The 72,089-nt window shown below is 40.5% G+C and overlaps 1 protein-coding gene across 1 annotated transcript; it reads left to right on the top strand.

Annotated features, from left to right (window-relative positions):
- The first annotated feature begins 26,058 nt into the window (after positions 1-26,058).
- On the top strand, positions 26,059-63,180 carry SEPSECS (Sep (O-phosphoserine) tRNA:Sec (selenocysteine) tRNA synthase). Its single transcript, XM_060655319.3, has 11 exons — positions 26,059-26,267; positions 27,081-27,235; positions 29,615-29,733; positions 30,066-30,224; positions 33,409-33,562; positions 36,937-37,039; positions 44,029-44,158; positions 44,277-44,368; positions 55,619-55,712; positions 57,391-57,481; positions 58,881-63,180. The coding sequence occupies exons 1-11, from the start codon at positions 26,154-26,156 to the stop codon at positions 59,182-59,184; spliced, it is 1,515 nt and encodes a 504-aa protein (XP_060511302.1). The 5' UTR covers positions 26,059-26,153; the 3' UTR covers positions 59,185-63,180.
- Positions 63,181-72,089: the final 8,909 nt, after the last annotated feature.

Genomic DNA, 72,089 nt, shown 5'->3' with positions numbered 1-72,089 from the left:
GGCATATATTTGTTGTTTCTTTTTGAAAAACAAAAGCGCTTTTTAAGTCTTATTGGAACAATGTTGAAAAATAAGCTTTAGCTTTTTTTATTTAGTTAGCATTTCGTTATTCAAACGGAATTATATGCAAAGAGGCAATGAAGTTGTCTGTAAAGTGTACCCTTTTCTCTTGGTTAAATGGAGGGAGGTCTCACTCAAAAGCTACACTTGGTAATGGAACCTAGGCCAACAGACTTCATATAATATTGTGGTTCTATTGGCAAGACTATCTTTGCAGTGGGGAAGAATGTCACAGACCGTGTTATCTGATGACCACTTCTAAGCTCTTCCTACCTGACTTTCGTCACTCTGATTCCATGTTCAACAATCGACCTGATGGTTCCTCGGGGCTGGTACAGTGGTGCACTGTGTGTGTGAGGGACATCACCATCCACATGAATGGCAGCCTCTAGGGCTCTGCAGTAGATAGCCTAGGAAGCTGTGTTTAGGTAGCTCTGGAAAGAATGGGCAAGTCGCTGGTGGCTGTAGTTTTAATGAAAGTGATGCCACTCGTTGGAAAATTAAGCGGCATCCAGTTGGTATGCACTGCTATCTCAGGACGTCAGTTAATGTGAGCGTCCTACTAAGACTAGTCCATTTTTTATGTGCTGGCACCATCAGAACTCACAAGAGTTTTGGATTTGGCAGACCAAGAACCAGTCCCTGGGGAGTTGTGACGTTGCCAATAGATGTCACATTATGAGATCTTTAGGTAAAGGGCCATAAACTTCCTTGGCATTGCCATAGTTAAACCACATGTCTTCTTATTTGTGGAAGATGTCTTGGTGTGCCACACAGAAGTGAGGGACTCAATTCCCCAGCTGTTGGGAGGGCTTCTGGCAGCTAGCCCTCAGCTGTCCAAAGGAATTGCATCAGCTGAGAGGGCTGCCTTGTCCCTTTGTTCCAGCCTGGGACAGCCTCAAAGGTCAACCTATCTTCAGAATTCCCTGTAGGTTTGGCAGAGGCTCCTACTAAGACTGTGTCAAAACTCAACTTCTCCCTCTGCCCAATCCTGCTTTCTTCCCTTCTTCTCACAGATGCTGATAAACTTCCTGCCTGCTAATCTCCATCTCAGAGTCTGCTTCCCGGGGACCCTAACCAGAGATACCACTCAGACCTCAAATCAGAGATCTCCAACATTAGGGCCTGGCAATCTATGGAAACAACAATGAAGAAATCTCCACTTACTCATCCAACAATTATTTAGTAAGGACCAATTATGAGCCAAGTTCCTTCCAGGCATTAGGAATAAAGCTGTGAATAAGCCAAATATTTGCCTTCCTGGAGAGCTTTCTAGTGTGGGGGGCAGACAAAACCAAATAACAATATGTCAGGCAGAGATATATACTTGAAAAAAACAAATCAGGTGAAAAGTTAGAGTTTCGAGATAAGAGGAGCTGCCATTGGGTGGTCAGGGAAGGCATTTCTGAGGCAGTGACGGGGAGCAGAACCCTAAAGGAAGTCAGCAATGCAAAGATTCAGGAGAAAAGCATTCCCAGCAGTCAACTAAAACAAAAAGACCCAAGGTAGGAAGGAGCATTGGGTTTTTAAGGAACAGTAGGGGGGCCAGAATGGCAGAGTGGAGTGAGCACAGTGGCAGGTGAGATCAGAGGCCCTGAAGCTGCCTTGTATTTTGAGCACAGTGGGAAGCATTCAAGGACTTTGAGCTAGAAAGCAACAAGACCTGACTTATGTTTAAAGACATCACCCTGACTGCAATGGGGGAAGAGTAGAAGCAGGAGACCAGTGAAGATGCGTGGCAAAAGTCTAGGAGGGGGATCATGGTATTTAGAACAGTGTGGATGGGGTAAGTAGCTACATGTGGGGATGTATTTTTTTTTTAATTTTTTTTTAACATTTATTTATTTTTGAGACAGAGAGAGACACAGCATGAATGGGGGAGGGGCAGAGAGAGAGGGAGACACAGAATCGGAAGCAGGCTCCAGGCTCTGAGCCATCAGCCCAGAGCCTGACGCGGGGCTCGAACTCACAGACCGCGAGATCGTGACCCGAGCTGAAGTCGGACGCTTAACCGACTGAGCCACCCAGGTGCCCCGTGGGGATGTATTTTAAAGTTGGAGTCTCAGGGGGTGCCTTAGTGGCTCACTCAGTTAAGCATTCGACTTCGGCTCAGGTCATGATCTCATGGTTCATGAGTTCAAGTCCTGCATTGGGCTCTGTGCTGAAAGCTCAGGGTCTGGAGCCTAATTTGTATTCTCTCTCTCTCTCTCTCTCTCTCTCTCTCTCTCCACCCCCCCCCCCCACTCATGCTGTGTTTCTCAAAAATAAACATAAAAAAAAATTAAACTTGGAGCCTCAGGACCTGCTGATTGTAAGCAACTGGATGTCTGTGTCTCCCCTGCCTTCAAATTCAGATGTAGTGTGATGGTATTAGGAGGTGAAGCCTTTGAGAGGTAATTAGATCAGATGAGGTCATGAGGATAGAGCTCTCATGATGGGGTTAGTGCCCTTATAAGAAGAGGAAGAACTTTCTCTCACTACCATCTGAGGGCACAGCAAGATGGGAGCCATCTTCCTATAAGCCAGGAAGAGGCTCCTTACCCTAACTAACCCTACTGGCACCCAATCTTGGATTTCCATCTCCTAGACTGTGAGAAATAAATTTCTGTTGTTTAAGCCACCCATCCTGCAGTATATCATTATGGCATCCTGAGGTGACTAAGACACTGATGCATTAGATGAGGGGCTAGGGATGGGGAAAGAATCAAGGTGGCTCATTGGTTTCTTGGCCTGAGCACATGGCTCGATGGTGGTGCTGTTTCCTGAGATGGGCATTCTCCCCACTTAAAGACTTCTAGAATTTCTTGTGTGCACAAGTCAGAATGCCTGTATAATGATTTGCATTCAAGAGGGAATCCTCCACCATATGCCTAAGAAGACTTACAATGAAGAAAGTAGAGAAGATAGGATTTTCGTTAATACAACTATGCACTTACTGTTTTATAAGAAATATTCTGGTGGGGAGGGGAGGGGAGAGGGAGGTTGCAGTCAGGAGCATTCTGTTTTTATTCTTACTAGGAGAATTCTCATCTCAGTGTAGAACAGATGTAGGGATGATAAATAAGCTTCAAAACCAGAAGAGTGCTGAATGCAGTTAGGTCTCTCTGGTCCATTCTACTGGCATCTATTGATTTAATTACAGTTTTCTTCTTTAACTTGATGTAATAAATTTTACTGATATATTTCATAATGTGGAACCATTCTAGCGTGCTGACATAAAATCTACATGGAAGTGGTATGCTATCCCTTCAATATACTACTGGGTTTGATTTGCTAATAAATAATTATTCAGCTAATTTATTAATATTCAATGTTCTTTCAAAAATAAGTTAAGGGTATTTTATTTCTATTATCTTGGATTTTTTATTTTACTAATTTTACCTTTTATGTTTACTAATTACCTTCTCCTACTTTCTTTGTTTTATTTTGTTCTCTTTCTAGTTTCTTAAATTGACCACTTATTTCATTTGTTTTCAGACTTTTTCAAAAATAATGAAAGCATTTAAGGCTATACGTTGCCATTTGAGTATCATGCGACCTGTATGCATAGGCTTAGGTATGAAATCATTTCCTAATTGTTCCATTGTTTAATTTTGCTTTGTTTTTAAAATTCAGTTTTCTTTGATTTTTTTTAAGTTTCTTTATTTTTGACAGAAAGAGAGAGAGGGAGAGAGACAAAGCATGAGCAGGGGAGGGGCAGAGAGAGAGGGAGACAGAATCCGAAGCAGGCTCCAGGCTCTGAGCTGTCAGCACAGAGCCCGATGCGAAGCTGGAAGTCATGAACCGTGAGATCATAACCTGAGCCGAGGTCTAATGCTCAACTGACTGAGCCACTCAGGTGCCCCTAAAATTCAGTTTTAATATTCCTGATTGCTTAAGGTTTGTTTTTTTGTTTTGCTTTGTTTTTCTGCAGGGTGGTGGTGGTGGTGGTGGTGCCTGGTCTCTGGAAATAACATATTTCAAAATTTATTGAGGCTGTCTTTCTGATCAACTATATGACCAATCTTTGTAAATGTGCCTTAAATATAAGAGTAGAAGGTATGTAGGAAATGAAATTTCAGTTACTCATGGGTTTTCCAAGAAACCTCCCTATTCCCTGAAGGGCATCCATGATGTGTTTGACTCCATTACCTTCCACTGGCGTCTCCATCATCAGTCAGGTCTGTACCACTTCCTTCGTTATGATATCTCACTTGATCTTGCTCCTTCAGTCCATTTTATCCCTATTACATATTTTAGTTTGCCATTTCTTCTACTCTCTTTACTTTTGTAGGCTTGGTCATGCGTCTACACTCAGAACCGCCACTGCACATGTACAAGCTATCTGTCATTTCTGAGGGACTCAGTGTGTCCTCGAAGTTGTGACTTTTAGAAGTCTGAGGAAACAAGTCTTACACAGAAGATACAGATAATCTGATAAACAGGCACCAGGAGATGAGTTTATAATTTAAGTCCCCTTGTTATAAAACGAAACCATGTCTTCAGAGATGACAGGAGGGAATGAAGTCACGTGGGCTTCTCCAGAAGGCAGACCTGGGTTCAAATTGCAGCTCCCACTGACTGGCTGTGCCACTGGGGCAAGTTTCTTTCCCTCCCAGAGCCTCACTTTCTTCACTCACTCACTGCTTCATTTACCGAAGCACTATTATTTGGGTATCCACTATGTAGTAGTGGCTGGGGAGGCAGGGCTGAGTGAGCACAAACACAGTCCCTTACAGACAACAATGTCTGTTCCATAGGTGTTGGTGTGTGAATTCAATGGGGTCATTCAAATAAAGGGTCGGGCACAGAACATATTGGTATTGTTATTATTAACCTTAAATTAAATGTGATTCAGATGCCCAATTAGAGCAGCCAGACTAGGAACTTGGTCTTATTTGTTGAAGATCTCCAGCTTTATGAGGAGTGCTTGCAGTTCTTACGCTGCACTGTTCCTTCTGGCCTACAGCAATCCCACCACCACCTCATTCAGCTTGGTTAACTCTGTGTGTCTGAGCAAATCATTAGCAAAAAGAAGGAAGGGGCCTGGAGATACCCTCCCCACTCATTCTGGATTCCCCTCGGTTAGCGCATTCTAGGAGAGCTTTCATTCTTCCAAAATTACTGAGTATCTTTCGTACATCGGATGAGATACTAAATGCAGAATAAACAAAACAAACGGATTGTAGTCTTTGTCCTTGAGAAGCCAAGAATATTCCAAACCCACATTCTAAAAATGGACCAGACCCCAGAGTATCCAAGAGTATACTAAGAAGAGTGTTCTTCAATTAATGTTCAGGATGGTGTCTGGAAAAACCTGGGTCTCATAATTTTTATAAATTCAAATGCAGCTCAGTGTCACTTGGGGATAGAATTTTCCTCGATGTCTTAACCATCTGCTAACCAACTTTCTGCCTCCGTTTGTATTCACTTTTATTTCAGCCGGACATCTCTTAACAGCCTGAGAAGGAAATGTTTCTCAGCTATAAAGAACTTGGAATGTGTTTTTCAAAAGTACATTTTTCAACATTCAAGGAATTTCAAGAAATGTACCATTTGCCTAAGGGCAGGTGATTTAAAAGATCTCTCTTGCGATGGCTTCAAATAAGTTGGTGATTGGAAAGCTGATGCATGAATATAAGGCATTATTATTCCACACTGATGTTTCAGAGGAGGGAACTAGTTAGGGGAATATTTTCCTCCCTAACATTTCATCCCTGCTGAAATAAGTCAAAATACCCAACGTTCTTTGTATTCAGAGGTGACACTGGTACCAGCATGACTCTCAGCTGCTGTCAATTCTGGGCTTCTGGAAGCAATGTCACGGTGCTTTAACTTGCTTTTCAGTTTGCTCAGCATGTCTTTGAAGCATCGCCTCTATTCGTCTCTTCCACAGCTCACTGTTCAGCCAAATTGCACTATTTCAGCAGGAACTCAACTAAATACTTAAAAGCTAGTGGGCAACCCTCCTCCTTGTTGAGGATTTATGCCCGTGTTTTTCAAACGGAGATCCTCAGGCAAACAGCAGCCACATCGCCTGGGGCGCTTGTTACATTACACCTTCTGGACCTCATCCCCAGACCAATACCTTCAGAAATTCAGAGTGGGAGATCAGGTAACCTGTGTTTTAAACAAATGTCCCTGGTGATTCCTATACACTGATGGTTAAGTTATAGGAATTGAGGGCTTTTACAGTCACTGACTCCATTTTGGTTGAGGCTTGTGTGTGTGTGTGTGTGTGTGTGTGTGTGTGTGTGTGTGTATAATGCTTATTTATTTATTTTGGGGGGGGGGGGGGAGACAACAGGAGATGGGCAGAGAGAGAGGAGAGAGAGAATCCCAGGCAGGCTCTGTGCCTTTAGCATAGAGCCCTATGCAAGGCCTGAGCTCATGAACTGCAAGATCATGACCTAAGCTGAAACCAAGAGCCGGACACTTAGCCAGCTTAACCAACTGAGCCACCCAGGCACCCCGAGGCTTGTGTCTTTCTTTACACACAAGGGCATCAGCGATCTGCAGAAGCTTAGTCCCAGAAGTACACCTGAACATCAGAAAAAGCAAGTGTGTTCATATAATTCAAATCTTCCCAGAAAACTCTGTCCTTTAGATATATTATGGCTTATATTTTGAAAATATCCACGTGCCATCAAGTATACCTGTCTAAGTGGCTAGACAGAAAACAAATCAAATTCAAAACATTAACATGCTCTGAAAGATGAGGAGCTTGAATAGCAGGAGTTGAATTATAACCTTCCAAGCCCTGTTGGCTGAAACACAGGCAAGAGGTCTTTTGGGTATTTATTAAGGAAGTAAGAAGTGCGACACCTTCCCAGACAGGTTGCCCCAGCCCTGCTGAGGGCAGGTTGCCTTCCCCGCTCTGGCCACCTAGATGCAGTCCCACTGGCTCAGAACTCCATTTCCATCTCTATTGTTTCTACAAGCACAGATAGCATTTCTGCACATTTTTTTTAACTTTTGATTGTGAAATGATTTGTAGGAAATTGCACAAAAGCAAATGTACAGGGAGGTTCCATATACCCTGTCTTCTGTCTCTCCAAAAGTAATATTTTGTACAACTATTGCAAAATACCGAAGCCAGAAAAATGACGTCGGTCATCAGTACAATCCACAGAGTTTATTCAGATTTCACCAGTTTTACATGCACTGTGTGTGTGTGTGTGTGTGTGTGTGTGTGTGTGTGTAGTTCTGTTCAATGTTATCATATGAGTGGATTAGTATAGGCATTCTCGTAACTAAACTATAGAACTGTTGGATCGCCGCAGGCCCCCTCATGCTGCCCCTTCACGGCCATGCCCAGCCCCTTCCACCACCCCTAATCCCTAGCAACAGCAAATCCATTTTCCGTCTCTATAATCTCCCACAATTATTTTTTAATAGCATTTTAATAGCCTTGAGGCAACGTCTAACCACGCTAAGCTTCTTGCCTGGACCGTCCAAGTTATCTCTCAAGGTACCAATGACTGTTTTTGTTAGTGCTCTGGTTACAAAGTTACATAAATGTTTAGTGATCTGACTATAATCCTAATATTCCTAAAAGCAACATTTTGCATGTACAATTTTGCTGAATGTGTGTTTTTCAGCACTATCTATTCCATGTCACAGCAAAAATATCTGTATAATGGCTCCAACATAATAGGTTATTTTTTACCCACAGCGGAACGTAAGGAAGATGTTCTTTCTGGCAAGTGCTTCTCCAACTGGCAATCAAGTCACCCAGACTCTTTTCATCTTGTGACTCTGCCACTTTGATGGTTAATTTTGTGTGTCAACTGGACCTGGCTGGAGTGGCCAGATATTTGGTAAACATTACTTCTGGGTGGGTCTGCGAGGGTGTTCCTGGGTGAGGTTAACATTTGAATCAGAAGACTGGCTAAAGCACGTTGCCCTCCTCAAGTGGGTCAGTCATATCTAGTCTGTATCCAATCCAAAATAAGAGGGTGAGGAAGAAAGAATTCTTTCTGCCTGACTGTCTTTGAGCTGGAACATCGGTCTCCTCCTGTCTTTGGCCTTGGACTTGGGCAGGAACTACACCATTGGCTTTCCAGGTCTCCACTTTGCCAACCACAGATCTCGGACTTCTCGGCCACCATAATCATGTGAACCGATTCCTTATAGTAAATCTCTTTCTCTCTGTATATCCTATTAGTTCTGTTTCTCTGGAGAACCTTGACGAATACAGCCACCTTCCACAATGTATTTGCTGTTCCGACTCTCCAGTGGCTGGAGGCAGAGGGATGGGAAGCCACAGCTGCTTCTTCGAGCTTGGACGAGGAGACGGCATGTTCAAGTTCACAGACATTCCATCCACTACAACTCAGACATATGGCCACACCCAACTGCAACACGGGCTGAAAAAAGGTGTCTAGACAAAAAGTTATCACTCCTTAACGTCCAAAAAGGGAGGTTCTCATAGGGGGAAAAGAGGGCAGAGGAAATGGCGTTGGAGTAGGCAAAAAAGTGTCTGAAATAAGTATGAGTACTAAGATGAGGCTACAAATTTTCATCGCAGAATTATTTGTAACAGTGAAAATATTTTAACAACCTAAATAAGCCATAATAGAAGATTGGTTAAATACTCTAGAATGGATTCATATAACAGAAAAAAAAAATGATGTTGAAGATGGTATTTTAGAAGAATACAAGGTTTAGAATTACATTGAAAATGTCTACAATGCATTAAGTGTAAAAAGCAGAAAACGAAACATTATACAATGTGTTCCCTTTTATAAAAAATTCTTTTTAATGTTTATTTTTGAGAGAGAGAGAGAGAGAGAGAGAGACAGTGTGTGAGTGGGGGAGGGGCAGAGAGAGAGAGGGAGACACAGAATCTAAAGCAGGCTCACAGAGCCCCATGCAAGGATCAACCCCACAAACCACCAGATCATGACCTGAGCTGAAGTTGAACGTTTAACTGACTGAGCCACCCAGGCGCCCCTACAATGTGTTCCCTTTTTTGTAAAGCAGCAACAACAAAACCAGTAGATATGTGCACAAAAGAGAGGCTGGATGGACATATGCCACAATTTTAACAAGTGGTTATCCCTCTGTGGGAAATTATAGCTGATTCTTGTTTGTTTATTATTATTATTTTTAACGTTTATTTTTGAGAGAGAGAGAGATAGAGCACAAGCAGGGGAGGGGCAGAGAGAGAGAGGGAGACACAGAATCCAAAACAGGCGCCAGGCCCTGAGCTGTCAGCACAGAGCCCAACGCGGGGCTCGAACTCATCAACTGTGAGATCATGACCTGAGCCGAAGTTGGATGCTTAACCGACTGAGCCACCTAGGTGCCCCTGTTTTTACTTTTTTTTTTAATCTGTATTTTCTAAATTTTTAGAAATATAAAAAAAAATGTGTCATACTTGAAATAATAATTATAAGAAGTTATTTTTTAAAAAGGGAATTAATATAGGTGACCATGAAACAAGGATAAAAGGGACAAGGTCACAAATGTGAACTGGTGACCTGGCTTTGAATCTTTGCTCTACCACTTACCAGTTTGTGAGCTTGGATGAGTTATCAACCTTTCTAAGTCTTGATTTCATCCCTAAAATTGGAACACTGGTGATAAAACATACTGCCCTCGCTGGCTTCTTGTGATGCTTAAATAAAATATTGTTCTCGTAGCTCAGTACCTGGCGCACAGTAAGTCCTCGCAAGGCTTCACCATCATTATCACGATGTTATTAGCAACCATAGTATAGTGTCTTGGGGCAACTTCGGTTCATGGGGTACCATGGCGGTGTTTGAATGCTCTCTCCACTCCGGGGCCAAATGCCCATCTTCATAAATAAAGCCCTGTTTTCCCCACATTGACACTACTCTTCTTTCATCTCAGTTTTGTACTGTTCTTGTTCGTAAACTTTCAAACAGGTTCTTTGTTATTACCACCCAACCTAAACTCTAATCTTGTTTTTAAAAAATCACAAATTACAGGGGTGCCTGGGTGGCTCAGTCGGTTAAGCATTCACCTCTTCATTTTGGCCGAGGTCGTGAGGCCTCTCAAAAATAAAGAAAGAAACATTAAAAGAATCAGAATTGGCAATCTTCATTATTTCATTTTAACAGAAGATCATACCATCAATCAGTTGCCACTGAGGGTTACTTCTAAAGAATTGGGGTTTGAAGCAGTCGCATTGACTGCATTCTACAGAACATGTCTCTCCCACCACCACCACATGCATACATATCACCATTCTCAGTGTCTCCTTTGACAGAGGTAACGCTTCCAGTTGTCATCAGCCCCTCACTCACTCCTCTCCCTCCCCCCAACCAGGCCTTTCTTCCTTCTCTGTGGAGAGCCTGCCCTGGGTTGGCACTGGTTGTGGATAAATCTGGCTAACTCTGGATGATGTATAGGAAGCCCGTTTGGCAATGTCTCTGACGTAGACCTTATCAGTGACTAAGATGACATTTTGGCCTCTGTCTGCCATATCATTTGTCTTTTTTCTTAATTGGTTCAAAACCTGGGTGAGGAAAGCAGTTTTATTTATTGGGCCCTACTCAAAGTTCCCAAGAAAGCACACACACCTATTTGTTTGTTTTTCTTTGTTTTTATTAAAGCTATGGTAGGAAGCAGGTAGGAAAGAGGGTACACTGAAGCATCTAAAGTAGTAAAATATCTAGGGGTGTCTGGGTGGCTCTTGGTTAAGCGTCTGACTTGTGATTTCGGCTCAGGTCATAATCTTGCGGTCTGTGACTTCAAGTCCCGCGTTTGGCTCTGTGCTGACTGCCGGGAGCCTGCTTGGGATCCTCTTTCCACTCCCCTGCCCTTCCCCTACTCTCTCTCAAAATAAATAAATAAACTTTAAAAAGTTAAAAAAAAAAAAAAAAAAGGAAGTAAAAAAATCTGAGTAGAATAGGAAAGCCCAGGCGAATGAGTACTCAATGTGGATTCAGTTTGCATTTTTAGGATAGGACAGTTGCTTCTCAAATTTTATCACTAGGACATGTCGCTGAAATTCATATTCTGATTCAACAGGTCTGGAGTGGAGCCCGAATTCCATACTTCCAATAAGCTCCAGGTGATGCTGCCTCCAGCCCACAGACAACACTTGAGTAGCAAAGGTGGAGGATATTATGAATTGCTACCTTCCACACTCAATAAGCACTTATCAACTTACTTATTTTGAAGCATATTTAGATTAATAATTATTTTACCTAACCTAGTAATTACGATGTGTCTCCAATTTGCTAAGTGCACTTCTATCTGGATAGCATGTCATATCCTTCACGTGCCCCCACCTCTTATTGGCTCCACATTATCAGCAAGCTTTTGCCACATGAACACACCAGCCCAAAACTCAGTAGCTTAAAACAACAACCATGTCTTTTGCTCACAGTCCTGTGGGTTATAATCAGGGTTGGGCCCGGCTGAGGATTCTTTGGCTGGTCTTGACTGGGCTCGCTCTTGCATCTATGGCCAGCAGCAGGCCACTCGGTTGCTGTCCCCGACAGTGCTGTCGACTGGGGCAGTGGAGAGGACTGGGCCTCGTTTCTTATCATCATCCAACTGGATAGGGCAGGCTCGTTCACATGGTGGCAGAAAGATTTCACGTGCAGCATCAGGGTAAGCCCAAATGTGCTTTTCATGCCTCTACCTGAATCACATTGTTACCATCCATCTCACTGGTCAAAGCAAGTTGCATGACCAAATTCAGCATCCGGGTGCCAGAGTTACCTAGGGTGTGGTTGCTGGGAGGCAGAAGCATTTGTAGCTGCTTTTGCAATCCAACTATTCAAGCTCAAATTGGCCTTTAGGCTTTCCCCAGAAAGGCCTATAAGGCTTGTTTTTATCCCTACGCTATTGCTTTTTCTCTTCCCTTCTCCTGGAATACTATTTTTGGACAGAGCCTTAGTCCACTTTGAAATGCTACCTCCTACTTAAGCTTGATGTCTAAATTGAATGGGGTCGTCAATCATACAGCACATCTCATTCAGACTATTACAGTTACCTATATATACATGGTATTCTCCTCTACTAGATATTTCTTTTTTTTTTCAATATATGAAATTTATTGTCAAATTAGTTTCCATACAACACCCAGTGCTCATCCCAAAAGGTGCTCTCCTCAATACCCATCACCCAACCTCCCCTCCCTCCCACCCCCCATCAACCCTCAGTTTGTTCTCAGTTTTTAAGAGTCTCTTATGCTTTGGCTCTCTCCCACTCTAACCTCTTTTTATTTTTTTCCTTCCCCTCCCCCATGGGTTTCTGTTAAGTTTCTCAGGATCCACATAAGAGTGAAACCATATGGTATCTGTCTTTCTCTGTATGGCTTATTTCACTTAGCATCACACTCTCCAGTTCCATCCACGTCGCTACAAAGGGCCATATTTCGTTCTTTCTCATTGCCACGTAGTACTCCATTGTGTATATAAACCACAATTTCTTTATGCATTCATCAGTTGATGGACATTTAGGCTCCTTATATAATTTGGCTATTGTTGAGAGTGCTGCTATAAACATTGGGGTACAAGTGCCCCTATGCATCAGTACTCCTGTATCCCTTGGGTAAATTCCTAGCAGTGCTATTGCTGGGTCATAGGGTAGGTCTATTTTTAATTTTTTGAGGAACCTCCACACTGTTTTCCAGAGTGGCTGCACCAATTTGCATTCCCACCTCTACTAGATATTTCTAAAGGGTTTTTGGTTGTGGCTTGCTCATGTTTGTATTTCCAGCAAAAAATATCAATTGCTACAATTTACTGAGTTTAGTTACTTTGTATATTTTTCATCTCACACAAAGGAGGTATTCATATTGGCTCCTTAGGAAAGTGAAACAGAGAGGTGAAATAATTTGTTCAAGACCACAGAGCCAGGAAGCCTCTGAACCCGTATCTCTGAAATCCAAGAGCTTGGTCTTTTCAACTAGTCCCCTAATTTAATGAGAATACATGGTGTTTTGAATAAGCTACATGCAGACAATCAAGAATTGACCAAAGAGAGTATGTTTGGGGTGCCTGGGTGACTCAGTAGGTTAAGCATCCGACTCTTGATTTCAATTCAGGTCATGATCTTATGGTTCGTGGGTTTGAGCCCTGTATCAGGCTCCATGCCAACAGTGTGAAGCCTGCTTGGGATTCTCTCTCTCTTTCTCTCTCTCAAAATAAATAAACTGAAAAAAAAAACTTACCGGAGTGTATGTTTGTCTTTGTGGGAATGCAAGTCAGGCTCTAAGAACAGAAGAAGAGTCTCAGGGTTAGCGGGCTTTCATAGAGTCAAGCTCAGATTTTGACTCAGGTCTATAGGTTTACAAATGGTCCTCAGTTCTCTGTGGCATGGTTCTCAGATTCTGTAGAACTGAATCATTTATAAAATGACTTCAGACCTATGAGGCTTGAGAAAAGTCTAGAATGCTAACTTGTGAGTGTTCTGGGAGATAGAGAAGTGACAAGCACACCAGCAGAGGTGTCACAGGCTCAGCATGATCTTTTATCAATAGGGTAACCAAGAAAAGTAAGGTTGTAGAATATATTTCTTTTCTGCCTCTTTCCAAAAATGATTGGAGTCCATTGCAAAGGGAGTGGCTATTTTTAAGTAATACAGTCACCAGTGAGGCATGCTGAGTCACACTCGATGAAAAGGCTGAATCTGCCAAGATTCAAAATGGGAAGACTTATATTGAGTCATCAATGCTCCATCTTTCTTGGGCAATACTGGAAAAGCTCTCTTCCCATTTACAACATTCCATAAGAAAGTCAGTATTGATTGGGCTTCACTTTCTTGGTTTGGGATTGTGAGGTCTGCCCTATTCGGATTATTCTGACTTTGATATCCCCTTCCAGCATTACAGCTGCAGTTTGGGGCAGCTGTAATGTCATAGGGGATGTCAGTGCTTTAGGCTTAGTTATTTGGAGAAAGGACATTTAGTCAGTCTTTCCGTAGGTGTGAATAAAGCAGGAAAATAATATTACCAGGTGTCGTGAGTGATGCTTTAAAATGTTTTCTCACTTGCAGAAAAATGTGGTACATAATTGAGATTGTGAAGGAAAGAAATGCAAACACCTAGAGCAGCAGTTAGGATTGAGTGCAGGAAGCAGACATGACTCTAGATAATTTAACTATGAAGGAGCTTAGCATAGGGAATAAGATGTTTACAAAATCGTTGGGAGGTCTAGAGATGTGGGCTCTGGACTGGGCTTCTAGAACTGACTCCCAGCATACTTCAGAACTGACCCACCAGGGGCTCTACCACCTGCCAAGACCACCATGAGGACTATGATGTCAAGAACCCATTGCCGAGACTGTTACTCGTATCAGGAAGACGCATTTCCTCTGGACACCCAGGGAACAGACTCTAAAAGGCAAACAAACAAACAAACAAACAAACAAAAACAACCCTCATATCTCCACTGCCTTGCTTGCTAATAACACAGTTGAAAGAAGCAAGAATATGCCCTCCACCTTCCAACTCTTGTGCAAGTATGTCTAATGGGCTACATGTAATTTGCTTCTAGAACGCTAGTTGGGAGGGAGTTGGGAGAATGTAGTTTGTAGTTCTCCCACCCCTGGTAAGGTCCATGAGAAGGAAGCCGAGTGAGCAAGTCCATACTTGGGCTCAAATGGCTTACTCACTACTATGGCCGTGAATAGCTGTAAGGGCAGAGATCACAGTCTCACATTTGCCGAGTGCTCCTCCGTGCTGGGTGCCGGGCTGAGCCCCTATCATCCCTCATTGACTTCCCCCTACTATTATTGTGCCCCTTTCACAGAGGAGCAAGCTGGGGCCCAGAGACGCTGGGTAATTTGCCCAAACTTATAGAGAGAAAGAAAGAGAGCCACTCTGGACTCCATTGGCCTGATTCCAGAGCCGCCTTCCCCAGCACTCCCTGACCACTTGCCTTTATCAGGGCTCCACCACCGCCCTCTCTCTGTGTCAAAGGCCTGAGAAAGTCTTCCTCACTCTTTTTCAAGTGTCAGCAAGCCCCAGGCTCTGGGCCGGTTCACAGACTCCTGACAAGTTTCCTGCAGCTTTTCTCTTGCTCGGTCTTTTACAGGAGATTATATCCATCTCTGCAGTGTTAGTGCTCAGAGACCGCCTTCTCTACCCCCCTCTCCTCCCTCCAGAGAGGAAACTGCTCCACTCATCCCAGGGAAGGTCTTAAATTACCTTCTGCTACATCCACATCTACTTTCATTCCATCTCTCTCCATCTGAAATAGACAAGATGAAGGCGAGACCAAGCTTTCTGAATCCTGAGTCTCAGCAAAATGTAATTACTACTTTTTTTTTTTTTTCTAATCACAGGAGACTTCTCTGAGCAACCTAGTTACTGATTCTACTCTTCCCCCACTTCCTCCTTCCAAGTGCTCTTTGAAGCTTGGCATTGGCGTGGAAGTTATTTTGCTTCAAATTGCTTAAGAGGCCTCATTAATGAGGTTGATGACAGCCAGATCCTGCCATGCTTAAGACACTTGTCATTTCTCCTACCCAAACATTTTAGAACACATGTGAAGGGAATGACAAAGGGGTATGGTCGTTATTTGTTATTTCCATCTCCCAATGGAAAATAGCTCCTGCACAATTTAAAATGCCCTCATAAAATGCGCCTGGGTGGCTCAGTCGGTTAGGTGTCTGACTTTGGCTCAGGTCATAATCTCACAGTCTGTGGGTTCGAGCCCCGCATTGGGCTCTGTGCTGACAGCTCAAAACCTGGAGCCTGCTTCCAATTCTGTCTCCCTCTCTCTGCCCCTCCCCCACTCATGCTCTGTCTCTGTCTCTCTCTCTCTCAGAAATAAACATTAAAAAAATAAAAAAAATAAAATGCCCTCATAATCTGACATGTCATCTATTTGTCCCTGACTCCCTGCTCTCTCCTCTCTCCACACCTGGGTTCATTAAGCAACCACCAAATGATATGCAATGTTTGGGACTCATTCTTATCATTTCTCCATTCAAAAATGTTTGTGAATGCTTACCATGTGCCAGGCACTGTGCTAAGTGCTAGAAGAGTAGGTGAATAGTCAGAGTTCTTATCTTCCAGAAGCTTCTATCTCAAACACTACACAAGCAATCAATTCATAAAAGAATTTCCAGTGAATATATATAGGATTCCTGCTTAGATAAGACACTCAGGGAAGGCTTCTCAGAGGAGGGGACATTTATACTAGAAGGAAACTAGAAGCCAGCCATGCAAAATGAAGAGGGGAAGATCTTTTAAGGCAGTAGGCACAGCATGTGGATAGATACTGACGTGGGAAAAGAAGAACTTAGTGTGTTTCAGGGTCTGTAGGGAGGTCAGTGAGGTGGGAGCCCACCCAGTGAGGGAGGAAAGTGCTTGGTGTCGGGGCGAGGGGGGCCCGACCTTGCAGGGTTTTACCGGTCAGTCTGGATTGCATGCTCGGTGTGATGGGAAAACGAAAGGGGAAGCACATGATTTGATATTTACTTAAAAGATAATTCTCACTGCTGAGTAGGGACTGGAGAAAGGTAAGGGGTGATAAGCCAAAGTGGAAGCAGAAAGGCCACTGCATTTGTCCAGGGGGGGTTGACAGAGGTCTGGTCTAGGTGCTGGTGGGAGAGGTGGAGAGAAAGGGGCAGGGCGAGGCGTGAGGAGACTGCTTCTGGGTGAGGTGTGAGTGGTGCTGGAGTGGAGGAGTCTATGATGCTTTCTGCACTTTTAGCATCAAGGACTCCTGGCACCAATATGCTGGGGGACTCTTTGGGTCATGGGATTTAATGGGCTTTATGACTTAGTACACTTCTGGGCAAGTTGTCCTCTCTCCCCTTCTGGCTCTATTCTTCTTATTCCATCCACGTCCCCGTGGAGAGAACCCTGATACTACATACTGACAGTGCGGAGGAGTGGGGGAGATCACAGTCTCCAGAGTCAGAAGCCTGGTCACAATCCTGGCTATTTCCCTTGACCAATGGTGCCATCCCACCGGGCCCTTCTGATGCCCAGCTCCTTCAGTTGTAAAACGGAGTGACGATAATCATACCAGCATCGTCGTGCTGCTGGCAGGACTGGATGAGTGATAGCAGGTAAAGTTAGAGCAGTGCCTGGGACACAGGCTTGGTATGAGTGCTTATTAGTGTGAATCAGAGGACAAGGTGCTTTTGAGCTGCCTTTATTTCACTCTATCACCTCCCTTACAACAGGATTTAGTGCTTCAAGGCATCCCCCAAATAGACCCAAACCTACAGTGGATTAATAAGAAAGACTCACTATTTCATAGGGAGAAGTAGACGGGGGTTTCCTCTAGAACATATAGCATTTCACTTCAAATCCGCCATTGGAAGTCTGGCCTCTTCTCCCACTGCCTGGCCACCTGCTGCACATCAATCTCCACCCACACAGCCTTCTTGGAGTTTCTTTGGCCTTTGGACCTGGACTCCCCTCATTTCACAGAAACCACTACTGGTTTTGCTAGTCCCCTCTTTGTTTTCTATTTCCCTAGTCTCTGGTCTTTATTATTTCTTTCCTTGTATATCCTTTGGATTTATTTTCTGTTCATTCACTAACTTCTGAGATAAAAATCCTAGCTCAGAAAGTTTTAGCCTTTTTTTCCTTTTCTACTCTATGTTTTTTCCCCTATTGCCCCCACCCCTACTATATACTTTTTTTTAAGTTTATTTTGAGAGAGAGAGAGAGGGAGAGAGGGAGACAGTGTGTGTGTGTACGAGTAGGGGAGGGGCAGAGAGAAAGAGGGAGAGAGAGAATATCAAGCAGGCTCCACAATCAGAGTGGAGTCCAATGGGAGCTCGATCCCATGACCGTGAGATCATGACTTAAGCTGAAATCAAGACTCAGTCGCTTAACTGACTGAGCCACCCAGGTGCCTCCTACTATATACTTTTAAAGTTTCCTCCTAAGTATGGTTTTAGGTGTTTCCTGTAAGTCTTGATATGTGGCATTTTTATTACCATTGAGTTCAAAATACTTTCTAACTTCTACTGTAATATTTTCTTTGATGTATGGATTCTGCTTCATTTCCAAATAAGTCTTGTTTTTGTTATTGATTCTTAGCTTAGTTGCATCAAGTCAGAGCATGATTTCACAGCTTTGAAAGTTGTTGTGACTTGTTTCAAGACCCAGGATTCAGTCAATTCTGGTAAATGTTCCATGTGAGCTTGAAAAGAATGTGTGATTTCCAGTTGGGTACGGCATTCTATGAATGTACATTAGGTCAAATTACTAAACATAGTGTTTCTGTATCTTTACCAATTTTTGGGCTAACTTGTTCTATTGGTTCTTAAAAACTGTTCTATAATATCTCAGTATTTCTGTAAAATTGTCTATTTTTCCTTTCAACAGTTTTGACTTTATGTGTTTTGAAACTATGTTATTAAGTATATACAAATTTAGAATTATTCTACCTTCTGGGTGATTTGGATCTTTTATCTTTATGAAGTATTCCTTTTTATGCCATTTGTCTTAAAGTCTGCTTGTCTAATATTAATAATCTGTGCTTACTTTCTTTTTGTTAATATTTGCACGTTATATCTTTTCCCATTCTTTTTCTTTCAACTTTTAATCTTTTCATAGCTTTTTGTTTTAGATGCATTCTCAGCAAAGAGCATGTAATTGTTTTTGTCATTAAAAATCTAGTCTGATAATCATCATCTTCTAAAAGGAATATTCAGCTCACTCATATTTAATACTGATTTCTTCATGTCCTACTCATTTCTTTTTCTCTCTTTCCTACCTCATTTTGAACTGATAATTTTTATTAATCCTCTTTTCCCTTGTATTAGTTTGGAAATTATATAATCTTTTACTATTTCTCTATTGGTTATCCTGGAGATTACAAAATAAATTCTATATTTACAAAAATCTAATGTCAGGTGGTACTTTTACTCTCTTTTGAGACAATAGAAGTACCTTTGGAACAGAATTTCCCAAATTTTAATGTGTATATAAATCACAGAGTGTCATAGACTCTATGTCTAAAGTTCTCTCTTGGCCAGCAAAGGAGCAGACGCAGGATTAAAGAGAGAGATGGCTAGTGTCTGGGAAAAGACAAGCCCTGAATAAGGGTCCTTGCCTATTTTTATTAGCATCAGAAGGCTTACAAACATGGTGATGGACACGCACAAAGGGACAATGAATCTGTGAACATTAACTTGTGGTCGTGAGGGAAAGGGGGTCTTGAGGATAATTGTGGTTAGGGGTTTGGGTTAATATAAAACAAAATCCGGGCGCCAGGCAGTTGGGAGGAGGGTTGTTTACAGCGGACATGAGGCAGCACCTATGTTTACCTTAGCTAGCCTCAGGGATGAGACAGGTAGGGGAAATAACCTCAGGGTTGACAAGGCACCTTTTCTTTTGTTAATCATTTCCACTCTGGGCTGCTTTGCCTGCAGCGCAGTGGTCCACAGTCCAATTCACCAATTTACCTAACCTGGCCCTATTCTCCTATGAAAGGAGCTTTTCTGCTATAGTACTAAATTTGGGGTGCGTTCACCCTGAATATTTAATCTTGTTATTTCTATGTATTGGGCACCTTTGCACTGTTTCTATTTCAGGCTTTTGCCTCTCTCTATTTTGGGGTGCCTTTGCACCTCCCTATTCCTGGCACCTTTGTGCCTCCCTATTCGCAGGGTGTCTTTGCACCCTGCTATTCTTGGAGTGTCAATCTGGTTTACCCAAGCTTGGGTGTGAACATTTTATGACTTTGTATTTCTTTATGACTTGTCAACCCATTGGTGTAACCCCGGGGGATTCCTAAGTTTATCTCCCACAACAGAGGACCCTGTTAAAATAGGAATTCTGATTTAGTAAGTCTGAGAAGAAGTCCATGATTCTGCCTTCTAATAACCTCCATGGGCCACTCTATGAGTACAAAGCCTTTATAACACTTAACTCTATTTACTAAGTCGCTCTATAATTAAATGCCAATCATGTACTTTGACTCTATACATATATAAACCCTTCAACACATTACTGTAGTTTTTTTATATAGACAATATTAACCTACATTTACCATAATAACTTGCCATTTTTGTTGCTTTTTACCCCTTTTTGCATTTGATATTCCACCTGAAACCACTTTCCTTTTGCCTTAAGAATACCCTTTAGGGCTTCCTTTTATGGTATTCTATTGGTGAGAATTCTCTGTTTTCATCTGAAAATGTCTGTTTCATTTTTTAAAAGTAAACTTTTTTGTAATTTTGGAATAATTTTGGAATTACAGAGATAAAACAGAAGGTTCTCATATGTTCACCCAGGTTCCCCTAATGATACCATAATACATTTGTCAAAACTAAGAAGCCAACTTGACACATACTCTTGACCACACTTCAGACTTTATTTGGCTTTCTCTAGTTTTCTAATTAATATCTTCTTTCCACTTCAAGATCCAATCTAGGATACCACAAGTGATTAAATCATTTGAATGTCATGTACAACTGATATGAGAAGGGCACTGCATCTCTATGGGATTCTCCAAAACCAATAACCCTAGTCTAACCATGAGAAAATATCAAACTACAGGTGAGGAACATTCTAGAAAATACCTGACCAGTATTCCTTAAAATTGTCACAGTCATGGAAAACAGGAATAAACTGAGACATTATAATAGACTGAAGGAAATGAAGGAGACATGATGACTGAATACAATGTGCTATCCTGGACTGGCACATTGAAAAAGGCAAAGCAAAGATTAACTATTTTGAAGCAACTTAACTTTAGGTAGAATTATGCCAAAATGATATTTGGGTTAGGTACTACTGGGAAGCAAGGGACAAACATTTTATTGATTGTCCTTAACTCTTGAAAAAAATGATAACCCTTCCCTGTTTGGTAAGTAGAACTTTCTGCATTCTGCTCCAATTATTTTTTCTGTGTCATTGGACTTTGAAGGTCATAGAATGTCAGGTATGATGGCAAGAACTTTATCTGGAGTATGCATAAATTATACTGAGGAGGGCAAAGGTATATCTTGACAGACACAATTTGATTATGAATAGAAGAGTGCTCTGGAACTTTAACAGTTCCTCTGTTGAGCAGTTAATATTACAATTACATCTGTGGAGTAAGTCTCTCCTTATCAGATTCGCAGGGGTGCTATCACAGAGCAGAAAGGAGTGCTTTTCATTCAAGAGAGTAAGTGCTACAGTTAAGGGCTGGGAGTTACGAAAAGTCTGTGGGTTGTCTGAAAGACCTATCTGTATTTCTGTCTGAAAGAATTGTGCACATGTTTAGTCTGAGAAAGACTTTGAGCAAGTGAGGAGTTTAATGTAGTAAGAGCAGCACCTGTCTACCAGGAATTGATTAGGTTTACCAACTGTATTTATTCAACTTGAGCATTTAAGGGTAAGTCAGGATATTGGGAGCTTTTTCCTTCTTTAGAGTACCCTTTTTGATCAGGATTGAGGGTTTTCCTTTGTCCCGGGTTTTCTTTTATGAGAAAGGACATTCTGTTTTGCCAGTGTCCCTTCTATTTATACTGTCTACAGCGTCCTTGTCCAAAATCGTTGCTTGGAAGGTGTATCACCTAGCTGTTGGTTCGGCAAGATCATAGTTTATTTTAGACTCTGTCTCATTTTGATTCTAAACCCTTTTTAAAATATACCAACAGGTGTTTAGGCAAAGGTGCTATTTCCTATTCTAATTTCTATTTTTGAATTAGGCTTCAGTTTCAGGCTTAACTCCATTGACAGAATGAGATAAAAGGGCTGCTTTTACACTGACACCTTTGTTGACTCCCGAATGTTGTCAGAGGTATTTTCTAGTCTAGCACAAAAAAAAATACCTTATACTTTTACCTTTTTTCTTGGTTTCATGATTAAATTATAGTCTGATTAATTTTTATTGGAAATGTTTAGGGATATGGCTTGTAAGAGGCTTTGCCCTACTTTTCAGGATGTTTTTAAACCCTAGATTTATTGTGGATAAAAGAGAGCCTGTAGACCCCTTTCTGCATCAATCCAATTAGTTTTTGTTATCCAAGATTTAGCATCTGAGGTTCTGACCAACACGTATACAAGCTGATGTAGGTTAGGTAGCCCTGAATCATATGTACCCAAAAGCATTGTAAATTCTTCTAGGAATAGTTGCTGGTTTTGTTGGGGGTCTTGTAAGGAGGTCTTTAACTATAGCTCTTAATTCATCTTAATTCATCATCCAAAGTTTAAATTCTACACTTGCCTGCTTATCTGGCTCATAAGATATGGATCTTCAGAGGCATGTGATATTTTGTGGCGTTAGGAGGCTGTTGGGCAAACATGGGGGGGGTCTGCTCAAGAGGAAGAGAATGGCATAGTTGACAGAAGCGAGGAAAGACAGAGATGAGAAGGGTAAAGAAGTAGAGGGGTATTGGATATAGGGGGGCCACTGGAAGACAAGGACAGGAAGGATTTACTAGGAAATGAGTCTAGTTTCTTGTTGCCTAAGTTTGTCAAATTGCTCACGAGCTTTGGTCAAAGAATGTTTAAGTGAAATAAATTTTGAACCAGAATTTCTTTTGGAGGCTTCTGCATACCAGTTAAAAACTGCAGTCCATTGACCTGAGAAATCTTAATTCCCCTTTTTTCTAGGTTGCCTATCAACACCAAATTTATCCAAGTCAAATGTCCCGCAGCGTGGCCACGGAAGGCCCAGATCCTCATTGCTGAAGTTATGCCACTAAGAGAGACAGCCACCAGAAGTAGGATTGTAATGACACCACATATAAGAAGCAGCAGTTTTTCCTGGCGGGGAAGTGGATTTAGGCTTAGACAAACCCAGGAGAGCTGGCAATGGTTGGTTGAAAGGGATGCTTATGCTCTTTGTGTCTCAGGCCTCCCACCTGAGGGTTGGCCCCTCCAAACACAGACCTGACAATCTGTGCCCCCGCCCCGCAGCAGGTAGAAAATTAGAGTGAGCCCCCTCTCTAAATTAAAGGCAAATTCTCAAGACCAAAAATCAAGATGGAAGGAGTGCCTCACTCAGTTTTATTGGTGACCCACAGTGATGTTTGTCCAAATGGATGGCCCTCTGGTGAGAACTTCAAACTCACCGGTCTCTGAGGCTGGTTTGAACAGCAGGCTTATAGGGCCTATGGCTGTGTTCTACCCTATGATTCTCCTTTTTATGACAAACAGCATTTTCAGGTAGCACAATACAAAATAAAAATATAAAAGACAGCCAAAAAAGAATGAAAAGGAATGGCCTGATCCCACCAAGGATAGAATAAGTACAATAAATAGCTGAGGAACTCCATGCAAAGATAGCAGAGTTCAGACCAAGCACTGACTTACGACGATGGCACAGACTTGACAGGCCACAAGCAGCAAGGCACAAGGGTCCTCTGCGTGTACTACATCTGGTCAAAGGCTGGGGGCCACAGTGATGGACAGTGCAGACCATGTCTCAGTGGAGTCTCCAGGAAAACTGTGGCAAGTAACAAAGACCACCCAAATAATAAACAGAGACTATTCATTCAGAGCTTCCTATAGCAAGGGAGTTAGTCACCATCACTCACATTTGGAGACTCAATGGCAGGCAGAAGGGTGGAAAAGTTTTATGGTGAAAAAAATGGGAAGGGTTCAGGTATGCTCTGATTGGGAGTTGTTAGCAAGGGGAAGATGGAGGTAGGCTAATTAGAAAAGGGCATCTTATGTCATTGGTTTAGGGAGCATACTTTGCTTTCTCTGGTTAGTCCTGAGTTGGAAGCAAGTGAAAAAATTGGGAAGCTGGAAGTCATTGACTGAGTCCTAACTGTTCTGGTGAGATTGCTGCAGGGGTTTTGGTTTGGCTTCCTGGGCTACTTACTGCAGAGATTATGGGTCGGGGTTCTTAGGACATCAGACAAGGTCTAGTTCTTGTCCATTTGTACAACCAGTCCATCAAGGCAAAGATGGCATTGAGAGATTACATCTCATTTAGTCAAGACAATGGTCTCCTCCATGTTCCTATTTTACAAATGGGGAAAGTAAAGCTCAGGGAGTACGAGTAATGTACCCAAAGTCAAACAACTAGTGACACAAGCAAAATTCAGACTATGAATGTTGGATCTATTTTTAACTATGTTACATCTTGTAAAGACAATTAAATTATTCTGATGTTGTTGCTATTAAAAATATTAGATGCCTGGGCACCTGGGTGGCTCAGTCAGTTGAGCATCCAACTCTTGATTTCAGCTCAGGTCATGATCTCAGGGTTGTGGGATTGGGGCCCACGTTTGGCTCTGCACCGAGTATGGAGCCTGCTTGGGATTCTCTCTCTCTCTCCCTCTCTCCCCCACTTGCACAGGCGCTTTCTCTCTAAAGAAAAAGAAAGAAAGAAAGAAAGAAAGAAAGAAAGAAAAAATTAAAAAAATGTTAGATGTTCAATACTCATTGGATGTGTGAATGGATGAAGATAATATTGGAATACCTCTTTTGAAATTGCTTCCACAGCCTGCAGTTTTTGAATAATTTCTATGAAGGCATACCTTGATGATGGATTTAGTTTCTGGAAACAAACATTTTTCCAAATTAAGACTGGTAAGTAAGGTGAGAGAAACTGCTGGCTCAAAAACCTAGAGTGTCCACTCAATAATGAGATGGATCTTGTACTTACATGTGATTGACAAGATAGCTTTGAAGGCTTTTCCAAAGAAGTTGCAAAAATAGTTGTATTTTGGGAATAAGAACTGAACTCTTCAAAAGTTTGAAGGCTGATGTTTACTTTAAAAAATGAGCTAAATTCTCATTATTTTTGTGGCTTATATTTCTGTGTAATTTTACAAAGTTTTTAAACCGTCTATCGTTCAGATAAATTTGAATTTGTGGCCCATCTATTTTGTGTTTAGTTCTGTGCTTTGAACACAGATATCCCATATAGCTTTCCTCAAACCGGAGTTCGCAATCTAGGTGAGGAAAACAGAAAATTAACAATGGAAATGCAGCTTGACAAGTACCAGGCTGACAAATGGTAGGATGCCCTGGGAACATGTAGTAGGAACAGTGGTGAGTTGGTACATACTAAACAACTAATTCCTGGGCAGGAGCACGGAGGTCAGGGCCTGATGTGTAGCAGTTGTTGATTTCCATGGTGATTTCCACTCTACCATGGCCAATTCCAAACTCCCATCATGATGCCCCTAAACAGGGAGTTAGAAAGAGATGTGCGGTGGTACACCATTATGTTGTGTTTCCACCACACGGATATAATAGAGGTAAATAATCTCAGAAGCGCACTTTAAACAATAAAATGTAGTAAAAATAAGTAGGAAGTGATAAAGTTTGTGTATTCATCACTTTTGCTTTTAATATAATTTAAAGTGGCTGTATTGAAAAACCAGCTCACAAAATTACCGCACATTTAACAATCAGCTTTTGCAAGCGAGTATGAACCAATTCAAGTGGACTCGAGCGATGTCAGGAATTACTGTAGGCTCACCTAAGAAGAATGCAAGGAAGTTGAAAGCAGGGATCCTATCTTTTCATTCCTATATATCCCATACCTAGCCCTGGGTTGTTTAATGGTCAAAGCAATTCATTAAATCAACATGAAAATTTTTGTAGTCCCTACTATATATTCTGGGCACTGTTCTAGGCGCTTGGGGAGGTATGGCAGCGAAAACCAAGTCCCTAGACTTTAGGAAGTTTATATCCATGGGTATGTGGGCGTGGGTGTGGGGTATACAAAAAAAAAAAAAAAAAGTAAAATCAGTTGGTGGGTGACAAGTATTGGGGCTTTCTGTAGTGCAAAGGACAGAAGGAACGGGACACGGTTATTTCGTAGCGGGCTGTCAAGGCAATAATAGGAAATGTTGGGACGTGCAAAAAGGATGAAAGGTTCTGCAATATGAGAAACACTGTGTAAGGCTGAAGCACAGACTGCGCAACTCTCACCATTCAACGGAGTTGGAACACATAAGATCCGAAAGTTTTTCTGCAGAGAAGTTCACATAGCTTCCCTGTACTTTCCTCGGCCCCTCTGCACAAAGGCAAACTCTTCCTTTAAGCCCTTCTCAGGAGCCCGCCACACGCGCAGACGTCTGCGCATGCTCAAGTCCACGCTTGCTAGTGCCCCATCTATGCGGATTGCGCATGTGCGAAAGCGAGACGCGCTTTTTGTCCCAAGGCCTTGCCGTACCGTCCAGGCGGCGAGTTGCGTCCCGGTTCAGTAGTGGGTGCAGGGTGTGTCGAGTGTTCTCTTGCTGCGGTCGCCACCGCCGAAATGAACCGCGAGAGCTTCGCGGCGGGCGAGCGGCTGGTGTCGCCGGCTTACGTGCGGCAGGGTTGTGAGGCCCGCCGCTCGCATGAGCACCTCGTACGGCTGCTTCTGGAGAAGGTACCGAGCTGTCGGGTCCCTCTCCAGCCGCAGCGCCCCCCCCCCCCGCCCCCCCAGCCTCCGGTTCCGCCCAGCGCCCCGGTCGTGCTGCGTCCTGCCCACCCGCTTCTCTTTGCTGGTTGAGACCTGTCCGCGGCAGTCTGTCGCAGCTTGGCAAGCATTGTGCTGACTTGCTGCGCTCAGCTCCTTCTCAGCCTCACCAAAGTCAGCAAAACCCAGAGAGTGTTGTGAAGGGAGCGTGCGGGAGTCGGGATTTTGAGTCTGGTTGTTTTCTAACTTCGGGATGTGGAAGTCCCAGTTGCTACTGTTTTGTTGGCGAAAAGGGTAAGGTTGGCATCTTCCGTCTTCCACTACTCCCAAGGACTCACGGAACACTTTGTTTCTAAACCACGACATACTAACTCGAGCCAAGAGCTGCCCCCGAACTTCACAGGTCTCGTTCCTACCAGTATGCCGAATTTTAATTTCACTGACGTTTGACAATCCCTAGTTTCAGCAGCCTGGTTGGAACAGTCCTCGTTGAGGATAAGGTTTATTGGTTTTCAGTTACTTTAACTCATTGAAACATCAAACCTGAGTAGATCTCATCGTATTCATTTATTATCACTTCTGGCAATCTGTAGAGAATTGTAATGCAGTGTAACGAATGTTTTGCCTATTCGAGGTTTCTGCATAGTGCGGAATTTATGTCTGAAGTTTAGAAAGCAAGGAGTATGGCAAAATACACATTACAAAGTTTAAAAAATGTATTGAAGTAAGGTCCTGGGGGATGGTTTTCTTCAATATACTTGTTTTGTTTTGTTTTGTTTAAAGGGCAAGTGTCCAGAGGATGGTTGGGATGAAAGTACACTTGAACTCTTTTTGCATGAACTTGCGATCATGGACAGCAACAACTTCCTGGGTAATTGTGGTGTTGGTGAAAGAGAAGGGAGAGTGGCATCTGCATTAGTTGCTCGGCGTCATTACAGGTATATTTTTAAAGTAGAAGACATTCCCCCCCCTTTTTTTTGTTAAAAACAATGGTGGTAATAGTAACATTAAATTATACAATGTCCATTGGTAACCTACTTCTCCCCTATTCAAATGGACATAGAAACTAGATGCAACAGGGAGATGGAAACAATTTGAGTATGTGTTTTTCAGGACAGTAGGATGACAGTGGTGGCTATTCTGTCAGGTTCTGGGTGGTGAACAATACTGCCTATACGTTCTGTTAATAACGTTTAATGTAATAAGCCTGTTTGGTTGTAAGAGTTTAAATATGTTAAGGTTGTTTATAGTTTGCTGGGTTTTTGGTTTTTTTTTTTTAATTTCTTTAATGTTTATTTTTGAGAGAGAGAGAGAGACCATGAGCAGGGGAGGGGCAGAGAAAGAGGGAGACACAAAATCTGAAGCAGACTCCAAGTTCTGAGCTGTCAGCAAGAGCCCAACACAGGGCTTGATCTCATGGACCGTGAGGTCATGACCTGAGCTGAAGTTGGCTGCCCAACCGACTGAGCCATCCAGGTGCCCCAGTTTGCTGTTTCTTTTCTAACATTGCAAGTTTGTTTTTGTTTTTTTTTAAGAGAATGATATGTAGGTAGAACTTTAAAATGTTGTTCATCTGTATCTAAAATGAGTTATTTTATAAATACCTTGCTTTGTTGCAGTAGATGCAGGAAAGATACATTAAATTTGATTTTAGATTATTAAGTCACCTTTTTCTTTTGCAATATTTTAGAGAGCTTTTTATCAATTCTGTTAACCATTTAATTGGTAGTATTTCCAAATATGATCATTTCTCTGTTCTTCAAAGTTTCCATGAAATATAGGTAAACTAGTAAACACTCCTGTCTTGAAATTTGCAGTGATGAAACTCTTCTGCAGATAGTAGAATTTTATTTCAATCAAAACCATTGCAGTCGGAACTAATAATAATAATGAATCTATAACTTGGATGAAAAATTCATGGTTAACATGGGCTGATAACATGATTTATAATATTTGTAAAAAAATGCTTTCTACATTAGGTTTCAGGGATAATGAAGTATAACACTAGTGTTCTGTGATAATCCCAGTGTGAAGGATTTCTGATCTAACTATAAAGTACAAACAGACTTTTGATTCTGAAGAATATTCAAAGGTATCTCTCACATGTATGACATCATCTAATATACAATGAGTAGATTTGCACACTATTTTAAGGAGTATACACAGTTGACCCTTGACCAATATAGGTTTGAAATGTGCAGGTCCACTCACATGTGGATTTTTTTTTTTTTTTGATGAATATAGTACAGTACTTGTAAATGCATTTGCTGTTCCTTATGATATTCTTAATAACATGATCTTTTCTCTAATTTACCTTATTGTTGGAAAACAGTATATAATACACATACAGGATATGTGTCAATTGGTAGGGCTTCCAGTCAACAGTAGGCTATTAGTAATTAAGTTTTGGGGGAATCAAAGTTATTTGTGAATTTTTGACTGTGTGGGCCACCCCCCAAACTCCTGCCTTCAGGGGTCAACTGTAGTATTTTTAAAATTAAGGTGATATTTGAAATAGCAGCTCATGCCCATGGGAACTTAGTCCACTGCTCTGGTTAAGGAAATGGAAAGAAAGAAGAGAATCTGATGTTACATATATTCTGGTTTTCTATTGCTGCCAACATATACCTCGAAACTTAGTGGCTGAAAACAATCATTTATTATTATCTCTCAAAGTTCTGGGGGTTAACTGGGCTCAGCAGGATGATTATTGCTTTCTGTCTCTCATACAGTTGTAGTCAGATGTTGGCTGAGCATTTAGTCATTAGGTTCAACTGGACAGTTTATCTAAGTTGACTCACTTAGATGGCTGAGAGATCAGATGGCCTCTCCAGGTGGCATGGGCCTCTCCAGGTGGCATGGGCCTCTCCCAGCATGGCCGCTGGATTATGAGAGGGAACGCCCACAAAAGCAAGCCCTTCAAGAGGTCAGGTGAAGCTTTAAGGCTTCTTTGACCTAGATCAGAAATTCCAGACCATCACTTCTTGCTAGATTCTTCCTGGCCGAGCAGTTCACTAAGGCCAGTGCAGATTCAATGCAGAGGAATTTGATTCTCTCTCTTGGTGTTGACAATAGTGTGTAGCGTAGGGAGAAAAGGAATTGATGGTGGCCATCTTGGGAGACTAGCTACCACAGTATAAATGATGAATTTGTTTCAACTTAACTAGGGTATTTTTACATTGTTAATAGTGTATGAAAAATATCTACAATAGTCAAGTGTTGCCTGTTGTTTTGATTATTGTGTCTATATACTTATACAGTGGATTACTTAGAACACTGAATATTTTTGTCCAGTTGTTGGCCCATTTTTTGCTTAGGTTCATTCATGGAATTGGACGATCGGGTGATATTTCTGCTGTGCAACCAAAAGCTGCAGGTTCTAGCCTTTTGAACAAAGTTACCAATTCTTTGGTCCTGGACATCATAAAGTTGGCTGGTATGTACTATGTTAATCATAATACTTTTGGCTGACCAGACATACACCCTTTTGCCTAATATCTTTTATTAATGCCTCTTTCCAAATAGGTTATAAATGGCTTTTGAAAAGATACATATATATATATATTTTAAAACCCTTTAGAAAAAGATGGAAAATCAGAACCATAAGCCAGGAGGATGAATTTGGCAGTGAGCCTCCTGAGACCAAGGACAGAAGAAGCACTAAGTCTATAACTCTTACTATTTAATTGAAGAAGTATATCATTTCTTCAAGAAGGGTGCTGGTTTTTCAGTGGAATAACTAATTTCTCTTTTACTTCTTATTTTTAGGTGTCCATACAGTGACCAACTGCTTTGTAGTTCCTATGGCAACTGGTATGAGTCTAACCTTGTGTTTCTTAACATTACGACACAGAAGACCAAAGGCAAAATATATTATATGGCCGAGAATAGACCAGAAGTCCTGCTTTAAATCCATGATCACTGCAGGTAAAGGAAGAGGAGTGGCATACATAATGCAGAAGATTCAGACTGTTTATATAGAGATAGATGAGTGAGAAAGAAACTAAGCGTGTTCCTATTCCTTCCTTTTATTGTCATAAAATACACATAACAAGATTTACCATTTTAATCATTTTTAAAGGTATAGTTCTCTGACATTAAATACATTCACATTGTTGTGCAACCATTGCGTAACACCAGCTCCAGAACTTTTTCATCCTCTTAAACTGAGTCTCTACCCATTAAACAATAACTGCTCCCTCCACACTACCCCCAGTTCCTAACAATCACCTTTCTACTTTCTGTCTCTATGAATCTGACTACTCTGGGTCCTTCATGTAAGTGGAATCAGAGTATTCGTCCTTTTGAGACTGGCTTATTTCACACAGCATAGTATCTTTTTTTTTTTTTTTTTTTAAACTAAATTTTTTTTTTTTAACGTTTTATTTATTTTTGAGACAGAGAGAGACAGAGCATGAACGGGGGAGGGGCAGAGAGAGAGGGAGACACAGAATCAGAAGCAGGCTCCAGGCTCTGAGCCATCAGCCCAGATCCCGACACAGGGCTTGAACTCACAGACTGCGAGATCGTGACCTGAGCCGAAGTCGGATGCCCAACCGACTGAGCCACCCAGGCACCCCTAGCATAGTATCTTTAAAGTTCATCCATGTTGTAGCACGTATCAGAATTTCTTTCCTTTTTTAAGGCTAATATTCCACTGTGTATATATACATATATATATATGCATAGATATACGTATATATATTTCACATTTCGTTTGTTCATTCATTCATTCATTCATTGATGGACACTTGGGTTGCTTTCACTTTTTGGCTCTTGTGAATAATGCTGCTATGAATATGGGTGCTTAAGTACCTGTTCGAGTCTCTGCTTTGAATTCTTTGGGGTGTATACTCAGAAGTGGAATTGCTGTATCATATGTCCCCATTTTAAAGAATATGATTACCCGTCTCACAAGATTGTTTTGAGTATTAAATAGGATGGCATATGAAATGCCCAACAGCAATCCTTGGAGCATAGACCGTGCTTCAGGAATGGTTGTTGCATATACATAAGTGGAATACACATAAATTATTAGCATGAATCAAAGTGTAAGGATACAGGGGTACCTGGGTGGCTCAGTTGGTTGAATGTGTGACTCTTGATTTTGGCTCAGGTCATGATCTCATGGTTCAGTTCATGGGATTGAGCGTCAGACTCCACACAGCCTGCTTGGGATTCTCTCTCCCCCTTACTCTCTGCCCCTTCCCTGCTTGCACTCACGTGCACACATGCACACACTTTCTTTCTGTCTCTAAGTCAAGAAAGAAAGAAAGAAAAAGTGTAAGGATATAGACATTATTAAGTATAAATGAGGCAGAAACTCTACTTTGGTATTTTAGTATTTGGCTTGATTAATTCAAGTCGAAATTGAGAATTTGAGGTTAATTTTGAATGGCCTCAGTGTGTTGTATGAAATGAACTGTATTAGGCTATAATTAAACTGTGTAAGTAATCCTAAAGAAACTCATGTAAAGGGATTCATAGTAAGGACATATAGCAGAAACTGATAGACTTTTAAAAAATAAACCGATTTATTTTAAGTGGCGTAAAGTTGTTAAGTCTGTTTATTTATATCATGTTAACCAAAGAACTAATAACCAAACTTCTGGGAAAGATTGCCATGTTGAAAAACTGGAAACTTTTCCAAAAGATGTTAGGATTTGTACTACAATTTATAGTTTATCCTTTCTTAGGATAGCCTAATTCTTAGTAAATAAGATAGTTGTATCCTCAAAAAAAATTTTCATTTTAAAAAGTTTTAAAAGCAAAAATAAGATCGTGTCTAGAGAATTTGAGAAATAATAGAAAATCAGCTGTAATTAGGAAGCTACTTATTTAAGTAAAGTTTTGTGTGTTTGTTTTGATAGCTGTGAAAATACAGGTATAAAACCTGGACATCTCTGCACCAACATAATTGAATTGATTTTATGGTGGCCAGGTTTTTATATTTCTGTAGATAGAATGCAGACAACTTGATATGGATTTTAGAACACAAAACTACTTGCTCATAACTGTGCTTTAATTTGTTGTGTGGTCTTGTGAAAGCCACTCAATTTTCCTAAACTTCAACACCCTTATCTTTGACACGAGTGAGATCAGCTAAATGGTTTCTAAATCTCTTACAGCTCCTAAATCCATGAATCTAGTCTGCTGTGGATTTGCTATTTGGGAAGACTCAAGATGTAACTGCATAATAACTTTATGTGTAAAATTTCCCAAGTTTAGTTTCTATCCAGTTTGTAAGATTTAAGCACTTAGATTTTACTTTTACCCTAAGTACTTACTAATATTACAAAATAATTTAGTTATCTAAATACTTTACATGTTGGGATGAGCACTGGGTGTTGTATGGAAACCAATTTGACAATAAATTTCATATGAAAAAAATAAATGCTTCATACATTATTTAGTGTATATGTTGCACGTACAACTCTTAATGTTCATGGATCTCTAAATATTCACCATACAAAATTACATAGTTATTATTTGGGTAGACCTTTGAGCATATGCTAGTTAAGTGTACTAATTCAATTGACAATTGGGAAAGTTTTTGTATGTAAGTTATAGAAGACCCTTGTAAACTATGAGATGGGTCAGTGATCATTAGGCTACTAAAATGCATTACTTTTTCCTTAGTAAAATACTAAGTTGATTGTGATTTGTTTTGGTACTTGAATTGTATTAGTTTTTTGTTCATTCCTGACATAAGGTGAACTTAGAATGAAATGTTGCCAGAGAATGAGTAGATTTACTTTTCTGTGGTCTGAAATTGTATGTACTGTGATCCTTTTATCAATGACTCTGTAATTACTTTTATAGGTGTCTATTTGACATTTGTTTTCCTTCCCAGAAATAGGCATATCTTTCTAGGCATATCTGAGTGTTAAATAGTTTTGTGGTCCTAATTGTGGTCTAGGGGTCCTTCACATTATTTTGACCTGCCTTTGACTCATACCAGTATTGAGCCAGGTCTTTATCACTAGGGGAGGGTTCACTGACCAAATCAAATATTTAGAGTTCTTATGCAGAATGGCACTGTTTCCTAGAGTTCCAGGATTTTTCTTACTTTCGTTTACCTAACACTTTGATCTCGGATTGGCTTGGTTAGGTTTTGAACCTGTGGTGATAGAGAACGTGTTAGAAGGTGACGAGCTGCGCACAGACCTGGAAGCAGTGGAGGCTAAAGTCCGGGAACTTGGGCCTGATCACATTCTGTGCGTTCATTCTACTACCTCCTGTTTTGCTCCAAGGGTGCCTGATAGGTAAATAATTTGTAAATACTGTCCTGTAGATGTTGATTGGTCTTTTAAGTGAAATGCAGACCTACTAATTGTCAAACATGCTTAAGTAACACGTGGCAGTAAATAGGTGAATGGACCGGTGGAGAAACGACAGTGGTTTGGGAAAATGAAAATTTGGGTAGAGAAGTTGGGAAAACAACTAGTAGCAAGTGGACCTGAGCAGACAAAAAACATCTCTGTTTTCTTGTTTGTTCCTGTTTCTAATCTCTGTGTATCTTTTCCTCATTGTTTTGTAGAAGTTTCTAAGCATAATGTTGGATTTACTTGTTTTCATTGCTATCTCCATTTCTTTGATCTTACAGTAAGTTTTCCTATGTAAGAACTATCAGTATTAACAGATTTTTAAATAGAAAATTTTAGGATTATTTATTGCCTTTTGAATTCTTTTAATTGGAAGATTAACTCACATGTACACTCAAGTGTTCACAGTGGATGTCTTTGCATTTTGAGAAAAATGCATACATTTAAGAAAAGCAAGGACACTTAGGTCACTCTGTTGTTAAGCATCTGGCTTCCGCTCAGGTCATGATCTCACAGTGTGTGATTTCGAGTCCCACATCCCCACATCGGCTGAGCTGGAGCCTCGCTTCAGGAGAGCATTGCTGCTCTCTTTCTCTCTTCTCTCCCCCTCCCTCCCCCTCTCCCCCTTGCTCACTTGCACCTTTCTTCTCTCAAGAGAAAAGGGAAGAAAAGAATAAAGAAAAGCAGAAAGGGAAAAAGCAAATGTTTACTCTTTAAAGGGTGTCCACAAATGTTTATTCTGGAAATGTAATAGGCCTGAGTATAGTAATACAGATTCCTAGTTTTGACAGCAGCTGTTTCATTTGAACATTTTGAACTGATGTGCTAATAATTGGTGAAAACTATATTGACTTGGACTATTTTTTTTAGGTTGAGTTGTATATACTTTAGTTTTAATTCATGGAATCACATACTTCAGCAGTAATGAATGTATGTTAATTTTTATCATTTTACTATTATTATTACTATTTATTATTATAGGCATGTTTTAAGAGACAATTTTAAGAGCATGCTTTTGAAAATTTACCTTGTTATGTTACTCTGTGGATTCTATTTTAAGATTATGTTACATATGCTTTTGTTGTTTATTCATTACTTACCAATCAGATTTTAAATTTGTATTGAAATATTAAATAAACATCTCTATTGTTCTTCATTGATGATATTGCTATCTAGAAGAATTTTAACGTGATAGAAATAAATCCCATTTCTAAAAACAGCACATGGATATTTGTGATAGATTTTTTTAATGTTTATTTTTGAGAGAGAGAGAGACAGAGTGCGAGCGGGGGAGGGCAGAGAGAGAGAGAGGGAGACACAGAATCCAAAGCAGGCTCCAGGCTCTGAGCTGTTAGCACAGAGCCCAATGCGGGGCTTGAACTCACGAACTGTGAGATCATGCCCTGAGCCGAAGTCAGATGCTGAACCAACTGAGCCACCTAGGGGCCCCTATGTTAGATTATTTATGCTTGAGGATAGTTTTGTTTCATTTTGACTTTTTTTTGATGTTTACAGTATGCTTGGTGTAGGGTTAAGTATTTTACATGTATTATCTCTTTTGGAAACAAATCACGAAAGTTTTTTATCAGTGAGCAAAATTCTCATGTGCCATTATTTTTAGTTGTGTTATAGAATGACTGTTTCTGGTATGGGTGAACTTTAGGAAAATGGTAATACACAGTTGTAGTAATATGTTTGAACTTCTGATTTTATTAAATTTAAAATATGATTTTATTTCATTGCATTAAGCTTAATTCCTTTATAGTCTTAATTTGAATAGATGTATATATACGTTGTCTTTATTAATTCATTTGACAGAGTATTGTGGGGCAAAATCAGTCAAAGGAAATGTAATAAAAAAGGATATCATTTTTTTCTATTTGACAAGCTGATCTTCAGTTGGCTGCTAAGTTAGAATACAATTTGATTCACATGTAAGATTTTTTGTCTCTCCTTGCCTTTCATTAAATACCTTTATACACGCTCTAAACATGAGCAGACTTCCTCAATTCTGAGTATTTAAAACTACTCACAAGTGATTCTTTTTTCTTTTTAAAATAGTACTTTATGTTGTTATAGTATCTTACGGTCAAGGAAGTTTGTTATTAAGGAATGCTTTCATTAGAACACAAACACATAAAAGTGCATTTTGTGAAGAAAATACTTGGGTATATCCCAGAAGGTCTAGTTTGTTAAAAACGACGTCTGATTAATTTAAGTAGTAGAAAGGTTCCTGTGTCAATTTGTGAGCTTTATGAAAATGAATGATAAAATGACTCTTTAATTCATAATACTTTAAGGAAGTAGATTGAAAACTTCGGACAAATGAACAGAATAATGTCAGTCCTATCTGTACTTTAAAAACATATTAACGCGTATCTACTAAAAAAGAAAACGTATTTGGCAAAAGTAAGTAATAAAACTATGTAATAGATATTTGAAATACATCCGTGTGGGAAAGAACTTTTACTGAATAAAAGTGCTTTGCTTCTAGATTCTTTATATTGTAAAAAGAACATTTTTTAAAAATTTAACTTTATTAAATCATAGGATTTAGTCTTAGCTTCACAGCACGTGAAGACATTTCTATTAAGAGATCACCTCCGTCACAAGTAGTAGTTAGTTTCTCAGAGGAACATCATTTATTACATTCTAATTGAAATTTATTACCTTACTTTACATAGAGTTAGACTCTCAAATTGTTTTAATATAAGGAGTGTCAAATGAAAAAGTAAGAGTGAATTTAAAACTGGCAGCTATTTAAAAGATTCTTTAGTTTCCAAGTTGTTGGAAAATGTTATTTTGGTACTGAAACGTTTTAATGTTCTGTATTTTTTAATACATTAAAGTCTACTTGAAAATGTATTTTTTACTTTATGAGATGTTAAATGTGAGATTTCTTAAGATTTCAAGATATGCTAATTATTTTGCAGATATTAGCTTTAGTATAATAAGCAACCAAAAGCATTTAAAAATGAGCATACCACCTTGTAAGGGGTCATTATAATCTGCTTCTTGCTTTATATATATATATATAGGAAATTTTAAAGCGATTTAAAAGCTACCATCTATGTAAGTTTTTATAAATACCCGTTTCTCATTTATTGGTAACATTATTTTAAAAGCTTTTTTAGATTTATCCTAAAGTGCCTGCTGCTGAATTTTATGCTAAAATTCTGATATAGAAATTTCAATTTTCCCATTTTTTTCCTAGTGTACATTAAGAATAACTATTAAATTAGAAAAGTTTTCACACTGTAATTTATAAAAGCACAGTAAAAATATGTCTTTCTGTTGAATATTTATGTCTGTAGATTAGAAGAACTGGCTGTGATTTGTGCTGATTACGGCATTCCGCATGTAGTCAACAATGCGTACGGGGTGCAGTCTTCCAAATGTATGCACCTCATCCAGCAGGTAAGAGAGTTTAGAAAGATGCGTCAAGAAACAATGATTTTAACGTATTACAGGATTGTTACTTTGTTTTTCTTACAACTTAACGTAGTAAAATCAACTCTGTAGCATCTTCAACTCATGGCGGGTTAGAAATTAGCATTTTATAGCCACACAGTAAAAATCATTCTTCTTTAATGGTAATCGGACTACTAGCTTTGGTCAAGACCAACACAGAAATACTTCAGTAGCTTATTTTTTGTGACTTTCTGAGAACATTTCATTACCAGTATTCTCATTTTTCTAATCTACTGGATTATTGTCTTTTTTAAGCTATATTGATGATTGATTCCATATTTAACATTTAAGGAACCACTGTACCTCATTATCCTAGGCTGGAAATGGCCTCACTTATAAACATTTTAGTGTATAGCTATGGAATTGGCAGGGTTTAAAACACGTGACGATTTTGTTTTTACAAGCATCAACTAGATCCTGGTCATCTGTTTTAGATTCATGTTTTGAAAATGTGTCTGGGCATCCCATCCCGCTCGGAATAAGAATCTCGCCATGACCTGCAAGGCTTTGTGTCTTCAGGCCTCTGCACCTTCTCCAGTTTCATTTACTTGTGCTCTCCCTCCCATCCGCTGTCTCTGGGCCTAATTGCCTTTTTTTCTGTGCCTCCCGTGTGCCACATGTGTGTGCACTGCCCTGTTTTTACTCTTGCTCCTTCCTCTCACTGGATTCCTCTTCCAGAGAGTTACTTGGTGTCTTACCTCTCTTGAAGTCAGTGAGACTCTCTTAGACTCTCTGTCTAAAATAACAGGGTCCTGTGTCTTGCCTGCATTTTCTGTCTCCTTTTTTGTGTTTTTTACCAGAAACATTGATTTTAAGGTACACATTTTTCCACATTATAACATCCCTGAAATTGGGGTGTCTTAGAATCAGTGGTGTCTGATTAACATTGTAATGTTAATTGGTAATGTTTTTTCTGACCTAGTAGTGTGGAAAATTTGGATGCTTCTTAAAATTGATGACCTCTTGCTCTGTTTTTCATAGCGCTTCTCACCATTTGATAAGATATTTATTTTTTTATTGTCTAGTTATTGGTAGTAACCAGAATTAAGGTTCTGTTAGGGAAGAGACTTTGTGACTTTGTTTTGTTCGCTGTTATGTCTTCAGTATTTAAGACGGTCTCTGGTACATAGTTGATACTCAATAACTGGTTACTGAAAAAATTGGATGAGTAAATGAAGTATTATATCTACTACAACGATTATTTATACTGTATGAGGATGTGGATAGGCGTTATCCATGTATGGTGTTAAGTTACATAATTTGTACGCATAATGTTGTGAATCACATACTCAGTTTTGGCACATGTGGTTTGTGTTACGTGGGCAAGACTTAACTCACAGATTATCTGTGACCTTCTCCAGTGTGGTGGTGAATGCTTCTTAGCCAAGTAGATCCTATCTGGAAAAAAAAATTTTCTTGGAGCATGCTGGTATCATCTCTCATATAAATGTGGTTTGTATGATGGTATTAGCTGATCTGCTTAATTTTTTTTAAATTTTTAATGTTTATTTATTTTTGAGAGATACAGTCCGAGTGCAAGGGGGGTGGGGGTAGGGCAGAGAGAGGGAGACACAGAATCCAAAGCAGGCTCCAGGCTCTGAGCTGTTAGCACACAGCCTGATATGGGGCTTGAACTCACAAACCGTGAGATCGTGACCTGAGCCAAAGTCGGATGCCACTGACTGAGCCACCCAGGCGCCCCTGCTTAATTTTTTTACTCAAAGGTTGTACCAGTTAGGATGCAATTGGCTGCAAGTAAAAGACACCCAACTCAAATTAGCCTAACCAGTGAGGAAATCCGTAAGTTTACATAACGCAAGAAGTCCAGAGCTGGAGTGGGTGGTAGGCATGTTATGTCAAGGAAGACCATGCACCATTTCTTCCATATCTTTTTGCATTATTCCTGAACTTTTAAAGAACGTTTTCATCACAATTCTAGGCTAGATTATCTCCAATGTGAATGGTAGCGGAGAAAAGCTGTATAATTCTCTACACTGGAAATCTTGAAAAACATTTTATTTCAGTGATTTGTTTTTATGTCTCCTCTCCCTTTCCCCTTTTCCTCTTTAAGTTTTATCAGCCTCAATTCTTTTGAAAGTTAAGCACGTCAGCATTACTAAAAGTTCAGAAGACTGAGGAAGGAGTAGAATATCACTCATAAACCTGTACACTAACAAATACCCTTAATAGTTTGTGTCCACTTTCTTCTCATTTTTATATGTATATTCCTTTTTTACAATAGTGACAGTCGTTGTGTACATTTAGCGTTAACTTTTTTAAACTTAGTGCAAAAAATATTTAATTTTCATAGATTACATTTCCGTATTCTCCACATGCCTGTGAAATCTTCATAAAGATCATTTCAGTGATTCCAAAACATTCACTCAGATATTATATATTTAACCCAGAAGTGCTTAGTGTTGTGGTGCCCATGGTATAATTTTGAATACTGGAAAATTTGGCGGCATAACTGGAGAGATTAAGACATAGACAGTGCGTTCCAGGATGTGATGTAGAAGGTGCCCGTGGAAGTGTGCTTCATGAATGCCTGCCTTTGTCGTCCCCTCTCTTCCTTGGTGAGGTGAAAATCTTAACCAGAAAATAACACTTTAAGATGGGTGGGTGAGTGGTTTTTAAACACAGCTGTTGTATTGTCGCAGATACTGTATTACCTTCTAAAATTAGCAGTTCTTAAAAAAAAAAAAAACAACAGTACTCAAACATTTGAATTTTCCCAAATTGGCCCTCACAAAGAGAGGTGTTGGTACTGTGGCTTTAAACTAAATAAATATTTGGGTCTTTTTGAGTGCCACTGCTGTTTCATGATGTTCTAGAAAATTAAAGTTAGCTTTCATTCATCTCAATAGTTCTTAGTGATATATGTACCATTTACTGAGTACCCACCATGCGTCAGGCATCCTCCTGGACTTTTAAAGTTTATTAGCTCAATCCTAACGACTTAAGGTGTACTTGTTATTTCTGTTCTATAAATGAAGAAGCAAACTTAGAAGGATTAAGTGACTTGCCCAAGGTCCAGTAGCTACAAAATGGCCCATGTAGTTCAGTGAGGCTTCAAAGCCCCATGTTTTCCTTTAAAAAAACAGCATGCTGAAACTGTAAACACTTCCTTGAGAAGACAGCAGTGTAGTAATCAAACCGTCAGTGAAGAAAGAGCTATAGCTACAGCGTGTCAGCTTATTTATTTATTTTTATTTTAAAGACCCTGCCCCAGGGTGACTTAATCCTCAGCACAGAAAGCATTCTGGTATGCACGTGTCATTGAAGTCAGCTCTGAACAACCTGTGCTTCTGTTTCTATGCTAAACTGACTCATTTAGAAGACTGATGGAATATGGATAGTAGGACGGATTAATGGAGAAGGATGTGGTAGAGTCACAAAAATACATAGGATTAATCTTTTTAGAGTCAGAATGGATTGTAAGGCTCCCGAAGTGTGGGAAGCAGTGGCTTCGCTTATTAAGAATTTGAGAAAAGGGGCGCCTGGGTGGCTCAGTCGGTTGAGCGTCCGACTTCGGCTCAGGTCACGATCTTGTGGTCTGTGAGTTCGAGCCCTGCGTCGGGCTCTGGGCTGATGGCTCAGAGTCTGGAGCCTGCTTCCGATTCTGTGTCTCCCTCTCTCTCTGCCCCTCCCCTGTTCATGCTCTGTCTCTCTCTGTCTCAAAAATAAATAAATGTTAAAAAAAAAATTAAAAAAAAAAAGAATTTGAGAAACACCTTGGATCCTCTGTCTCCTTCTCTCTCTGCCCTTTTGCCCTGCTTTCAAAAATAAGTAAACATTAAAAAACAAAAGAACTTAGGAAAAGTAGGTATTATACTACTTATTCACAGACCTAATTCTCAGTTCATTCAACACACCATTACAGGGTTTCCCTCTGTGTGCCAGGCATCAGGTTAGGCACTGGGGATACAGGGGCGAATACAACAAAATCCTTATCTTCACGGAGCAGAAGCAGACAGTAAACAATAAGTACGACGGGCCTTGATAAATGCTCTGGATCGGGAAGGGGGTATCAGATTAGATGGAGCGATCCAGAAAGTTCTCCCCAGGAAGTAACGTGAGCAGAGCCCCGAGTGATGGGAAGGAGTAGGCCACGCAGCTCTTTAGAGTCCAGACAGGAGATAACAGCAAGGGCCAGGACTCTGAGGCAGGAGTGTGCTTGGGGTATGCAAAGAACAAGGAGGCCAGTATGGCTGGACCAGGGCAAATGAGGGCGGCAGTGGTAGTAAAGGGAAGTGAGGTGTGTTAGCATTTGGGATTTTATCCTTGGTATGGTCGTCAGCCATGGGAGGGTTTTGAGCAGGGGAGTGACGTGTGATTTACGTTTTTTGACCATCGTTGTGGCTACTGTGTGAGTAATAGACTGTAGGGAGGCAAGAGTGGAGGGCTGCTGCAGAGCTCACATGAAATAAGTTGGTGGCTCAGGCCAGGATGGTAGCCATTAAGGTGTTCAGAAATGGTTAGATTCACATGTATTTTGAGAGTGGCTCTTACAGGCTGTACTGATGAATCAGATGTGAGGTGTGAGGAAATGAGAACTCAGAGCCCAAGGCTTCAGCTTGGGCAGTTGGAAGAGTGGAAATGCCATGGGAATAAGAGTTTATTTTATAAACCTGGGCTCTTCCTCCAGATTACCTAGGTTTTAGTCCCTGTTGTATCTTTGATTACCTTGGTGACTTCTAGTGAGGTGCTTTAACTGCCTGGATTTGAATCCCAGCTGTGCTGTTAATATTAAGTACACTCCTGACCTTGGGCAGGTCGCTTTAGTTTTATTGTCCCTTAATTTTCTCATCTGTAAAATAGCAATTATAGTAGCATCTACCTCATATGGTTATTACAAGGGTTAAGGATGTGAAGTGCTTAGAACAGTACCTGACGCACAGTAGGTTCTCGATAAATACTGGCAGAAATTATTATGTGAACAAGTATCTGTTTTATTTGCTATCGTTGTCCCTAGAACCTTGGACAATGTTTGGCAGCTGATAGTGCCCAGATATTTCTTTTGTGAATAAACAAGGAAATGAATGAGCTGGTAATTGACAACCCTTTCCTTCATAGAACATGCTTGTATGATTCCCGTTTTATTTAAAAACCCTTTCAGCCTTCTGGTATTTTTTTCCTCCTCATTGATATCCTCTGACTTCAGTGAGTGGGTCTAGCTTGCTTTTTTATCTTTTTTGCTAAGCAGTTTATCAAACCATACTTGATGGATATTAACTAAACTTACTATGGTAATCACTTCATAATGTATGCATATATCAAATCATCGTGTCGTACACCTCAAACTTCTACATACTGTGTCAATTATATCTCACTAAAGCTGGCATTTTTTCACTTAAAAATTTGAAAAAAAACCATACTTCACTTCCACATTTTTTTGCAAAGTTTCATCTTTTAAAAATATTTAGATATACACTGAATATTTAGATATGTGTTCTGTTTCTTTGATAAAACCATCTGTTTTTCGGGAGCCTGTTTGTCTTCTTGCCATGGAGTGTGGTAGTGCCTTTTATGCTCTCTGGGTTTTAGCGGTGAGGGGATTCTAGCAAAGTCCAATGCAGTGATGGTTCTCTTACACTCCTGTACCTGATTTAGGCTCACGTTTCTCTCAGGAAGCCTTGGACAGTACTGAAGTGTTAATAAAAGACAACTCTTAACTGTTCCTCTTTATTTTTACCTTCTACTACTTTGTGTGCTGTTCAGTTATTCTATTAGTCTTTGTATGCTTCTCTCTGTTTTCCTGTGATACAGTGAGATTTTCTTTGATCATAGTTTATGAGGAAATTAGAAGAGTAGTAGGGAAAGGTTGAGATTGAAACAATCGTGCAGTAGCTTCCGAAGTAGTCTGCTTCCCTTTCCTGCTTTTGTGTTTCTACCGATTGCCTGGATCTGGTCTCTTAGATTAGGCCAGCTATCTGCTCCTTCTATTCTCCCTGAGATATGGATGTGGAGGGAAAGTGTGAAGATGAAGGTCAAATGTGGTTATATTAATAAGAATGTAGATTGTGAATACAGATTGAAAATCTGCCACTACAGATAAAGAAAAAAAACTATCTTAGTTGAAATTTAGATAGTATCTCTATTTTTAAGAGGAGAAAATTGAAGCACATTAGATAGAAGGTCACAGACTATGTTGGATGGGGACTAGAACTTAGTTTTTACATTTCTAGTAGGTAAGTATTCATTTTTTCACTAGAATATTAGATTTTCACTTGAAGTTCATTTGCAGTGGAATAAGATCACCTAAGATTATGGCATTAGGAAACACGAGTTCTTTAGAAACATTGCCAAGAGTATACAAAAAAGATTCCATTAGTTGATATGAAAAATAAATTTTCTCTCGTGTTGTCTGAATGGTGGTAGGAGCACAGATTGTCGCTTAAAGTGGTCATGCAGGTAGTAGATTATCCAAGCATCAAAGAGAAGTACAGTACTTAAATGTATAGCTGATCGATTGGCAACATGGGTGGCTAACGTCTATTAGATTGTGGTGGCCACTCTTGTTTAAAGTTAGTTAATAGTTGCAGGACCCACTGTTGGCATTTCTTGTCAAACGGAAGATCACAGATGAGAGACAAGGGAAGAACCTACCGTCGTATCCAACATTAAGGTGCAAAGCTGAGTTCGCACCTGAACTACCACCGAAACGCTGCCTTCCTCCCCAGGGTGGTGTGAGGATTTAATGATTTGTTTGCATGAAAGCAGGTGGTAAACTATAAAGTGCTCTTTCACGTAAAAGGAGCAGCATTTAAAACTCATTTAATACTTAAAAATCCTTTATTGGCACTGTTACAAAGAAAATTAGAATATCTGATCTGACATTTCATGCATTGTTTAATGGTATTTACTTGTTAATAGCAGTTGTCGTCTCTTTTTCTAGAAGCCAATCTGTAATACTACATGTTACTTCATTCTAGGGGGCTCGAGTTGGTAGAATAGATGCTTTCGTACAGAGCTTGGACAAAAATTTCATGGTTCCAGTAGGTGGCGCTATAATTGCTGGCTTTAATGATTCCTTCATTCAGGAAATCAGCAAGATGTATCCAGGTAAATAAATCAGTTGCTCTTCAGAAAAAGTAACTAACAAAAATTCCATTTGTACCTAGGCCACTATAATAAATTTTAATTTCCCTGCCCTGAATGTGACTTGTTCATCTTATTTCAGGAAGAGCTTCTGCTTCACCTTCTTTAGATGTCCTTATTACTTTATTATCACTTGGATCAAATGGCTATAAGAAGCTATTAAAAGAAAGAAAGGTAAGTTTTCCACTTCGGTACAAAATCATACCCTTGACTAAAATCCTTCCGTATTACTGGTGTTTTTGCCTTTTGGTCTGCCACTTGGAAGGCATAGCTAGCTAGTGCGGTCCTAGAGCATTTACTTTGATCTGGAATCACCCCAGGGGGTTTTCAGTGAATCATTCTCTCCTGTCTGTCCAGATATGGTGAGAGATCTTGGACGAGTGAGTTTGCTTTTGTGTTTTTTGAGAAACTCCTACATCAGAGATTCTTATTAGTTCAGTAAAAATCAGTTCATTTATCACTTAAAGATAGAGGCCCTTGAAAAACAAACATACAGGTTTGTTTCCTCTTAGTTTTTGGAAGTCTGAAGACTTGTATAGGTGTGAGATGTCAGTCACAGGAGAAAGAACCAGGTCAGAAGTTAGCTAGCTTCTCATTCTAAAATAATAAATTCATCCCTTGTCATTACTGCAATGCTGAACTCATTGGTTATGTTGGCTGTGAAAAGAAAAGTGACATTTGTGCTTAAAAACTAGACTTTGTCTCCAACACTAAAAACTAGCTTTAATTAATTCAGGACAACTCCAGAATTGTAGACAGAGACAGTGTTGGCAGGGCGGGTCAGACTAAAATGTTTTATTCATCTCCCATCTGGGAGAGCTAGCGGCCCCTGGGACAGTTTTTGTATCTGTGTAACTTCCCAACCATCAGTAGCAGTTGTAGTCCCTTAGATTATTAATAGCACTTCACGTATTTTAAGATACTTTATGTATGTTTTGTGGTAGATCCTCTCAACAGCCTTATGAATATGCAACAGAAGTTGAAAAATTTTGTTCCCTGTTTTACTCGTCCTCGCACCGCCCCCCCCGCCCCCCAAAAAACAGTCCATAGGAGAGTAATTGTTTATATTGTGAGGACCTCTCTTCATACTTATGTGATATGGAAAAAAGACGCTCAACATCACACGTATGAAAACCACGGTGAGGTACCACTGCACACCTCGCAGAAGGAAGCTGACAGTACTAGATGCTGGCAAACCTCTCAAGCAAGTAGATCGCTCAGACATTGCTGATAGGAACACAAATGGTACAGCAACTTTGGAAAACACTTTCGCAGTTTTTTATAAAGTTAAACATATGCTACCATATAAACTAGCCAGCCCACTCCTAGTGCTTTACTCAAGGGAAATGAAAATTTATGTCTGTACAAAAACCTATACGTGAATGTCTGTAGTGATTCTATTCAGTATTGCCAAACCCTGGAAACAACCCAAATGTCTGTCATCTGGTATATAAACAAACTGTGGTATATAATACTCAGCAATAAAAAGGAACAAATTACTGATATGTGCAACAAAATAATGGCTCTCAAAATAATGGCCTTATATTAAATGAGATAAGCCATGTCAAAAGATACATATTAAATGGTTTCATTTGTATGCCATCCTGGAAAAGGCAAAAAACATATCAGGACGGAGAAGAGATCAGTGGTTGTCAGAGTCTTGGGTTGAGCGAGGGGACTCATGGGGTAGTAAACTGTTCTGTATCTTGAGAGTGGGAGTGTTTTCATAACTGTATAGGTTTGTCCAAACTCATAGACGTGAACCCCTGAAAACTGGGCCTCCGAAACTTTACTGTATATAAATTATGCCTCAATAAACCTAACAAACATTTCCAAATGATTTGACTGAAACTCCAGTTTGATCAACTCCCCGAAGTGATCATCACGGTAATAGATTGTTGTAGTTAAGAGAAGACCTCAACAAATCTTCCAAGGAGCCTTTTCCGTATGACAGATGAGACCTGTTTATAGATGAGCAAAACTATCGCCTGTTTGTATTGTTCATATGAGAGTTTAGTTGTATTAAGTGCCCGTGGGTCTTAGCTCTCCTACAACTGGTTGTTTTGCTATGGAAAAGCCATTTGAACTTGCAGATTTTTTGTGAGGTGTTTCTGTCATCCTCATTTTTACGGGAGACGGAAGGATAAATAATGTGTCTGAGGTAAATTGTGGGCCGTGGGTTTAACGCTAGGCAATTGGGCCTCTGATCCTCTATCTTAACCTCTAAACTCTGCTGCTTTTTTCCTATATGGATAAATAATCTAGCCTGGTAGCTGTGTAGTTATCTTACATAGCTATAAATCTGAAGACTTATGTCTACCAATACGCAAAGGAGGCAAAGGCAATGAATGAATTTAGCAACCCTGGCCAAAAAAGCTCAGTTGTGTTTTAGAAAGGATGTAAGGTATTTTGTTTGTACAGAATCGCTGTTGATGGGGAGCTGCCCCTCCCTGACTCCAGGTGATCCCAGTGGGACTGCCAGTTACAGTGTTCTTTCCTCCCTTTTGTCGGAGCGGTGGGCATATGACCCGGCTAGCTTGGTTCACAGGTGGGCATGTGGAGGTCGACTCCTTCCAGCAGACTTGATAGAGTCTTGAGAGAGAGGGGGTTTGCTGCTTTGCAGATAGTAAACTGTAAGCATATGATCTTATTACTCACCTGCCATACTTCTGGCCTCACCAAGAAAGCCTTCTTGGGACTAGAAAATCTAAGAGGGAAAACAGAACTAAGAATCATCTGAGTTTCTGGGTCCAGCCATGCCTCCTTGTAGACTTGGCTGTAGATGAACCAACAAATTCCCTTTTTCGTTTTAAACTACATTTCTGACACTGATACTTGTGATTCCTCTTATGCCCCTGAGTCCTTCCTAATGTTTCCCAACGTTCATTTTCTCCTTTTCCCTTCCACTGCTACCGCTCCCTAGCTCAGGCCCTTACCATATCACCCCTGGATGGCTACAGGAATTTACTAATTCTCCTTCTAATCTGTAGCCTACTCTCATTTGCTGTGTTGTAAATGAGTGTGCCAGGTTAATACTTTAAAGTTTTCCAAGTTATTCTGCTTTGAGTTCTGGTTGCTTGCAAGACAAAGCTTACCCTGCCATCATGATCCTTTATAGTCTGGCCCCCACATTATGTTGGCAGTATTGGACCTTGCTTGTTCATTTATTCAGGCAAAGAAATGTTTATGCTTAGGCCCTAAGGTTAAATTCACCAGTGAGACTCGCGTAGTCTCTACCCTCATGGAAGTTATAGTTGGGGGAAATCTAGATGTTAAATAAATAATTACAAATCTGTTTGGCTTTATGTAAGGACAAGCAGAAGATATGAGAGCATGTTTCACCCAACCCAGCTGGGGCACCTAACCCAGTTTTGGGAGGGTTGGGGAAAGCCTCCCTGACGAAGTGGCATCTGTTCTATGAAGGTACAACTTGTGCATTTATTAGACTCTTATGGTGTCATCATAAACTAGACTGGATGGCTAAACTACCTGTACAACTCTTACAGGGTATTTTTTTTAAAGTTTTTATTTATTTATTTTGAGAGAGAGAGTACAAGCAGGGAAGAGACAGAAAGAGAGGGGGAGAGAGAGACAGATAGGGAGGGACGGAGGGAGGGAAAGAGAGAGAGAGAGAGAGAGAGAGAGAGTGAGTGTCCCAAGCAGGCTTCACACTGTCAGCACCTGATGTGGGACTTGATCTCAGGGACCTGTGAGATCATGACCTGAGCCAAAAATCAAGAGTCAGGCACTCAACCAATTGAGCCACCTAAGTGCCCTACTTACAGGATATTCTAGACTGGGTCTAGAAAGCAAAGTCCTATGCAGTTCCAAGAGAGTTTGTTCTAGATCACTTCATAAAATTAACTTTCCTTTATGATAAATTCAGATTCGGTAAGTCTGGAGTGGGGCTAAGACAACTGCATTTTTACATTTGATCTTAGCCAAAAGGCCAAGAAGCGATAGGACAACTGCATCTTTAAGAAACTTCCCTGATAAATCTGATGCGCATCCTAGTTTGAAACCCATTATTTTGGAGGCACACAGGTCACTTGTATCTATAACAGAAACTTGGAGAAGAAACATAACTTTTTAGCATTTTAGTACATAGGTAGATAATATTTTATGGAGTTTGAGATGGACTATATAAATATCCCAAAATATCAAAGGTTTAAAAATATAACTTGTTAGTTATCTGTTTCTGATCTCTTTAGTTGTCCTAGTTATAGTCCTTTCTTGTATTGTTGTTGCTCTTTGCCTTCTAATGGTCCCTCTGCAGATTTGGCTAAAAATTCATTTTTGGAAATACAAGATCTCTGAGAAGACTATTACATCAAGTTTTAAGTTAGACATTTAAAGATTATTGTTTATCATATAGATAGAAACTTTTAAAAAATTTTTAAAAATTTATGTTTATTTATTTTTGAGAGAGAGAGAGAGAGAGAGAGAGAGAGAGAGAGAGAGAGAAAGTGGGGGGAGGGGCAGAAAGAGAGAGGGAGGCACAGAATCTGAAGCAGGCTCCAAGCTCTGAGCTGTCAGCACAGAGCCCGACACAGGGCTTGAACCCATGAACCATGAGATCAGGACCTGAGCTGAAGTCAGATGCTTAACCAACTGAGCCAGCCAGACGCCCTGAAACCTTAACAATTTTTATATGCTGTTATAGTATCAAATAAGGGTACTGTTCAGTAGTTCCTATTTCTGTTCTTCAATTGAAACTATATATGATAATAGCTGATAAAATTATGTATTTGCTGTAATAAACTAATATCAGTCTTGAGTGATTTTGTAGTTAAGTTTATTTAGCTAGCATATTAAACTGATTATCTGAGTGCATACCCCCCAGAAATCACCATCAGGGGTGTGAAATGAGACTTGGTCCTTCTGGACGGGGAGTCTGGGAGACTAGTGTCCAGCCTGGAGCTTGCATTCATCCCTCTGGGCTTAGCATCCTTTGCTTGAGGCGCTAGATGCTCTTCAGATGTTGGTTGAATGAACTAACAGGAGGTATTAGGGAACACCTAGGTTTACTTTGGCATGGTCATCTCTTGTTTTACGCGGAGTAAGTATCTTCCAGTTAGAGAGCAAATAATTTTTGATACTGACGTTATGAACTAGATGTTCTCATAGGAATATTTCTCAGTATTTCTCAATACTCACCATAACTTGTGAAAAGGAACGAGTTAAAATGGTGATAACCTGCTGTGTGTAACAGGTGCTATGTCAGGCTACTCCTCTTCCAGAATTATTTCCTTACCGTAGGAGTTTGGAATTGTTGATCTTACAGGGGCTCTGTCATCTTTTCAGAATCTAAGAATTTCTGTGATGCCATGGTTCTTCTGACTTCTGACATTTAGGGTTTGACTTTAAATTTTTCACTTACATTTAGATGATTCCAAACACCCATGCGCGTGTACAGTTTGCTCAGCATAGAAAATCCACCTGCCTTGAGAGTGACCTGTAGGAATATGTAGCTTAACAAGTGAATAGATCCAGCAGGTAGCCCTGCTCTGCTTCTCATTGGGACTTTGTTCTTTGTTAATCATCGAACAAATATTTTATGAGACTAATTTTATGTCTAGTGATATTTACAAGTTGGATGGCTCCATCTCAGATGTCAAGAAGTACTTGTCTTTGTAACATCCGGAACTTTTTTCTTTTCCTTTTATCTGGATGGAATAGAGTGGAATGCACAGGACGACAAGAATAGGATTATAGCTATGGGGTGTTGGCATGTGTTTATGGAGTCCTGCCAGCTGATGTTAGTTATTTTAACCAGAAAGCTCTTTTAGGAGGGAAAAGTAGGTGGGTGGAAAGTTGGCATTTTTATGAATGTTTGCTGTATGTTAGGAGCTCTGCTAGGTTTATTATATTCATTATTTCATGTACAACTTAAAGCAAGTTTACGAGGTAGGTATTATCCCCATCTTACAGATAAAGTTGAGGCTCAAAGAAGTTAGGTACTTCTCCAAAGAGCACAAGAAGTGCCAAAACTGCCACTGAAACCCAGGTCTGTGTGATTCTAACGCCTCTGCGCTTTGTGTCTTAACCACTCCCTTCCCACTGCTTCCAGTCGCTCGTCCAGCACTGGGGGCATGGTTTCCTGCTCTGTGCTAGGCATCAGAGCCATAAAAATGATGATCTCGGGACCCTCTCTTCTTCGCTACTGGAGGTATGTAAAAACCTCAAAGACTAATGTTTAAAATTCTTCGTGTAGAATTTCTTAGAGACTACCTGTAGTAGTAATCTTCAAAGTATTAAAGTACTCCTTTGAGAACCCTGTCATTGTGAGTGAATAAAAGTTTACTCTTTAACAACTTCATTCAACAGGCAGGGCTCTTCACTGAAAAATCTGGATGTCCTCCATGAGCCCTAATTGCATGTATGTGGCATAAATATTGTTTTTTTATTGGATTTGTTGCAGAAGTCAGGGCCTCTTTTGTTTAAATGGACTTGCTTTTGAACTGTGAAAATTTAATCGTGATAGTTTATCGGTTCGGCTCTGGAGAAGCTGAGGCAAAGTTATTTTGCTTCAGCCGGAGCTATTTATATACCATCACTGAGAGCTCCTTTTTATATTATTGGTGTTATTGCGTACTAAAAAAGGAGTGTTAAAAGAAAACTTAGGATTTTTTTTTTATTCTGTGCCCTTATTCACCACAATGATATTTTTAGAGGTTATTTCATCTAGTGTATCTCTTCAGAAAGCATTTTATCTTTTCACAGTAGAGGCAGACAAGAACTCAGCTTGAAGCCATTCCTTCTCAAGCCTTCTTTTTTGAAGTGTGAAAGGATCAGAGAGACTGGCACTCGGCGTGTGAATTGAACCTGTGCCCTTAGCCCCTTCCTGATCAACATTCTGCTTCACTGAGGGGAGAGATGGCCATGGATTTAACTGAAGAACCCTTTGAGAAAGGGGTTAAAATTTAAGACACCATTTCTATGGGTTTCTCTCTGCAAAAAGAAGGATCAGTCTTAGAAGTTTCTCCTGACTTCTCTTTGCTTCCAGAGAAGGCCAGCATTCTGCTTAGCTTTCCTTCTAGAAGAGTGCTTTGCCGAACAGGGCACGTGCATAATCATTCGTCGTTGCAAGTATCTGCTGAGTGGGCCAAGGGTGGATGAGGAGTGACAGCGGAAGGGCCGCTCCAGTGGCCAGCGCTTGCTAGCTGGGCTTGGAAGACCAGCTAAGTTCTGAAAGAACATCAGACATACAGCTTCAGATGCTGTTCTCTAACAGAGCTAAGCTTGGGAACCTGAGTAGATTTGCAGTCCCAGAAGTGGAGTAGTTGAATTTCCACCAGAGTGTCAGATCTCAGGCCTGGTTATGGAGCCTCCACAGAGGAGTTTGAAAGCAGGGTGTTAGCCTGAGATGTAGGGCCTGCTGAGGGCACCCAGGTCCTTGCCGCTGGCCACGGCCAGAGCAGCACGTTGCATTCCGTGCTGGCATGTGCACACGGGGACCTCCGTGTGCATGGGTCTGTACGTGCGGTCTGTTGTCACCTATCCTTTCATGGTACCATGGATGTGTTAGACCACTTGTTACGTTTCCCTTTCGATCTATTACCTACTTTGTAAGACATATTATAATAATTTTTGAAGCTCTGTTTTCATCTTATCTTGTAACAAGAAACAGTATGTTTTGAAAACATTACATAAGATATTTTCCCTTAAAATTCAGTGAATTATGCACATTTGGGGGTTATGGGGAGGGATAGGCTAAACGTTGGGCTTTACAGCTGCAAATCAATTTACAAAAGGCCATGTGAAAGATAATGCTTAATATAATTCAGCTTCCCTTCCATTAACATCTTGAACTATGGTGTAAAGTTTTGTATTTTTATTCTAGAAATATAGCTGACATTAGCATTCAGGTATGCAGTTCAGTTTATCTCTAGTGAAGAGTCTTTTAAAATTAAGTTAAATACAGCACAAAAGACATAGAAAATCAATAATATTTCATTTCTTTTAAGTAAGATCTTTCTATATACATTTGCTTTGGGTACTTATAAATTTCTCCCTTTACAGAAGTATTTTATAATAAATGTCAGTTATAGATTTAACTGTGGCAAAAAAATAGTGCAGGTTTTGTAGTACCTTTAATATATCAGGAAAAAACTGCTTAGCTAAGTAGTAGTGTAGGAAATAGTGGTACAGCCTTCCAAATGATATTTTTTAAATGTAGTGATATTAATGGGAGAACATTGAGGGCCTTAACCTGTCAGATATTGTAGGACTCAGTGTATTGCACGTTAAGATATTTAAGCTTCTTTGCTTATTGGATTACCTATCATAACCCTTTACACGAAATATTTGCAGATGGATGTGAACTTGACTCACAGATGTTTTCTTTTTTGTGTAATTACTCCCATACTCGTTATATGTAAGATTTAGTTACCTTAGCATTATGTTTGTAGTCTAAAGATGTACCTTAGCATTATGTTTGTAGTCTAAAGTTTTAGGTAAAACTGATTTCTAGTGATATTAGCAATCAGTAGAACTGGTTAAAAGTGATTTGTTAAAGTATTAGAAATTGAGTATTAGGAGAATCTCAGTTTTTTAATAGCCATGTATGCATCAGTAAGTTTAAAAGCACCCTCTAGGGGTGTTACTAGGGAAACATTTCCTCTTTTTTGGAAATAGCTAAGTACAAATAAATACATATTAATTACTCGTCAGGCTTCTTAGTTTACGAGTGTGTTCACATTGGTGATTCTTGTGGTAGCCATACTGGATAGAATAATATTTTACATTTGTCCTCACCACTGAAGTAAGTATTTTGCTGTTACTCTTAGGGTGGAAGATGTAGGAGGCTAATAAAAGGCATTTCCTAGCTATCAGATTTGTTTCTGCTTATGAGAAGTTGAATTTGAGACTAAGAGAGTTAGACAGACAGTTGCAAATTAAGACTTCGGTGTATAATATAGATGATGAAAAATCAGCAGTTAACATCTAAATTAAAATGTGACTGCTTTTTTATTTTTTAAGCAATACAGAGCATTTGGATTAGTGACCTAGTTACTTTATAGTAGATGAAAATATATAAATGAAATCCAGAAATTCTACTGTTCATTACTACTGGTATAGTACTAAAAGATTAGGAATTGTTCCAGTTGTCAGAAAACCTCTTGATCTTTGCATTCCATTTGATTCTCTTACTGTTTCACCTTCTGAAATGAGTATCAGAACAGTAGTTTAAGAAGGAGGGGCCAAGAAATCTTTATATGTCTAAGAAAAGTTGCCTAAACAGCTCTTTACAGTTTGCAAGTGGTGAGGACATTTGCCTCCTTAATTACTTCTCTATTTTTTTTGTTGTTTATTTTTGAGAGACGGAGAGAGAGACAGAGAGAGAGAGAGCACAAGTGGGTGAAGGGCAAAGAGAGAGGAAGACACAGAATCCAAAGCAGGCTCCAGGCTCTGAGCTGTCAGCACAGAGACTGACGTGGGGCTCAAACTCATGAACTGCTAGATCATGACCTGAGCTGAAGTTGGACGCTTAACCGACTGAGCCACCCAGGCGTCCCTACTCTATTTTTTTAATGAAAGAGAAAGGTTTATTACATCTAACAGTAACATTTCCCCATAACTTCATTAGATATGACCAATATGGATGTTAAGTTTTCTAATATAAAAAAGTCAGTTTATTTTAGTGATCTAAGATCTCACAATTCTGACATGCTGAGACAATTGATCTTATATAATAGCCTAAAAATTTAAGAATGACTACTAGTTTAAAATTTTTTTTCAGGTCAGAGCACAAAATATACTGTGTAAAAAAATGTTTGTGCTCTTAAGTAGACTCATTAATAATTAACAAACTTGGTAGGACTTTTCTTCTTCTTAATCTTAACAGAAGATGGATTGAGTAGAATCAGACTATTCAACCCTTACCTTAGAGAAAACTGAAGCACTTTTTGCAGCCTTCGAAGTAGGACAAGTATCATTTCCTGCTGTCTACACCTGGTACTTTGTTGGCCCTTGGCCCTTTAGTGTATCCGTAGAGTTTATGTGTTTTGACTGTGACTAGAGGAGGTCAGGGCAAATGGGCTTCTTCAGGAAAGACTTATTTGGTCAGATTTTTATTTCAACACTTTATAAAGGGCTTACTAGAAGAAAGTATAATTTTAGGTCAAACAGTTGCCAATTTAAGATTTATTTTATTAGACTTTATTAAACTGCTTACATACATGTGCACATGGAACTATACTTATAAAATATTTTTATTTTATTTTCTACTCCTAGGTATACATTATTTTCCAGAGTAGGACCAAGAACACAATTTTTTTTTGTTTTGAGTTGCTATGTTCTTTTGAGTTGAGGGAGTTGTTAATATTGAGTTTGTGCAATTTGAAGGAAATGCATTTTAAACTACTTTTTCCAATGTTACGTACATACTAAAAGTACGGCACGTTTTTCTTGGTGTTTGGAAAACAGTAGTGAAGAACACAAAGTCCCTGCTTTCAAGTTTTCCCATTCGAGTAGGTAGTCACAGGAAGTATTCATTTAAGCTAATAAATAAGGTAATTTCAGATTGTGATAAGTATAGTGAAGAAACCAAAATAGGTAGTGGTTGTAGGAGGGAGACCAGGAGGACTTTAATAGGCAAATAATAAAGGGAGGGCTTATCAAACGTTCTGGGAGAAGCACTGTCTTGTGTCTAGAGGAAGCAGGCGCAAAGGTTCTTATACCAGAATGAGCTTGCTGTGTTTGGTGGTTGCAAAGAAGGCTGATGTGGCTGTCGCTATACTAAATGGGGGAATGACAGTTGCTGAGTTGGGCACATTGGCTGGGCTAGATCATTTGGGGCCTTAATAGGTGAAGAGTTTGGGTTTTCAGTACTTACAGACGGGAATCATTGAGAAGGACATGATCTGATTTATGCTTTTCAAAGACTGCTCTGGCCTCTGCATGTAGAACAGATTGTAGAGGGGCAGGAAAGTCAACAGAGAAATCATTTGGAATCTACTGCTGCGGTCCAGGGGACAGGGTGATGGCAGCTTGGACCAGAGTGGTAGCCCTGGAGGTTCGGAAGAGAGGACGGATTTGTGATAGCTCCATAATATCCCCAAAGCAGGAAATCTGCCGGTCCTTTGCCTTCTTCACCTAAATCCTGTGGTTTCTGATAATTGTGGCGGCTTTGAATCTCACTATATTGTATCAAAGGAAAGAATTGGCTCCCAGGGCACAGAAATGAGTTAATTTACAGCACAGATACCACACCAAACAGATTTTGTTTTATTAAATCTGGCAAGTTTCAGTAAGCATTCATTTGATTTTCTTTAAATGTAACATTTTGGGGACACCTGGCTGGCTCAGTCAATAGAATGTGCAACTCTTGATCTTGAGGTTGTGAGTTTGAGCCCCGTGTTGGGTGTGGAGATTACTTAAAAATCTTTAAAAAAAAATAAATGTAACATTTTGTTGTTGCAGGAAATGTTTTCATATTTGTCCAGCCAACTAAAGAAGCTGTCAGAAACCTACAATGAAAGACTGTTGCATACACCTCACAATCCCATATCTTTAGGTAATATATTTTTCTTAAGAAAAAAAAAATCAGTGCTTCATAACCATCCCCAGCAGGAACCTGGTATTTCTAGAAAGAGTATGAATTCTTTCTGGTTACAATGATATTTCTAAATTCATTACATTATTAATTTGTAAATTGAAAAGGTTTAGTTAGCCTTTAGAAATGCTTTAATGTATTCCTGAGATGAAAAACCATACACTGGAAAGAATCCAAATCAATATTAGAATATACAGAAAAAGATACTTTGACTCCTGCTTCTAACCAAAATAATTTAGTCACTAGTAAGAACTCTATTAAAATGTTCACCATTTAACAAAACACCGTAATATTAAAAATTAAATCTATATTGTTTTTAATGCTGTGATTGTTTTCCTGATTGTCTTTATGTTAGAGAACTCCATATTTATGATAATTTCCTTTGTAAAAGGACTATATATTTTTGTTATGTAGTACAAAGGCTACTAACAGGTTAATATGAACGTTGACTTTTATGCATTTAGCTTTTAAGCTTCATAATTCTCCCTTTTGCAAATATATATATAGTGGAATGTTTCATATTTCATGCATATCTGAGGAAAGTTAGGAAACAATCATTTGTAACTGAAGCCTTTTGCAGGAGTTGGCTTCCATGAAAAATATATAATATATATTAAATATTTAAAAATATATTAAATATATATATTAATATATAACAAATTATATATGCCACCAATATATAATAAAACCCATCCCATTTAGTCCTTTGCTGGTTTATATTACAGAAGATGATATGGTATGATTTTGAATCACAACTCTGCTATGTACTAACCTCTCACCTCCTTTCCCCTATCTATGTAAAATAGAGACAGTGATCCCTCACATGCAAAATTGTTAAAGAATGGTTGAGATTGTAAAGTATCTAGTGTGGGAAGTCAAGTCCTCAGGAAATGGTAGCTAGTAGTGGTGGTGAGAACATAGTTTACTCATGTAACCTCAGAAAGATTATTCTCATTTATATATGCAGAAGTTGATCTTACATAACCTTATGTATGTGCTGAAAATACCCCACATTCCCCTTTTATAAGTTCTTAAAACATGGTTGAATTTGAATAAACTGCCATATTGATCATGTCATCGTCCCGTCTATTTAATTGGAATGTTCACTCTTCAGAAGGGTGATCCGGAAATTCTGTTCTGATTCTGAGTATGTTCGTTTACATTAACAAATTTTTGTCTGCATTTGTTAAGATTTATTAAGTGCATTAACGTGAAATCATGCCCCTTGACAATGAATAAAAAGTAATATCTCCATGCCAGTTACAAAAAGACGAAGAATGTAGGATTCCTTTTGTATGAGGTACTTAGAGTAGTCAGAATCCTAGAGACAGAAAATGGAATGGTGGCTGCTGGGGGCCTGGAGGGGAGGGGAGAATGGAGGTACAGTGTCCCAGCCTCGCAAGATGGAAGGAGTGACGAGGATGGGTGGTGGGATGGTTGCACAACAGTGTGGGTGTGTTCAACACCGCGGAGCTGAACACTCAAAAATGGTTAAGATGATAACATTTTATGTTATGTGTCCTTTAACAGACACACACGCACACACACCTAAGTCAGGTCTCCCTCATTAAGTACTTTTTTTCTGAGTGATTGTGTGCTGGTGAACCAAAGTACACTGGGATCCTTTGTTCTCTTTCAGCCATGACACTTAAGACACTAGGTGACGACGAAGACAAAGCTGTCACTCAGCTTGGCTCAATGCTGTTTACCAGACAGGTGTCTGGAGCCAGGTGAGTGTGTCTGAAAGAGGCTGGATTTATTTGGCTTTTCCAAGCTGCCTGTAGAAAAGTACCTTTCCTCAACAACAGTCCCCTGTGTATATGCTGAGGTGCATCTGAGGATTCGTCATGAGTGAAAGGATGAAGAGATGGAAAACGTGTGGTGCTATGAAAGCTCGCCTGTGGAAGGCCCACGCCGGAAACAGCCTCAGGGGGATCGGGATCTTGTCTGTTTCCTAGAGCTACAGAAACAAAGTTACATCGCCTGTCTCTATACGTTTTTATCTTTATTTTCCTTTGTTAGGTAATCTTCAGTGGTGTCACGTCAGGGTATTAGAGATAAGTCATCTTCATTACTAAATTTAGATGAAAACATTTTTAAGGAGAAGCCCATTTCCTGAACTAAAAAGGTTATGCAATTCTTGTCTAAGTGCTACCTTTGAAAAGTGTACTTTTTTCTCTTATAGATACACGGCTTAAAAATGAATTTCATTTTTCATTTTATATTTGATGAGGTCAGAGAAAAATGACTTGAAATATCTTGCCCTAAGTACTCTTCTTTACATGCTTCTATGAAAGCATTTCTCTCTTGACTACCAGAGATTAGAGATTTCACATCAAAGGACAACTTTTTAAGAGAAAAAAATCTTAGATTAATTCAGCTTTTACCTTGATGAACTCTGTCTATACACAGCATAGTTTTGACACTTCTAAAGTGGTTTTCTTAGCCTTGCTTTTAGTGTCGCCAGTATTTGTCTTTTTGTTTAGATTGACCTTAATTGACTTATTTTTTTGAAAGAAATACTGGTAGAAATCTGCTTATATCAAGTTCGCTAATGAAATCTAGCTTAAGAAATGCACGTGCCATTGCTGAATATACCGATTGCTGACCACCATCCACTGTGAGCGGGTGCATAGTTTTTTCTGGATCTTTGCTTTACACCTCTCCATTGCACAGCACAGATCAGATGGGTGTGATTTTAGTTTGTTGATTTTTTGAGGCAATACACAATTAACCAAAGTGGTTTGACTTACAAATTTCAGTATTTCATTAAGGTAGGTATATGTGAAGTCAGATTCCATAGTTGGTACCAAGACAGAAATCATTTTCTTTTTTCTCTTTGAAGAAGGTACAAAGGTATTTGCAGGTATTAAAGAGGTTATGGCTCTTTAATAGAAGATGAGTGAGCGGTAGTCTCCAGGCAGTACTTTTCTATGTAAAATAGCAACGTATTGCATAATTTTATTTTAAGGCTGCCACAGTGTATTTTCATAGGTCATGATTTATGACTGTTTTTAAACTTCTCAATAAGTAGATACAAGGCTTAGTAACACAGATATCTTTTGTTTATGAGTGATATTCTGTTAGCATCACCAGACATATTAAATTGCTGAATCTTTTCTCTTTCAGGGTTGTGCCTCTTGGGTCTGTGCAAACCGTGAGTGGCTACACTTTCCAAGGCTTTATGTCGCATACAAATAATTATCCTTGTGCTTACCTAAATGCTGCCGCAGCCATTGGAATGAAGACGCAGGATGTGGACTTGTTCATAAAGAGACTTGACAAGTGTTTAAAGGCAGTAAGGAAAGAACAAAATAAAGAGAGTCATGTGTCTGGAGTTGACAATTATGACAGAACTGAAAATGTGGATATTGAAGAAATGGCTTTAAAACTAGATAATGTGCTTCTTGACACATACCAGAATTCTTCATGACATGTGAGAGGTTTCTCTTTGATAATTTGAAAGAAGTGACGAGGCTGCAGTACAAATAAGCGGTTTAAAGACAAGACTTTAGGTTTTTGAATTGAGAATTTCGTGGAGAATGTTTGGTGGAGAACTAGAATGTGATCGGAGCTAGTCGCTGTTGACTGTTAGTTTTTTTACTCTTAGACCGCCTCAGTCATTATGATCCTTAACAGATAATACACAATTAACATTTTCCTAATTGTTATCCTATTTGTCAGTTATGCATTAGGATTCCGATAATTCTTACAGGACAGTAAAATTACTTCTTGATTGCTTTCGAAATGTGTAGCCTGCTTCCTTCTAACCATTCTCTATCATTCACACACAGATTACTTATGTTTCTGGTCACAGAGAAGGTATAAAGATTTGATGCTACTATTTACAAGACGTTGATGTGTCTAAGTCACAGTATGCCTGCGAAATGGACATTGCCCAGGGAAGCAGAGTCAAGCTTTAGTTTGCACTCGGTAGCAATGTCTCTCCACTGGGGATGATTTGCTTATATCTAAGCAACATCTGGGGACATTTTTGGTTGTCACAACTTGTGGAGTGCAGTCGACATCCAGGGGTTGAGGCCGGGGGTGTACCGTCAACACCATACAATGGACAAGACAGCGTCTCCAGACAGAGAATTATCCAGCCCCGAATCTCAGTAGTACTGAGGTCAAGAAATCCTACTCGAAAGTAAACGAACTCCTCAAGTAAAGAAGTTTGCCATAGCAACTTTAATTATTCAGTAGTGCTTCAAAGAAGAAAGCTCTATAAATGTTATCAAATTATACAGTGTTAGACTCTTTTTTTAAAGCGTATTTATTTATTTTGAGAGAGAGAGAAAGCATGAGTGTAGGACGGGCAGAGAGAGAGAGGGAGAGAGAGAGAATCCCAAGTAGGCTCCAAGCTGTCAGTGCAAAGCCCAACAGGGGCTTGAAGCCACAAACTGGGAGATCGTGACCTGAGCTGAGGTCAAGAGCCAGATGCTTAGCTGACTGAGCCACCCAGGCACCTGTACGGTGTCAGACTCGTAAGCAATAACCAGGGTTACCGGTTGTAAACATGAGATTATATGGCACTTGTTCATTTCCCCATTTGGGCAAGTGAAACTTTATTCCACTGTTTCTGCTTTAAGCGGCCTTTGTATGTTGTTTATTTCGTTCAGGTGTTGTGCACAGCCATTATCAGGAGCGGTTAACCTGGGAATCTGGGGACGTATTTTTGCTGGGGAGATGAAAATGTTGTAGGAGGATAAACAGGTGTGTTCTCCCCTCCCTGCCCACACGCTCAGTTTCTGAGTCTGCTATTCCAGACTTACCGGCTATCACAGTTACTTGTGTTGTTTATTTTTAAGAACTAGACTATGGTCTCAAAGCCCGAGGGATTAGTGAAGTCTCCGAACACCAAAATGCCAAAGCCATGTTTCTCAAGACCTGCCCTGTGGAGCCGTGTTCCTGGGAGGTGCTCACGGGGATAAATGTTCAGAGGCAGATAATCTGGGGCCCTTGCAAACCTGCCTCTCGGCACATGAAAGGCTCAAAGAATCGGTTGGAAACCAGCTTGAGTGTGTCCTTATCCGAAGATGAAACCCCTATTTTCAGCTAGACACCTACTGACATCCCACTGAACGTGCTTTTGAGAACACTGCAGTCGAGAATGCTGCCTTTGTTTCCGGGTTGTCTTCTTCCCTGTTGATTTGGTAGAGTGTAAACTGCGGTAAACACGAGGTCAGAGGGACGCCACTCCCATCAACGCGGAAGTTAAAGTACTTTGACGCTAGCTTGACAACCTTGGAAGTCAAGGCTGTGGAGATAAAGTACTCAATTATAAATATCGTAAAGGTTACTTTTAAATTATCGTATCCTTGGGGTTCAAATATTTTAGCTATAGCTCCAATAATACATTTCAGAGGAGTAAATCCTGGATTAAAAGGTTGTGTGAGGCTTTTTTTTATGTGAATTTGGGACCGAGTTGTAGAACCAATCAAGCTGAAGAGCCCCAGCGGAGCCTCTGGGGTCCACGAGACGGGATGAAGAGATGTTGCAAATGTACGTGCTGGCGGCACGGCTTAACTGGACACGTGAGCCAAGGTTGTTTTATAGAACGAGTGATCTGTATTGTGTGCTCATCATTTAGCTGGAGAAGGCCAGAGCCGAGAGACCAGCAAATGTTTTCTCATCTGCAGTGTATCAGCACTTCTTGGGCTTCAGCTGCTGAATAGATAATAATTCTAATTGAAGATAAATTACATGAACCCACATGTGAATGATAGATGTGTTGTAACATTTCATTCCTGGTGCATAAAATCAGCTGCAGTTTTTATTATTAGTTCTTTCTTTTCGGAGGTTTTGGAATAACAGCCCTATTCCTGCTGGTTTAAATCTGACCTTGAGGTCCTGGAATTCACAAGAGTTTTTGAAGGGGTGTCGTAGGTTTCCTTTGCTCCCAGCCAAGCATCATTTTCACTCACTCTCGCCCATTTTCACGTGTAAGTGTAAAAAAGTATACACGTACAATTATTTATTTTAAATTATTGGTACCATTGGGTAAGCCTCATAATTGGCCTAGTTACCCTTGAACTGTGGCAGAGGGGCATCGGCTGATAGATTTTCCAATCATGACCCAGCTGCCCTTATTAAGGCTCTCAGGTAGAGTTTTTGGAGTTTGGTTCTTAAAGTCACTGGACTGTGGTAGTCTTCCCAGAAAAGAAAATTGAGTAACACAGAATATTCTTTAGGTCACTACACAATGTGTTACTTATACGCACAGCAGGGAAAGGTATTTTAAAATCCAGCTCTCAATTTGGCTCCTATGTCCTCTGTTGATGAATTCTTGCTCTATCAGGGAATGATATGTGATACCAGCCTTAGGAACTCGGTGTTCAACTATAAATCTTTCTATTTAGCTTTTTGTATTAGTTGAATGAAGTTATAGAGTGTGAATTATTGACTACAGTTCTGTTCAGCCAGTAGGCACTTGATAGACACAATGGTAAATTTAAATATAAATTAAGTTTTTTCTGGCATTTCTCCCCAGCACCCCAAAACACTCTCATTGAGGCCTAAGCTCTTGGATGTGTTTTTATTTTTAGACTATATACCTATGATAGGTGTAAAATTTAAATTAAATAAAGGCAAATTTTTTTAACCAGTGATATTGCTTTATTGAATTAGTAGCTCATCACGAGAATCAAATTCTTGTGTTCTTTCAAAGAGGAAAATAGCCAACATTTGACAGTAACAACAGCAGACTCTGATGAGTATCATTCAGATTACACTTGAGTTTTCTCTTCCCATTTACTAATTTCTCCCAAGCCCTTCAATGGTTTTGTTATGTTTTTGCATTCGTGAGGCCGACTTTATTTTGCAACTAAAAATTAATCCAGTGTGTGTACACAGAAGTTTGGTCATTGCAGAAGTTTGATATCCTCTGAATAATTTGATAAAAACCATGAATATGCTGTTAGAGTTAAAAAATTCCTGTAAATAACTTCCTTGTGTGTCACATCGTGTTGGTTATATGTCTCTTATGGCCATTGTTGATGTACAGGTCTGAGACTTCCCCACTGTGTCCTTTTGTGCCTTTCTTGTTTTCCTGCTCCTTGTAGCCATATGGTGTGTGTATACACGTAAGATGATGAGTTCAAGGCTGCCGAGTATATCTTTGTAATATTCCACCTAATATTCAGTTCGATCTAAGGCCTTAGGCAAAAATCTGGAAATGTTTATGTTATGCTGTCTTGTTTTTATCAAGTGGTGTCAACTTGAACTTTTAGAGACACGTGAGGAAAAGCTATGTTTGACTGTATAATTGCAAGGGGATTTTACCTACTAGAAGTGAAGTGATGTCAGCCTGCTACCCTGTACATTTTACCAAAAGAAAAATGTTTCAAAAAATATTTTTGGTGTAGACTGTTTAAAAATAGAAATGAATTATATAATTTATTACATGAAATAAATTTTTAATAAGTCATTGACAGTGCATTATTTTACCTAATCATTGCTATAGATAAAATCTGGAAGTACAGATAACTGATACCAATTACTTGCTCATTTTTTTGATTCAGTCATCAGTATCAATCAGCAAGAAAAGTCATACTTACAATGAGAATCATGAGTCATGGGGGTGGGGGCTAGGTTTTTGTTGTTTTTTTTAAAGAGGAAGGCGATGACACTCCAACCTTTTGCAGAGGATTTATTGCCCATAGAAAGCTGGATGCATACAAGTACAGAATCTTTTCTAAACGAAGCACTTTTATTTGAAAAGAAATAAAATAGTACTACTTCCTTCTTCAGGTTTCATTTTTAAATTGTGATGTTTGAATTCTGCAGGTACTTCTAATTTGATTTGGAGCTGGACCTCTGCACGGGTACTTATTAGCCATGTGAGCTCACATTTAACTTCTGAATATCAGTCCTGTCATATGTGAAATGGGTACAATCTTACAGGATTGAGGGTTAAGTAAGATGGTAATATATGTAAAGATTTAACTCAGTGCCTGAAATAGCACTTCTGTTAATAACTGCTATGATGCTCGGCATAAAATTAGTTTGTACTAGATTTAAATTATATTCATTTTCTAGTGAATGTATTAGAACTTTTTTTGAGGGGGAGTCATCAATGAATTTTGCCCATTCTCCAGTGGAAATTAAAAAGTATGTAGTTGATTTTTACATGATCTTCTTTTTAAAAAAAAAATTTTTTTTTTTTACATTTATTTATTTTTGAGAGAGAGAGAATGAGACACAGGATCCAAAGCAGGCTCCAGGCTCTGAGCTGTCAGTACAGGGCTGACCCAGGCCTGACCCAGCACGCAGGACTCAAACCCATAAGCCGGGAGATCATTACCTGAGTTGAAGTCAGGTGCTTAACTGACTGAGCCACCCAGGCGCCCCTGACCATCTCTTTTTTTTTTTTTTTTTTTTCAGAGTGTTTCTATTTTGGTTTTTATGAATTTCTTTTTGTTTTGCATTTACACTTAGGAATTATTTTTAAGAACCACATTTAAGATGCTTGTACTATTTTATGCACCTGAACTCGGATCACAGCTCAAGAGAGATGTTAAGAGTAACCGTTCATGCCACAGTGACTTCCACATCAGTTGCATTATCTGACTAAAGTGTTTGGAATAGCCAGCAGCTCATTATATTTAGCCCTGTTCTTAGATGACTGCACATTCAGTAGAATGACTGACGAAGGCTCCCAAATTTACATCTTTAGTAGACCTCTTTCCTCAGCTCCACACTCCTATGAAACTGCCTAATCATCTCTTGGATACTTGGATATCTGTTAGACATTCGTCTTCCTCATGCCAAGGTGATGTCCTTGATCTTTTCCCCCCAAACCCTGTTCCACTCACAGCCTTCTCCTCCTCAGTTGAATACACTTCTGTTCTTTCAATTACTCAGGCCAAAAAAACCTCTTCCTCACATCCTACATCTCATCCATCAAGAAATCATTTTGGATCTCCCTTCTAAAGTTATCCACAATCAAACCCCCTGCTCACCTCCTCCCCCGCTACCAGCCGCATCTGAACCATCAGCGTTTCTTGTCGGGATTCTCGCAGTATTTCCCCCTGCTCCCCGCCCTCCTCAAAAGCCTCCCTGCTTTCTCTCCATGCCCCTTTGCAGTCCGTTGTGAATCCCACATCCAAGGTGATCCTTTTAAGGCCTGTATCCTATCAGCTATCTGCTCAGACTCCGATCCCATATGACCGAGTACAAGCCAAAGTCCCTGCTGTCCCCAAAGGTTCAACGGCATGTGGCCATCCTACCCTCCCTCCTTTATCTGACTCGTTTCTTCCTGTTCTTCACCTTGGCCTCCTCCGCTCCAGCCGAACTGGCCATCTTGCTCTTCCTCAAGCACCGCAGGCACCCTCTGCCTTAGGGCCTTGGCTCCCTCTATTCCCCCTGCCTGGGAACTCCTCAGCCCAGACGCCCGGCTAAAGGCCTCACCTCCTTCGTTTTTTTTAATCAAAATTTTCCTTTCCAGTGACGTCTACTCGGACGATCCTTTTTAACACTATAGTTCTCTCCCCCGCTCTAACAGTGTCTCAAGATTGTCTTAAAATTGAGAGTGAAGCCTCAACTGTGCTGTGCTTATGAGCATCCCCTGGGGTTCTCGTTAAAATGCAGATTTGAAATGAGTAGGTCTGGAGTAAGGCCAGCATTTCTAGCAAACGCCTAGGTGATACTGTTGGCACATGGACCACACAGGAGCAAGAGTCCAGCACGCTAAGTAGTTTAGGTATTTATTGTGCCCTATTGTTTGTCTCTCTCCCTCTGGTTAGAACATCAGCTCCACCAGAGCGCGATCTTTGTTTTGCCCACTCATGTATCCCAAGCATCTAAAAAGTACCTGGAACGTGACAGACACTCAAATATTTGTCGTAGGAACGATTCAATAGGCACTGGTGAATATTTACATAACCATATGTGCAGTCTCATCATGTCTGATTGGAACTATTCTGTGGTTTTCCACTATCAGAATGGGGCTCGACACCGAGGTACTGCTGCTCAGACCTCCTTCAAGAAAAGACTTCCTACCCAGCTTGCCAGGGAGCGTGCTTAGCCTCCCTGCTGTGAGCTCCTTCAAGGTTTAGCTCAAAGCTCAGTTGTGGAGCCAAAGTCACACCCTTTGGGCAAATTCTGAGCAAGGCAGTGGTACAAGGGCCCGGCTTTTTGTCTAACGTAGGATTCCTCTAAGGGGCTGTCTTTGCTTCAGCGTCTCCCACAGGGCTGGCTGGACTTCATGGGGCCTGCATCGCAGCCTGATGGCTCCCCCGGCTCCCGCCTCCGTCTCCCCCTTGTCTCCGACAGGCATTTTTACTTCCCATAAACCTTCTGTACTCTTAAGTACGAAAGGTAGGTGCTTGTCTCAGCCCGTGCTTCCCAGAGACTCCAACCTCAGACACCTGTGGCCTACGGGGTGGGCTATACTCCCCTGCCCACCATTCCAGTCGGCTTCATCACCCACCCCTCTTGTCTCTTGCTCTAAACAGGCCAAACCCGAGGGCACCCGCTTACTACCGTTTAAGTAATACCAATCCACAGTATGATTCCTCATTAGCTTAATTGATCTTTCGCGTGTTGGCCATCACAGAGTCTTATTTTAATGTGGCATCATTTGTTAGCTGTTTCATAGTTTAAAATACTAATTAATGTTTTTGAGTATGTGGCAAGGCTTAATAATTTAGCTCAACTTTGAGAAGTGGTCCATACTCTGTGAGAAAAGGAAATCATCCAATGACCAACCTCCAGGAAGAGTTTGTGTTCAAGGCGCAAAGGGACCGTGAAGTCATTAAGACGCAGACCTCACCTGGGCTGAGGGGCCTTGCACAAGCCACTTTTGACTCGTCTGTAAAATAGGGGCAACAATATCTAAAAGGGTTAATAAAGATCCTCTTAATCACGTGTGTGAAGTACCTAGCAGAGAGTCTGATATATGGCAAGGGCTCAGATAGTCGCTATTTTTACATGGCGGTTAGCAAGAACTGGGCGGTATCTGCAGTAAAGTAACACCAGAAACAATCTTTTTAATATGCAGCCGTGTTCATCAGCCTGATCTTTATTAAAGCCTATTAGGTCAGATGAAAAAAAGAACACAGAGACTGGAACTGTATTCAGAGTTCTTGGTTCAAGCGGCCTTTTTCCTCGTGGCCCGGCTGCCTCCCCTCCGTGCCCTCTGACCCTTCCTGACTTGCCACTGTTGGATTCATTGCTCTGCCATAAGTCTATTTCCTCCTGGTAAAATGCAGGTACACCGAGAAATCAGATAACTATATTTATACTTACCAGCTAGTGACATCTTAATGTAGATGAGTTTATCACGTTTCCCTAGGAGTGGGTTATTTAAAACAAAAAACACAAACACTTTTTATTATAGAAAATTCCAAGCGTATACAAAAGCAGAGAGAACTGTGTAATGAAGCCTCATATCCATCACGCTCTTCGACACTTACAAACTCAAGTGCAGTTTGTGTCCCCTACACCACCCTATTCTAAACTAAATCTCAGGCATCTCTAAAGTAAAGGACTCGTTTTTTTTAACTCACAATACCATTATCACTCTTTAAAAAAATTAATATGAATACCTTGACATCAAATACACTGTCAGTGTCCATTTTTCTAATTACCTTTTTTTTTTTTTTCTTTTTTTACGGTTGAGTCAGGAGGATCCAAATAAGATTTCCTAGGGGTAGATTTTAGTGGAAATGGGGAAAAGGTGAGAAGTAACACAAGGAACAAGTGAAAATGTGACCAGCACAGAGAGAGGAGAGTCAAAACATGTGAGGTGGTGTTTTTCTAACAACTTTTCCACCGACTAATGATACTGGATTCGTGGAGGATAGTCGTGCTCTGCATGGGATCCTACAGATGTCCCAGGACACTGGAGAAGTCACAGTTTTACCTGCTGGTTAACCTAAGAAATGGACTTCAGTCCGAACTCGTGTACAATTTCAATGCCCACTTCCTTCATATAACGCTGTGAATTAGAACCCCAAAGTGCATTAGGCCTACGAGGCAGTGGGGGTAATTGTTCTAGCTATAGAGAGGGAACCCTTATTCTAAATGAATGTATCGAAGGCTCATCGAGCCATTATGTTGGTTCCAGTCAGCCAGGCTTAATGAGCAGTGGAAACTAGAGTGCTATCTCAAAGCCAGTGTTCAGAGGAAAAGGGGGGCAGAGAGGGCCCCCTGGGACTGATCAGAGCAGTCAGTGTGATCCTCCTGTGGCAGAAGTCAGCCTGATGTGTCTCCTGTATCACATCAGAAAGACGAAGGAACTCTTAGGAAGTATTTGGAGTTTTTGACCAGATAAAAAGCTGAGAGAGCTATTCTGCACTCCCCACTCCAAAAAAAATTTGGTGGAGGCAATAGATGGGTCCTTTACACCATAAATGCAGGAAGTACTTGCACTAAGAAAGCTGTCAGGGGGCAAAACAAACAAACAAGCAGTCAAAACAAAACAAAGCAAAACGAAGCAAAGCCAAACAAAGCCAAAACCTCTCCTTGCAGAAGTTAAGGGGAAAATGGGTGATCCAAAGGCCCAGGAACGCCCTGGTCTAATGGAACACCACCACCCCAACCCCCTTCAGCTTTCCCCAGTAAGAAAACAGGTTCTGAGAATGAGGACCCAAAGTCACACAGCTAATTAAGGTCAGAACTGAGGCTGAAGCCTCCAGCGGACCCATGACAGGGCAGGGGCAGGTCTGAAGGAGGTGAAGAAGCCCTTTGCAAGATAAAAAGTTGATCCAGAGACCATTTTCACAGCTTTGGGGTAAATTTTCTCTTGCCTGTAAAATGCATCAAGTTCTCTCTGTTCCTTCAATTTCCCACACCTGCTGTTCCCATGTCCAATTTATGACCTACTTGCCATTGCCCGGTGACTCAATTTTCCGGGGTGATTGTGGGAGGTTTCGATGGCCGAGAGAGAGAGAGAGAGAGAGAGCAGCCTTTTGCACAGTGACCCCTGTAACTTTTCTGGAAGGCCAGTAAAAAAAATATTCTTTAGTTTTAATCTACTAATTGGAAGCAAATGGACCTTTTGACATTAGGAAATACAGCATTTGTGGTTTGCATTTATGATCATTGTCTCTGTCGCATTGATTCCTATCTATCTGCAATAAGAGTATTTGGGGTTGGTTTATAACTTGGTGTATGCTGTTCCTCGGGAAAAAAAGGAAAAAAAGAAAAACTCACAACCAACCAAGCTGCTTCTATCACCATCCCCACGGAGCCCAGCGCTTCCTAGGCATGAAATTGACTGACGCACACAAAGGCAGCAGGTGTGGGGCCACATGCCACTTGCCGCCTTTTTTTCAGTGTGTGTTTATAATCAGTAAATGGCTGTGGATGTTTAAATGGTTCCCTAATACTGGTGGAGAGCGGATGCCATTATAACTTGAACTTGTATTGCCACGCAGATGGTGGAAATAAACATCCAATTCCGCACACAGTTTTGTTTGTCTCTCACTTTTAAAAGATCGGCTGAGTGTCAGGCGTGCACCGTGCCAGCAGGGGGATCCAGGCGGGGGACATAGGAGAGCAGGGCTGCCGTTGGGTTCCAGCCTGGCTTTCGTGCTCAGAGCCAACAGGACAGCAGGTTTTCTGTTAGTGGGAGGGGGCTCACTGCAGCCACGGACCCCCCCACCCCCACCCCGGAGTTACCAGGCGGCAGATCCAACTATCCCTTCGGACTCAAGACCTGGCTCATACCCCTGCCCTCCTATATTACAAAACTTTTCGAACCTAACCATACCTCCTGAGACTCCTGCTGCACTTTCTTCTCCACCTTTCATTTCCTAGACACCTTGAAGAATGGGGTCGATTCAGCACAGTGGTGATGGCACCAGATTCGATTTCGCCCTCCTCACCTCCCCTGCTTGGACCTCGGATTGCCTCCTTTCTGGGGGAAGCATTGATCTACTTCCCGAATTTTCCTCCTTTTGCTCTGCACATGGGAGGACCTTGGTAAATATTTGTTGAACAAATGATCAACTAACTTGCTAAACACTATAGACATAACCAATAGGGTTGAAGGGTAGTCTATTCTAGAAATATTTGTTTTAACAACTTTGGAATAAAGATAGAAGTGAAGTTCTTGCAATTTTGCAAACAAGAAAACAGAAGAGCAGGGCATGTTTGGGGGCAAGGATGTCTTCCTAGCACCTTAAGAGCCGCTGAGGAGGAAGCCCACTCCTTGGGAAGAAGGGTGGACCTGGGAAGCCCCCCATCCCCGCCCCCTGCGGCAGCCCAAGCCGTTTCAGGGCCGAGGCACTGGCCTCAAATATGAATGTTTGAGGGTGGATTCCACTGTGCAAGGCCAAAGAAACCACCACATGAGCCAGGGGGCTAGGGTTTATGCCAAAGGCCATTTCTAGCAGGTTTGGTCTGTTTTATTAATGAATCATGCCAAAGCAAAGTAGAATTCCCCTCCACCCCCTTCCCCTGCACTTACTGGCTTCGTTCCCTCATACCAACCTCCTTTTCCTGAACCAAATAATGCAGTAATCCCTCCCATTTCTATAGAGTGCTTTCCAGATTACAAAATGCTTTCATATACATTATCATGTTTTCATCCACTGACAGCCTTCGGAGCCAGGCAGGGTGTGGTGATGATCCTTATTCTGCGGTGAAACCCAAGAGGCGTTTGATGACTTAGATGTCTTGTCTGGCCTCACTCCGAGGGGTAGGGCTTTAGAAACCCTAGCGCTCGGGCTGTGACTCAGGCCTTCGGAGGTTTCGTGGAAACTTTGGAACAAGGGTTTCAAACAGGATCCTGCTTTAGAACAGGGGCAGGCAAACTTTTCTTGTCAAGAACCGGGTAGTAAATATTTTAGGCTTTGCAGGCCATACGGCCTCTGCCGCAATTACTCGAAAGCAGCCACAGACAATATGTAAATGATGGGCATGGCTGCGTTCCAGTAACACTTTATTTATGGACACTGAAATTTGAATTTCAGATAATTTTCATGAGTTGTGAAATATTCGCCTTCTTTTGATTTTTTTTCCCCCCAGTCATTTAAAAGTGTAAAACCTATTCTTAGCTCGTGAGCTGTACAAAAATAAGGAGGCTGGTTGGGTTTTGCTCTGGGCCATGGTGTGCGATTCACGTTTAGAGCTGGTCCTGCCGTTTATGAAGTGGGGCCGATGATCCAGATAAGCCTCAGTGTCCTCAACTACAAGATGGAAAAGGTGATGATTTCTCCCTGCAGCTACTGGAGGGTGAAATGTAACGGCTGTGAAGCACTCAGCATAATGTGTGTCGTAAGTTTGCCCTCGGTACATGCGAGGTGCCACGACCCGATGCTACGTCGGGAATGGTTTGTCCTCCCAAAATATACGTGTCTCTTTCAAACAACCCCAGCCTTTTCCGCACCTGGCGCTAATGAAAAATTGTGCATTGAAGAGAAATCCAGACATGCCCACAGGGCAGAAATCCTTTTTTTTTTTTTTTTTTTTTTAAACCAAAGATATGCTCTTAAAAATCATCTCATCGGTGATAAGAAAGGCCCAAGCTAAACGAGCACGGGCTGCATGTTAGGTCTCCTGACCCGAAATCAGGATAAGGAATTTGTGTTTCCTGGCCTTAGTGTCCTTATCTCTAAAATGGGGGTAATAACAACAGGCTCTACCCCATAGGATTGGGGGTAACGCGTGTCAAATGCATACCTTGGTGCTGTGCATGGGGTCAGCACTCTTCCAGAGCCGATGAACTCCCCGTTCTGTACCTCATCGGCGCCCACCTCCAAGCTCAGGTTCTGAACCTGACCTGAGTGTTGGTGTTGGTGGTGGGGGGAGGGGGGTAATTGTCTATCAGCCAAGTGTGCTCCTCTAATTCCTGAGGACTAAGAGGGTGTGAACTTTGGAAAGAGCGTTCCAATCCTATCACCCCAAGAATTCAGACCCAGGCCAGGAGTCATGGTCTACGGGCCTCTGGCATCACCAGGGAAGACTGGGATGGAGGCCAGAAGAAGACGCCTGGGAGCACAGAAAGCTGCTGAAGAGCTGAATCCAGGAAAAAGTCCTGAGTCTGTCTGCTCAGCATGTGGGCGGCTGGCCTAGATTTGCCCAAATCTGGCTCCCTGCTCTCCCCTTTCAGAAGCAGATGCTTGTGGCTTGGCACATGTTTCTGGGATCCTCTAGAGACCCACCTCAGATGATTCTACACTCTGGAGGAAGGAAGGGGGCGGCTCCAGAGGTGAGAGCAGGGCTCTCAGGACCCAGGATACTAAGAGGAAGCCTGAAGTTCCCCTTTGTCAGCCGGAAGGTCTGCGCCTGCCCAGGTGACCACTGACGCTCCCACTGACCATGAGTAAGGTGACACTTTGCATAGAACCCTCGGTAACCAAGCAGATGAGGTCCTGGGGTGAAGTGCAA

The sequence above is a fragment of the Panthera onca genome, chromosome B1, assembly GCF_046562875.1.
Source record: "Panthera onca isolate mPanOnc1 chromosome B1, mPanOnc1 haplotype 2, whole genome shotgun sequence".
NCBI lineage: Eukaryota > Metazoa > Chordata > Mammalia > Carnivora > Felidae > Panthera > Panthera onca.
The sequence above is the reverse complement of the archived record's forward strand: the minus strand, read 5'-3'. Positions and strand labels throughout refer to the sequence as shown.

Excerpts from the sequence above, each read along its gene's own strand:
- SEPSECS (XM_060655319.3), top strand. The coding sequence starts at position 26,154 with ATGAACCGCGAGAGCTTCGCGGCGGGCGAGCGGCTGGTGTCGCCGGCT. Across the intron at positions 26,268-27,080 it reads TACGGCTGCTTCTGGAGAAG|GGCAAGTGTCCAGAGGATGG; the intron begins GTACCGAGCTGT and ends TTTTGTTTAAAG. Across the intron at positions 33,563-36,936 it reads GCTCCAAGGGTGCCTGATAG|ATTAGAAGAACTGGCTGTGA; the intron begins GTAAATAATTTG and ends TTATGTCTGTAG.